This window comes from Microplitis mediator, chromosome 8 (assembly GCF_029852145.1).
Source record: "Microplitis mediator isolate UGA2020A chromosome 8, iyMicMedi2.1, whole genome shotgun sequence".
In the NCBI taxonomy this organism is placed as follows: domain Eukaryota; kingdom Metazoa; phylum Arthropoda; class Insecta; order Hymenoptera; family Braconidae; genus Microplitis; species Microplitis mediator.
The window spans coordinates 22656669-22712923 of record NC_079976.1 but is presented as its reverse complement, the minus strand read 5'-3'; the positions used below and the strand labels follow the sequence as shown (position 1 = coordinate 22712923).

Sequence of the window (56255 nt, the reverse complement as noted above, 5' to 3'; positions counted from 1 at the left end):
GCGGCTAGAAGCCGCCTGTCCCTCTAAGAAGATATTTATTTACGTTGGTAGTAAAAATCACTTAATCCGAAAATCAAGTAAATCTTTCAAGATACCAAAAACGCCTATTTAGCAGGCTAGAGTCTCGTTCGTTATCGGAATTAACCAGACAAATCGCTCCACCAACTAAGAACGGCCATGCACCACCACCCACCGAATCAAGAAAGAGCTATCAATCTGTCAATCCTTCCGGTGTCCGGGCCTGGTGAGGTTTCCCGTGTTGAGTCAAATTAAGCCGCAGGCTCCACTCCTGGTGGTGCCCTTCCGTCAATTCCTTTAAGTTTCAGCTTTGCAACCATACTTCCCCCGGAACCCAAAAGCTTTGGTTTCCCGGAAGCTGCCCGCCGAGTCATCGGAGGAACATCGGCGGATCGCTAGCTGGCATCGTTTATGGTTAGAACTAGGGCGGTATCTGATCGCCTTCGAACCTCTAACTTTCGTTCTTGATTAATGAAAACATTTTTGGCAAATGCTTTCGCTTCTGTTCGTCTTGCGACGATCCAAGAATTTCACCTCTAACGTCGCAATACGAATGCCCCCATCTGTCCCTATTAATCATTACCTCGGTATTCCGAAAACCAACAAAATAGAACCGAGGTCCTATTCTATTATTCCATGCACACAGTATTCAGGCGAAATAAGCCTGCTTTAAGCACTCTAATTTGTTCAAAGTAAACGTACCGGCCTACCTCGACACTCAATTAAGAGCACCGCGATAGGATTAAATTGGACCGCAAAGTTTGACCTTAGCTAAATCCACCGGTAGGACGTTCCATAACATGTCAGTTAACACCGCGAGCGATGAACCAACAGTATGAAACACAGATTCAACTACGAGCTTTTTAACCGCAACAACTTTAATATACGCTATTGGAGCTGGAATTACCGCGGCTGCTGGCACCAGACTTGCCCTCCAATGGATCCTCATTAAAGGATGTAAAGTGTATTCATTCCGATTACGGGGCCTCAAATGAGTCCCGTATCGTTATTTTTCGTCACTACCTCCCCGTGCCGGGAGTGGGTAATTTGCGCGCCTGCTGCCTTCCTTGGATGTGGTAGCCGTTTCTCAGGCTCCCTCTCCGGAATCGAACCCTGATTCCCCGTTACCCGTTACAACCATGGTAGGCGCAGAACCTACCATCGACAGTTGATAAGGCAGACATTTGAAAGATTCGTCGTCAGTACTAGACCATACGATCAGCAGAAAGTTATTCAGAGTCACCAAAAGTAACGATGGACAAGCCACCGATTGGTTTTGATCTAATAAAAGCGTTCCTTCCATCTCTGGTCGGAACTCTGGTTTGCATGTATTAGCTCTAGAATTACCACAGTTATCCAAGTAAATGTGGGTACGATCTAAGGAACCATAACTGATTTAATGAGCCATTCGCGGTTTCACCTTAATACGGCATGTACTGAGACATGCATGGCTTAATCTTTGAGACAAGCATATGACTACTGGCAGGATCAACCAGGGAGCTTCGTTTATGTTTTATTTATAAAACACTAGAATTACTCCTCTTTCACTTGAACATACATGTTAGTCTTTAATAAATACTAACAATTGTTAAAGTGGTGTTGTTTAAAGCATTTGCTTATTACAACACTTGAAAATTTTAAATTAACATTATTTATTCACAAAATTGAATAATAACTTTTAATTTTCAACCATCCTCTCATTTTTGTAAATATTACTCTCGCTAGATATTTTTATCAAAGCGACTTGGTTTTTATACACGTAAACGTGATATTTTATTCTTACTCGGAAACAAGTAAGTCAATACTCAGTTTCATATTTGTATACTTTTTTAAAGTTATACATAATATTATATAAACGCCGTAGCGATTTACCACATAAAGAGTCATTCAGTCATAGACATCGACCCGTGGTAGTGTTACGTTAATAGTATACAACTTGCCGTAGTCAGTATCTGTCAGCTCTTACTTGAGCCGCTTCAACTGACTACTCTTTCATACTAGTACGAGCCGGCGTCTAAAAAGATTGTAGTTGCGCACTAACTGTCAGCCGCGTGAGCGAGGGCGGATACAACGGTAGCTCCCTGTATCTAAATTACCTGTTCGTACTTAATTATTTTTTCAATATAAAATTATTTATTTAAATACACATAGTATTATTATTATTATTATTAATTTTTTGTTTTTTGTTAAATTAAGTAAATAAATAATTTTTTTGTTTTAATTATTTGAAATTTTTAATTAAAATGTCAACTACTTCTCGAATAAATTCTAATCATATTTATCAATATGTATTATATTTTATATATGTTTTATTAATATATAATCATTTTTACTATATTTACTTGAAAATAAAAAAAATAAAAATTAAGTTTATCTTTAATTTTTTCATACTTATATTATGTACTCTTATATTATCAAAAATTATTAAACTATAGTAGACTATATTAAATTTTTTTTTTTAGTTTCTACAGCTAAATATCCGAAAACGAATTAAAAATTATATAACTTTCTAATAAGTCATTTTCAACTTTTATATTAATTTTTTATTTATATATGTAATTATAATAAGTAAATAATTTTAATTTTACTTATGTTAAACATTGCTTTAATTCATAAAAAATTTTAATAGAATCGCATTAAAATATATAGTGTTTTTATTATAAACCAACTGTTGATTTCTTTTTTTTCAAAACAGTCATAGCGTTAATTGATTTTTTTTTTATTTCTTTGTTTCAATTTTTTAATGTTTTTCTATTTATTTATTTATTTTTTTTATTTAACGATATATATGAAATAAAAACATAAAATGGCTTCAAATTCTTCTATTTAGTCTTTTTTATAAATTGAAATTCTAAACTAGTTTAAAATTAAAGTTAATCGATTCTGAGTAATTAATATGTATCCATAGAAAAAAACATCTTTAGATTCATTTCAATAACATTTTTTGTTTATTAGCTTTTATTTCTGTTGTCTTAATCTTTTAAATGAGCATTCGATTCATTTTTATAAAATTTCAGGTTCAATAGAACGAATTTTTTTTTTTTTTTTTTTTTTTTTTAATAGTGACTACACGGAAAGAACAAGATAGTTCTGGCAAGCATGCCAGATTATTCTCAGATACATCTGAGTGAAAAAAAAATTTCAGATGCTTGTGAGGTCTATCCAGATAGAACTGAGATGAATGTAGATTATATTGAAATCTATCTCAGATTTACCTCAGATGCATCTTGGATTATTTATTGTTAGATACTTCTGGCGACTATCCGAAATAGTTCCCAGAAACATCTGCATTGGTTCAGTATCTATCCGAGATTATTCTCAAGTAAATCTCCGATACTTTTTGGCTAGCGCATGCGCGTTGAACGTAGTCATTTATTTTTTTTTTGTATTTTATTTATTCTTCATTATATTTGTTTATTTATAATATATATCCAATATTATATTTAAAATAAATATTATGTATAATAAATATATATTATATTTATTATAATTAAACCAATAAAACGTCTATTGAAAGAGACAAAGCTTTGAAAATAAAATTTTTAACTTCGAGTAATTGTTAAAATTGCAAATTATTTATTTATTTATCTAATTATAAGTAATTACATAAGTTTTATATCGTTAATATAGAAATAAAAATAATTGATAAAATACAATAAAGTATACAAATATCCCTATAGGGATATTTTTTTACAATTTTTATTTGCAATTTTAACAATTACTCGAAGTTAAAAATTTTATTTTCAAAGCTTTGTCTCTTTCAATAGACGTTTTATTGGTTTAATTATAATAAATATAATATATATTTATTATACATAATATTTATTTAAAATATAATATTGGATATATATTATAAATAAACAAATATAATGAAGAATAAATAAAATACAAAAAAAAAATAAATGACTACGTTCAACGCGCATGCGCTAGCCAAAAAGTATCGGAGATTTACTTGAGAATAATCTCGGATAGATACTGAACCAATGCAGATGTTTCTGGGAACTATTTCGGATAGTCGCCAGAAGTATCTAACAATAAATAATCCAAGATGCATCTGAGGTAAATCTGAGATAGATTTCAATATAATCTACATTCATCTCAGTTCTATCTGGATAGACCTCACAAGCATCTGAAATTTTTTTTTCACTCAGATGTATCTGAGAATAATCTGGCATGTTTGCCAGAACTATCTTGTTCTTTCCGTGTATCCATTTTTTTTTATTTTTTCGCATAACAATAAAAAAAAATCTGGGCGTCGGTTGACCCTGCGGGTCAGCCCCAAAACTTCCCGCTGTTTTCGAGCTCAAGGAGCTTGAAAATATCACAGTGAATATATTTTCGAGCTCTTTGAGCTCGAAAATGCTATTATATGCAATCATTTTTTTATGTGCTTTTCAAGCTCTAACAAGTTACGTTTTATGCTAGAATTTGAAAAGTTACGAATCGAAAATCATTAATGAAGAAGCGGCTTTTAAATTTTTATTATCGATTATGTTCTCTCAAATAAATGTGTTCAGGCAGAAATCAATGTCGGTCATCAAAATCAAGATTTGAATGAGTTTTGACTTAGGTCAGAGCAATAATATATGGAATATCCGAGAAAAACATTAAAGACTGTGTTTTTCAATTTTTTGCTGACAATATGTTTAAAACTAAGGAACAAGTTATATGACATTATCTGATGATCGGAAGAGACTATAAAGAGAAAGAGTTGGTATGATTTCAGACACATTTTAGCACATTATATTTTGATTTATCTGGAAAAAATAACATAACATGTTATTTTTTTAACTTTTCAGCGCCGATATCTTTTGGACTAATCAACCGATTTTGACGTTTGAGGTGGCAATCGGCGCGTTTTCTTGAATTCTAGAGCTGATTAAATTTTAATATTGATCGGATGAGCCACTTCAAAGATAATCGAAAAAAACCGTTTTTTATCATTTCTTTCGCCATCGATATCTCTCGAACAAATTTACCGATTGAGATGGTTGAGGTAGCATTCGACGCGGCTTATAAAGTTCTAGAGCTGATTAGATTTTGAAGTCGATCGTTCAAGTCGTTTCTGAGAAATCACTAAAAAACTAAAAAAAAAATTTTTTTTTTTTTCGTAATTTGCCAATATTTTCGAGTCTGCTTGATCAAATGATCTGAAATTTTCAGGAAAGTTGAGGGCGAACAAGCTCCTTCGATTGCCAACCATCCAAATCGATTCATTAGTTAAAAAGTTACAAAGAGTTTACACACACACACACACACACACACACACACACACACACACACACACACACACACACATACATACATACACTCGGACATCATTCTGAAAATAGTCAGAATAGCTTCCTAGGACCTCAAAACGTCGACATCTGATGAAAACTCGACTTTCGAAAATCGGGGTGAAAACAATAACTTCCCAATTTTTCGAAAATCGTCGATTTTCTTAGCGGGAAGTTAAAAATCGGTCTGTCAGTTGACCCTGCGGGCCAGCCCCAAAACTTCCCGCTGTTTTCGAGCCTAAGAACCTCGAAAACATTATTGTGAATACATTTTCGAGCTCGAAAATACGTTTGTATGCTGTTGTTTTCGAAAAAAAACGATTTTCACCATTTTTAACTTCCCGCTAAGAAAATTGTAAATTTTCAAAAATTCGGGAAGTTATTGGTTTCGGTCCGATTTACGAAAATCGAATTTCCATCAGATGTCGACGTTTCGAGGTCCTAGGGAGCTATCCTGACTAATTTCACGATGATGTCCGAGTGTACGTACGTATGTAAATACCTGTATCTTTTGAACGGATGAACCGATTTTGAACTTTAAGGTGTCATTCGACGCGGATTGTCAATATCTTGAAGCCGAGAGGAAATTGAGCTTGATCGGTAGGGCTCGTTCAGAGATATTTCAAAAATAAAGTTTTTTCAAAAATGTTTTTTTTGGATAACTTTTAATGTGCTCGATGGATTAATTCCAAAATGGACTGGGCTCTAGAGCTTTATAAGCCGCGTCGAATGCCACCTCAACCATCAAAATCGGTTTATTCGTTCAAGAGAAACCGTTGTCGAAAGAATTTGAAAAAAAAAATTTTTTTATTTTTCCTGAAATATCTCAAAAACGACTCGATAAATCGAATCCAAAATTTTATCAGCTTTAGAACTTGACAAAACGCGTCGATTGCCGCCTCAACTATCAAAATCGGTTAATTCGTTCGCGAGATATCGTGGGAGAAAGAAATGCTAAAAAATGGTTTTTTACAAAACAATGGCATACAAAAGTATTTGCGAGCTCGTAGAGCTCGAAAATGTATTCACAATAGTGTTTTCGAGCTCAACGAGCTCGAAAACAGCGGGAAGTTTTGGGGCTGGCCCGCAGGGTCAACTGACAGACCGATTTTTTCTCCAACGATATCTCTCAAACTAATAAACCGATTGAGACGGTTGAGGTGGCAATCGACGCGTTTTATCAATTTCTAAAGCTGATCAAATTTTGAATTCGATTTATCGAGTCGTTTTTGAGATATTTCAGAAAAAATAAAAAAATTTTTTTTTTTTAATTCTTTCGACAACGGTTTCTCTTGAACGAATGAACCGATTTTAATGGTTGAGGTGGCATTCGACGCGGCTTATAAAGCTTTAGAGCCCAGTCGATTTTGAAATCAATCCATCGAGCACATTAAAAGTTATCCGAAAAAAACATTTTTGGAAAAACTTTATTTTTGGAATATCTCTGAACGAGCCCTACTGATCAAGCTCAATTTTTCTCAGTTTGTAGGAATCAATAAGCCGTGTCGAATGACACCTTGACGATCAAAATCGGTTCATCCGTTCAAAAGTTACAGATATTTACGTACGTACGTACATACATACATACATACACTCGGACATCATCTTGAAATTAGTCAGAATAGCTTCCTAGGACCTCAAAACGTCGACATCTGATGGAAATTCGATTTTCGTAAATCGGACCGAAACCAATAACTTCCCGAATTTTTGAAAATTTACAATTTTCTTAGTGGGAAGTTAAAAATTTATATTAATTATTTGGATGAACGTATTTAGACAGAAAAAAATTATTTAATTGATATTGCTACATATACAATAACTTAATAATTAATGAATTTGTTTTCTAACCATAATAATATAAATATACGAACAATTTATGTTATTATAATGATTCATTATAAATATTTATAAAAACTTAATTTTTACTCAATAATTATTAATAGTAAACTCAAAAATAAATTATGAAAATCAAAAAAAATTCGTATTTATAAATCGTAAATATCTAAGTTATGTTGATCAAAATGTACTGAATTAACGTGAGCCAACCGTTACCTGTTGTTAAATATGTTATTTCTAGCCTGGCAGATATTATTTTCATGTTTCGACGATTTTTTATTTTATTTTACTCATTTATTAATCCCAATAAATTAATTAGTCATAATTTAATTTAATAGTTCTATTATACAACGTTCAAAGCTTACATTTAATAAAAAAATATATGATTGTAAAAATAATTCGTTGCTATAGTACTGCATATTTTAGGTTACTAACTATCATATATCTTTTGAGTTGTCGGTAATATTCTACTTTGAACTTATTAGTGAGATAATTGAAAATTTTATTAGCAACGAGACCTATTGATTTTAGTATAAGCTCAGTTTTTAATAAGTATGTATGTGTTCCTTATGAATCCTTTATTTTTTTTTAATTATTCATCAACTTACTTTTATAATTTCTACAGCATTCAAAACAAAAACATTTATGCACATATATTAGGCTGATTCAAAAAAATGGACTATTTTTTTTTTTTTTTTTTTATATCCCCTGTGAAATATATTCAGAGAGACAAGAAAAAACGCCTGTAAAAATCAGAGCTCTTAATATTAATATTTAGAGGTCGCGCATCGCAAATTTCTATTTCCCATTTAAATAACATAGGAAACATTATTTTTCAATTTCATAATTTAATATCTTAAGAACTAATGGACAAATTCCAATGACTGAAGCATATTTTTGTAGGAAATTTAACGCTCTACAAAAACGGTCCTTACAAAATTTTCGATAATTCGTAGAGCGTTAAATTTCCTAAAAAAATATGCTTCAGTCATTGGAATTTGTCCATTAGTTCTTAAGATATAAAATTATGAAATCGAAAAATAATGTTTCCTATGTTATTTAAATGGGAAATAGAAATTTGCGATGCGCGACCTCTAAATATTAATATTAAGAGCTCTGATTTTTACAGGCGTTTTTTCTTGTCTCTCTGAATATATTTCACAGGGGATATCAAAAAAATAAAAATAGTCCATTTTTTTTAATCAGCCTAACATATATATATATATATATATATATATATTATATATATATATTATATATATATATTAGAGTGGTCCAAAAAAAACATTTTTTTTTTTTTAAGTGCTATTGTCTCAAAAGATTTTTTTAAGTATGAAAAAAATTCCCTCCAAAGCGCAGCTTGATATCTCAATTCTTCAAGAAGCTCAATAAATTTATATTTTCCCATTTAAATAACATGTAAAAAATTTTTTTTTACGTTTTCATCCGGTAAAACTACGAAAAAAATGTTTCTCTGAATTTTCCGTTATTCATTCTTGTAGGAAATGTAATTCTCTAAAAAAAAGTATTGAATTCGTTTTTTCGTAATCCTAACGGGTAAAAAGTTATTGAGCTTTAAATATTCGCAATAAAAGAAAATTTAATCAGATATGATGAAAATTTAATTCAGTATCTATCCGCAAGTACTAGCTTTAATTGAAAAATATAATGAATTTGGGACAAGAGATGAAGAACAGAAACAATATCTGTTACAAATAGTTGCTGATCATAGGAAAAAATATCCAAATTGTAATAAGAAAAATTATTCATAATTATATAAACGACTATTGAATTATTTAACTATTATAAACAGTTTAGAGTTTGATTGATTTCGAAATAAATACATGCAGTCACCAAAAAAGTTTTCAAAAAGTTAAAAATTATTTAAAATCTATAAAAATTAAATAAATTATCTAGTAATGGTGTCAATTTCATTAAAGAGTTGCTCTAAAACTATCTTCCTTCGAATTTACTTAGTTAGTCCAGTCAAATAGACCCCCTAAACGGAAACAGGTCCGAATTTGATGTATTTTTACAAACAAATTGCTAGAGCCATTTTTCGTTTAAAAAATAATTGAATATCATGTAAAAAAATTATTCAATAGAGTATAAAAAAAAAAGAAAAAAAAGTTTTAAAAATTAATCATTTTTTTCAATTATAAAAAATAAATTTTTTTCTTTACTCTAAAATAAAAGAGCGAGCAGTAGAGATTTGGCTGTGCAAAAGTGAGAAGTACGAACGCGCGGCTTGTTTTATCGCTACATCTCGCGAAATAATTGAAATAAGAAGAAAAGTATGCATAACTTTTTTGTGTATTTTTTATTATTCAAGATTACTTTCCCAATAAACTTCCCTGCCCAATCAATGGTTTGCGAGTTATGACGATTTAAACAATATAATTGTTAATAATAATTGTTTGTGCTACGTTTGAATTAAATAAACTTGATTTTCGTAATCATTACCTCAAAATACGGTTGCGAAAACCCCTGGCAATTAAAATGCATACGGACATCTCCTTTCAGATGATAAATTAATGAAAATTCCATTAGCTTTTGAGCTATAGAATCTCTGACTTACATTTTGCTAGACATAAACATACCAACACGTGGTCTAGGTTTTAGGCTCCAAAAATATTAATATATAAGTGGGAATAGTGTGGTCAATTTGCTTGCTGTATGGTATGACGCACGCGTAAGTTTTCTTTTGCTACGGTGCAGACGTATATTTATGTCCTTCTTACCAAAAGCGTAGAGCAAGGAGGCTTTTACGTATGATACTCTCCATTTAAACTTTCAGGTGCTCTGTTTTCTTTACTACCTGTATACAATAAAACCGAGGGTACTCATAATTTTCTATATTTTTTTCTCTACAACTTTTATATAGCACTTTTCGCCGAAATTTATTAAATTCTTCGATAAAACGCTAATCAAAAGTGTTTTTTATTTTTTTTTCACCTGTCTAATTGAAATTTTACCTTGATTTTTTTGGTATATGTTTTGTAATCATGTTCCGAAGCTTACCTCAAAAAATCAGACCGGGCTGGACCTGTTTCCGTTTACGGGGTCTATCCCATACAGGAAAATACGACGGGGCCGGATATGGGCCACGCTTGGCGCAATGCTGTCGATCTCTGGCCCATGCTTGTAAACCCGCTATGGCCCAGCTTTGGTCAAAGTCTTGGATGATAACAGGGTGCCAGGCTTGGTTGTTACCATTGGCCCAGGCATCATTGCCAAGGCTGGCCCATGCTTGCTTGCCAGACTTGGCCCATGCATCGATAAAACAAATAAATTTAATTTAAAAAAAATTTTATCATTATTATCCTAATAGAGTTTGTGATCATTAACGTTTAAACTATTTAAGTGAGGTAAATGACGTGAAAGAACTCGGTGAAAATTCTGCTGGGCTCTGGGCGCGAACTGCCGTCCTTCTGATCGCTAGGTTCGAACGGTAGCTACTGGACGAACCTACTAATATTGAACTGAAACATTTATATGTTGTACTTATTCATTTTACTACAACCACTTGGTTTTATGAAATATAAAGAGCAATTAAATAAATATTTTCGATTAAGATAAAAAATAATAATTTCGTATTATTTTTATTATAATTACATAATTTTAAAAAATAAAATTTATTAAATTTAATTGATTATTTATCAAGAACCCAGTTGAATTGTCTTGCTCTACAACCAATATTAAAAATAACATTTATTATAAAAATTCATGAGTTATTTCTTACTTAAATTAATTTTTATAACTAAAATTATAAAATTACGGTTGTTGATTGCAAATAACAACGAACTAAAAAATTCAATTATTAGTTGTAAATAATTTTAATCGCAATATTATAATATTTATTAATTAAAACTTATTTCTATTCAAAAATAAATAATTATTAATTTAAAAAACCATAATAATGAGTTAATTGAATAATTAATAAAAAACCTGGGTTAACCAATTCTGGCCCAAGGATGGGGAACTATAGGTATAGCCGAACTTGGATAATCCTACCTTGGCCCAAATATGGCTTGCCATTGAATGATCAAGGCAGGGGAACCTAGTCTTGACCTAAGCTCAGGTAATCATTGGGTCGGCCAAGGCTAGGTTACCCAGTCTTGGCCCATGTTAGGGTTACCATCCAACGGCCGAGGTTAGGTTACGCAAACTTGGCCCAAGTTAGGGTGACTCTAGGCTTGGCCGAAGCTAGGTTATTCAGTCTTGGCCCAAGCCTGGGTAATCATTGGAATGGCCAAGACTAATTACCCAGTTATGGCCCGGGCATGGGACAGTATAGGTTTGCCAAGATGGGCTTCCCAATAATGTCCCAGGCATGGCCCCGTCGTTCAACTCTGGGGCTTCCTGTATGGGCAATAGCTACTAGAGTTGATAGAGAAGATATTAAATTGTCACTAATGAAAACCAATTAAAAATTTTTTTTGTATTGAGAGTTTTATTAATTGGAAAAATACATCTTTAAATTTTCACTCTATTATTATAATTATTTTCCAAATGTAATAGATCGTTCAATGTGTTCCTCCCGAGTTATGCACGTACCTTGAAGCAAATACGAATCACATACATTTCCTTCACAACAGCCATAACCTTGTGATGGATGGCACTGCAAAAAAATATATTTTAATGATTTTATTTATTTTTTAGTAGAAATTATTGTCGTTTATCGAAAGGTATAAACAAACAATTTTTATTTTATCAACTGTCAAGCGACGTACTTATGGGAAATAAAAATCTCTAGAAAAACCAGTCCTTAGCTGTGAAACGATAAAGTTGAAATTTAAAAAGTCATGGTACTTAAAGTTTAATATTTTGTCCGACAATATCTTTGGATCGAATTAACTGATTCTAACGTTCATGGTGGCAATCGAAAGGGTTCACCAAGAGTTAAATTGGATTAGATTTTGAAGTCGATCGGTTGAGTAGTTTACAAGTCTTACAGAATATAAAAATCAAAAACCATTTCTTCTTTAATTTTTGTTGCATAACTCGTAAATCGCTCGATCGATTTGTTTCCTAGTTTGATTCGATCTAAGTCTCAACAAGCTTTTTCGATTGTCACAAAGCATGCACGAGCAAATCGGTTGATTTGTTCCGCAGACATCGTCGGACAAAAATTAATTTTTTTTAGCGAAATGAATATTTCCCACATGAAAAAATATATTTCTCGGCAAAATAGTATATATCCGGGTTATATCTTTAGTATTATCGTATGTAGGGGAGGGTGGGGCAGAGCGGCCCCACTAAGCCAATCATTATATTTTGTGGCTTTCAACCATAAGATCACTTCACTTTTATCCTATTTCGAACAAATTTATGGACATTTTGCCAAAATTCTGAAAAAAAAATTTTTTTTTTTGTGGGGCAGAGCGGCCCCCCTCCAAAAAGTGATAAAAAAATTTTTTTTTTCGTTTTTTTTTTTTTTTTTAATTGTTTTTATCATAAAGAATGCATTTCTTTCTCTTGACAACTATTTTTGGTTTTATATTACTCGAAAAAAATTTTTTAAAGTGTAATAAATCGTTCACTCGCGATGACCTTAATTACTAATTGTTATTTAATAAAAAAAAAAATCAATTCTATAATTTTACTTTATTTCAAAAATTTATCAACTAAAAAAAAAAAATTAATTTTTATAAATTTTTAGTGACCAAATTTGCCTCTTACATAAAGAAACGGCCGAAAAATATGAAAAAAAAATTTTTTTGGAAGTTTCGGCTGGTCCATTTTGCCCCAGGTGTTATGCGTAGGGCTAGAAATGTGGAATTATACTAATTTTTTTTTAATTTGATGATAAAAATATGAAAAAATCACTTTTTCGAAATTTTGGGCTTGTCCATTTTGCCCCAAATGTCATGCGTAGGGATAAAAATGCGCAAACATATCGGATTTATAGTAATTAGTCGAAAAAAAAAAAATTTTTTTTTTGATCAAAATTTCAGGGGGGCCGCTCTGCCCCATGGGGGCCGCTATGCCCCACCCTCCCCTATATGCTATTTTGCCGGCATGTATTGTCGGATATATGTTTTTCCGTAATATAGGTATTATCGTCCAGCCGTTTATTGAGCTCGATGAGCTGAACAGTGTACCAATATAATAATGTTTTGGGTGGGAAGTTTTAGGGTTGGCCTACAGGACCATTCATTGCTTTGATTTTTTCACTGTGTTATGGTAATTACTCACCCAACCGCCTGGACATTCTGCATCTGCACCAGCATAGAGACCAATTAATACGAAAATTGATAATAATAAAAGTATTTTCGACATTTTTTTGGTTGTATATCTTGAGCTGTAAAAAAAATAGTTATTTAATTTTAATATTGCAGCCAAACTAGCGAAGATATGATAAAAAAATACTGTAATTAATTTATAGAGCATAAAATTTTCTATAAAAAATATTTGACTTTTTTTTCGTAAATTCAATAGTATAAAAGTTATAATTAAAAATATATAAGTAATTATCATTTATTACCGATCGTTGTTCTCGAAGTGCTGTAGTAAGCTTTTGTGTAGTCGATCTGCGGATCGCTAACTTTTATATGTTTAAAATAGTGACCTTCAACATTTCCAATTGTAATTATTATTTCCAAGGATATTATTTCCTTGTGATAATTTTTTTCACATAACGCTTTAATGTCGACAATAATAATTTTTACTAGTTCTCAAGTTTTGGAATATTTCACTTTTTTAACACATCCCACTTTTATATAAATTAAAAGAATCGGTCTATCGGTTGGCCCTGCGGGCCAGCCCTAAAACTTCCCGCTATTTTCGAGCTCCTTGAGCTCGTAAATATCGTTGTGAATACATCTTCGAGCTCGAGAATAATTTTGTGTGCCGTTGTATCCGAAAAAAACGATTTTCACCATTTTTTTCTCCAAGATATCTCTCGAACGAATTGATTTTGGTCTAGATTTATTTAGTCGTTTTTAAGATATTTCAAAAAAACTAAAAAAAAAAAAATTTTTTAATTCATTCGACAACGGTTTCTCTTGAATGAATGAACTGATTTTGATGGTTGAGATGGCATTCGACGGGGCTTATGAAGTTTCAGAGCCCAGTCGATTTTGAAATCAATCCATCGAGCACATTACAAGTTATCAAAAAAAAACATTTTTGGGAAATTTTTATTTTTTAAATATCTCCGAACGAGCTCTACCGATCAAGCTCAATTTTCTCAGTTTGTAGGAATTAATAAGCCGTGTCGAATGACACCTTGATGATCAAAATCGGTTCATCCGTTCAAAAGTTACAGATATTTACGTACGTACGTACATACACTCGGACATCATCTTGAAATTAGTCAGAATAGCTTCCTAGAACCTCAAATAACGGACACCCTAATCCCTGACTAGAATTTTTCATAAGGGCCTGACGAGGTCCTTATCGGATTAACCTTATTTCAAATAAGGTTCCGATTAGGGTATCCTGACGAGGATCCTGATATTGATGTAACGCTTAAGACCCATTAGGTCCTTATCGGGATTGCCTTATCAGGACCTTACCAGGATATCCTCATCAAATCCTTATCAGGATTACCTTATTAGTAATTATTTTTAAAAAAATATTTAATTGCAAAAAAAAAAGAGAATTTTAATTCGATCGAGAACGTTATCTATTGTATTGAGAGCATTAATTAGAAGGAGTAAACATATTTATTATTGATGAAAAAATCCCGATAACTGCTGGGCTCGAACCTGCGTCCTTTTGATTCAAAGTCCTCGATGCTATCCACTGAGCTGACATACACAAGTGATCTTGAAAGTGTAAATATAATATTTATTATGATGTCAAAGAATAACTGATGAAGAAGTAAAAAATCTGTGCTACAATGATTGACGTGATTTTTATATAATATTCTTTTGTACTTTTTTAAATTTTTAGCCTGTAAATTAAATATTTAAAGGGATGGGATAACTATTTTTTGAATAAGGATATCCAGATAAGGTCCTGATCAGGAACTCGTCAGGTTAACCCGATGACAAATAACTTTTTTTTAATTGAGATATCCTGACGAGGTCCTGATCAGGAACTTGTCAGGTTGACCCGATGGCAAATAAATTTTTTTTGAATAAGGATATCCTGATGAGGTCCTGATTAGGAACTCGTCAGGTTAACCCGATGACAAATAACTTTTTTTTAATTGAGATATCCTGACGAGGCCCTGATCAGGAACTCGTCAGGTTAAGCCGATGACAAATAACTTTTTTTTAATAGGGATATCCTGATGAGGTCCTGATTAGGAACTCGTCAGGTTGACCCGATAGCAAATAACTTTTTTTTGAATAGGGAAATCCTGACGAGGTCCTGACAAAGAACTTGTCAGGTTTGCCCTAATAAGGCAAACCTTATATTAACCTGATAAGGTCCTTATGGTACTTCAGGCAAATCAGGAAGAAATTCTAGTCGGGTCTATATAGATCGATATATCAAAAACTATCGATAGAGACTTGATCGAATCAAAACAAGAGTTATAGCAAAAAATCGAAGCTTTAAAATGAGGTCGAGAACAAGACGATGACTCAATTTTCCTAGAAGTTTTGAATTTTCAAGGTTTCCTTTCCGGAATCTAGAATTTATTTTCTTGATAATATTGAAACTGTGTTCAGCGCTTTAAACTTTTGCTATAGATCTTGAGTTTGAGTTCTAAATGTAAAGGATAGACATCAACGGATGAAAATGTCAAGGAAATTGGAAACTTCGATAAGTCATTTTAGTTCGCTTGCAATTGATGATGATTGAAATTCATTTCAAGATCAGTATCTAATCTTGCATAGATCTTGCGTTGGATTTCTTAATGTCAAGGATAACTGATATCAACGGATGAAAATGTCAAGGAAATTAAAAACTTCGATAAGTCATTTTATGATAATTGAAATTCATTTCAAGTTCAGTATTATCTAGTCTTGCATAGATAAGACGTGAATCTGAGATCACTCTTCTACACGGAAAAACATAATCGGTAACAGCTACCGATTATTCAAAACTACTGATATTACAAAATATCATTGGACCTTTTTTGTAGACAATTTTATTCCCTAGAAGTTATTTCGAATAAATTTTTTTCAAATTCTGCATTGTTTTCTAGTTATTTCCATTTTAATGCTAAGCTCCTAAAAAAATAGTGTTCTGATCGATTTTAAGAGCTTGGCATTGAAATGGAAATAACTAGAAAACAATACAGAATTTGAAAAAAATTTATGAATGATAATTTGTAAGAAATAAAATTGTCTACAAAAAAGATCCAATGATATTTTATGATAAGTATGATAGTTTCGCCGGAAAAGTGAAAAGATCTCAAAATTTAATCTTACTTGTCTTCGAGCTCCAATAACTTTTAAACAGATGGATTTATCAAACAATGATATGAGACTTTTTTTGTAGAGCGTTAAATTCCCTACAAAACGTATTCTAAACTTATTCGTACAATGAGCCATTGCCGAGGTAAAAAATGCCAAACTAAAACAGTTTCTTTTTTCCATGTTATTTAAATGGAAATCAAAAATCACGAAACGCCACCTCTTAATATTAATATTAAGAGCTCAAATTTTACCAGAATGTTTTTTTTATTGTCCTTAACGATATTTTCACGGTAACTAAAGAATAAAAAATTAGTTCTTTTTTTTGGCGCACCCTAATATATGTATGTATACATTAGAGTGTTTCAGAAAAACTAAATTTTTTTTTTGGTATTCAAAAATTGAAAGTATACCTGAAAATAAAAATTTTGGTGCCAATCCGAGCTCTTAATAATAATATTAGGGTTTGCCTCAATCCATTTTTCTATTTTCCATTTAAATAACATCGGAAAAAAATTTTTTTTTTTTAGAATTTTCTAGCTTACAGACCACTCAACGAATTTTGATGCGCGATGGAACTTTGTGTAGGAAATTGAACGCTTTACAAAAAAAGTCTCTCATCATTTTTTGATAAATCCCACTGTTCAAAAGTTATTTAAGCTTCAAGTCAAATTTATAGTAAATTTTGAGATCTTTTCACTTTTCCGGCGAAACTATCAGTCTTATTACAAAATGTCATAGAATCTTTTTTGTAGGTAATTTTATTCCTTACAAATTATTACAAATAAAATTTTTCGATATTCCGCATTATTTTCAATTTATTTTCATTTCAATGTCAAGCTCCTAAAATTAATCAGAAATTTATTTTTTTAAGAGCTTGACATTGAAATGGAAATAACTTGAAAACAACGCAGAATTTCGAAAAACTTAGTTCGTAATAATTTGTAAGGAATAAAATTATCTACAAAAAAGCATCTATGATATTTTTTGATAAGACTGATAGTTTCGCCGGAAAAATAAAAAAATCTCAAAATTTACTATAAATTTGACTTGAAGCTTAAATAACTCTTGAACAATGAAATTTATCAAAAAATGATCAGAGATTTTTTTTGTAGAGCGTTCAATTTCCTACAAAAACATTTATTGTGCATAAAAATCCGTTGGTAGGTTTATGAGCTCGAAAATTCTAAAAAAAAAAAAATTTTGTTTCCCGTGGTATTTAAATGGAAAATAGAAAAATGGATTGAGGCAAACCTTAATATCATTATTAAGAGCTCGGAATGGTACCAAAATTTTTATTTTTAGTTATACTTTCAATTTTTGGATACCGTAAAAAAAAAAATTTGTTTTTTCTTTTAAACACCCTAATATACAATGTATGTCATACATACATAAATTTTTCAACGAATGGTATTTTCGAACTCTACTCAACTAATTATGATAGGTTATGACAAAATTCCTTGGAAAATCAACCATCAGGACAAATACAATACCTAGATTTTTAAAAAAATCTACCTAAAAATAGAAAGTAGTATATTACAGATCAAGGGAGGAAAGTGGAATATTCCAAGCTACGTGTGTAATTGTCTAGCCGAGCTGAAGGATTTGGACTTTATATTTTCCTCCGTGATATACGCAGGATTTTTCACCAGGCCTGTATCTGAATGCTTAAATTTTTGCCACTGTTTGCAGGAAGAATAGCGCATACGCTAATTTTCATTATCTGTCCTTATTAAAGAAAAGAACGATTTTCTTTTCTCTGCACGGAAAGAAATGTATGGTATTTATCACCATACTCTTATTACAGTATTGCAGCAAGTACCATAAGTATGGCGTTATTCACCATACTGTATAGTACAGAAAATTTTGTGTAGCTTACATGTCTGTATAGAAGAATTGACCAGATAAGTATGGGCTTGAGGCCCATACTACATTGAAGAAACGGCAATGCCACTAGGGCATTCCGCAATAGATCTTTGTGCGGTAGTCAATACACTATCGGATTACTACCAATACTGCATAGATGTAGCTGCAATACTTCGTCGATTAATAGATAAAAAAATATTTATGTAAACGAGTGATCACAGGTTATATTAGGAAATAATTCTTATTTGAAAAAATTGATAGGGGAGGGTGGGGCAGAGCGGCCCCCCTGAAATTTTGACCAAAAAAAAAATTTTTTTTTTTTCGACTAATTACTATAAATCCGATATGTTTGCGCATTTTTACCCCTACGCATGACATTTGGGGCAAAATGGACAAGCCCAAAATTTTGAAAAAGTGTTTTTTTCATATTTTTATCGTCAAATCAAAAAAAAAAATTATCATAATTCCACAGTTCTAGCCCTACGCATAACACCTGGGGCAAAATGGACCAGCCGAAACTTCCGAAAAAATTTTTTTTTCATATTTTTCGGCCGTTTCTCTATGTAAGAGGCAAATTTGGTCACTAAAAATTTATAAAAATTAAATTTTTTTTTTAGTTGATAAATTTTTGAAATAAAGTAAAATTATAGAATTGATTTTTTTTTTTATTAAATAACAATTAGTAATTAAGGTAATCGAGAGTGAACGATTTTTTACGCTTTAAAAAATTTTTTTCGAGTAATATAAAACCAAAAATAGTTGTCAAGAGAAAGAAATACATTCTTAATGATGAAAACAATTTAAAAAAAAAAAAAACGAAAAAAAAAAATTTTTTATCACTTTTTGAAGGGGGGCCGCTCTGCCCCACAAAAAAAAAAAAAATTTTTCAGAATTTTGGCAAAATGTCCATAAATTTGTTCGAAATAGGACAAAATTAAAGTGATCTTATGGTTGAAAGCCACAATAAATAATAATTGGCTTAGGGGGGCCGCTCTGCCCCACCCTCCCCTACTTTGATTTTTAATTAATTTTTTTAATTTAAAAAAAAAATGATCCCTCATACCTGAAACGTTAAATTTACTATAAAAAAAAAGTGCATGTTAAAATATAAAAAATATTTATCCTTCATATAAAAGAAAATTCATATTAAAAATACATACCAAATATAGTTATGAATATATAAAAAAAACGTATATAAAAAATACATTTTTTATATAAATTTTTTATATTTTTTTTTCTAAGTTGTTGGTTACAGTAAAAATATAATTTTTATATATATTTTTTATATTTCCATAATTGTATTTTTTATATATTTGAAATATATTGTTTATATAATTTTTTTATATTTTTATATATGCCCCTGGTAGAAAGTGCCCGACAACCGCCCGATTGTCGACCAGCACCCGATCGGGGAGTAAAAGTAAGGCCCGATTACATATACCCGAGAAGGTGCCAGACAAGGGACGATTTCGTTGCCCGAACTATCGAAAACCCAGTTAGGTAACTAGTCAGGGAGAATTTTGTTAGCCTCATTCCTTATACCCTGTCGGGAGCCTGTTAAGTTTAAAAATATATATCCCGAAAACCATTAACCCGATCGGGCAACTAATCGGGCAAAATGTTATGGGCCCCATTACACTAGCCCGCTTGGGTGCCCGAAGTGGCTAAATATCTGTATCCTGATAACTTTATACCCGATCGGGCAACTAATTGGGCAAAATATTATGGGCCCGATTACACTAGCCCACTTGGGTGCCCGAAGTGGCTAAATATATGTATCCCGATAACTTTTTACTCGATCGGGCAACTAATCGGGCAAAATGTTATGGGCCCGATTACACTAGCCCGCTTGGGTGCCCGAAGTGGCTAAATATCTGTATCCTGATAACTTTATACCCGATCGGGCAACTAATCGGGCAAAATGTTATAGGCCCGATTATACTAGCCCGTTTATGTGCCCGAAGTGACTAATTGTTTGTACCCCTATAACGTTTCACCCGATCGGGTAACTAATCGGGCAAAATGTTATATAAATCTAATATATAGGTCTAATATATAGAATTTTTACATATTATAAATATGGTATCTACTTATATTATAAAAAAAAAAGTAAATAAAGTAAAAAACTATACTAACAGAACAAAAAAAATTTTCCTCAAATTACCTACAGATTATGTAGTACAGCTGAACTCAGTTATCACTGTCGGTTGCGTAGCCAAGTCGTTAAAGCGTCGGTCTTTCGTGCGTAGGGTCCCGGGTTCGAATCCCACTAATGTGTGTGCGGTCGTTCCTAAGTTTAGTGTTTTTTCTCCGAATTAAAATTCTCCGATTCGATTAGAAATTAAATTATCCGCAAACCTGATAGTCCCTGCATCGCGAAAACGATTGAACGAAAAATGAAAAAAAAAAAAATTGTTTTTTTTTTTTAATTTAGTTAAAATTACAAATAGGGTAATTACAAAAAACCCAATCAGGTTTCTGAATTCTTTCCTGATCATGCAACAGAACATATACCCGATCGGGTGATTAACTGTCTACCCGATTATTTACCCGACCGGGCTCTTTTACCGGGGCCATCTCAAAACGCATTACATTCTAGTCGGGCTAATAATCGGGGCGATTTCTCGGGCCCTTATTTCAAATCGGGCAAATTATATGAAGCCTGGTCAGGTACCCGGAATCATTTCTACCAGGGTGTATTTTTTTATATATTCTAAGATATATTTTTAACACATTCAAAATACATTTAAAACATATAAAAAATATATGAAAATCAGCTAAAGGTTAGCAATTTAAAATATATTTTTTATACATCTTTTATATATATTTATATATTTTTTATGTATTTTTAATACATTTTTTTTATATGAAAAATATATTTTTGTAATATTTTAACATATATTTTTTTTTTAAATTTTTTTCATGGGAGTATAACCTATTTTTTGAATCAAATAAACTTTGGTAATACTACAATATTAGCATAAGTAATTTGACAATATTGAATAGCGTTATCTACCAGAAGCATTGTGGATACCGCCAAGCAGTATGGGCTTGACGGCCATACTGACATAGGCTCATCCGCCATGACTATCGTGAATGTTACCATTCCCGTGATGGTCAAATCATCTATACTCACAATTTTTAAACGAATGAAAAAATCTTTGCTACCATACAGTATGGTAGAATCGACCATACAACATAGTAGTATCCGCGAAAAATTTCTTTCCGTGTAGAAAAGACAGGAATTTAAACTTCCGGTGCAGGTATGGTAAAAAATTATTTATTACTACTAAGGTAAGACGAAGAATAACGGGATCTTTATGTTATCCGAAAAGTGATAGTTTTGTGAACCAAAGAAGGACAGAAAGGGTATTTGTATGTGGGTAGAAGAAGGGGGGGAGGGCATAAAATGATGAATAACCTGGCATTTGGATAGAAAATAGGTAATCAAGAATAAACGAATATGATAATTATTTTTGAATTGATTCTTTATTTAATTACCAATTTTAAATAATTTTTATTTCATCGATATAGTAGGTAATTATTTTGAATTATTTGAAGTATGAGGTTTTATATTTCCGCAATACCCTTGCAAATATATTTGCAATATCCATTATAGGATCATATAATCCACTAAGATTTTCAACAGTTGCGATGAACCGATTCGGGTCATTCCAGAGTTTGATGCCATTGTTGGGCCCAACTATAATTCCAACTAAAACATTGACATCAGGATTTGTTTTCAAGGCACAAAACAAACCACTTCCGAGTTTATCCTGTAAAATTCATTAAATCAGAAATATTTAATTTATTGGTTCAATAATTTAATATTTCAAAACCACTTTTATGTATATGACTATATTTAAATATAGTAGAAACCTAAACATGCAAACCTTCTTGATAAGACAATTTATAGATAAATTGAGAAAAATATCGATAGCCCGAACTGGGAATCGAACCCAGACCATTTCGGTATCGCGTCGAGTGCTCTACCAGTTGAGCTATCCGGCGCTATACTATATTCCGTTCAATTTGATCTATAACTTACTGAGCCACACCGTCCATCGTACGGTAATACACCATTTAAATATAGTGGAAACCTGAACATGCAAACATGCAAATATATACTCATCCAAGAAAGTAAAGGAACAAGAAAATTTTATAAATTTTTTAGTGATTTTTGAAAGGCTGCATTTTCGTAAAAAATGATCGTATCAAAAAAAAAAAATCTGGACGTTGGTTGGCCCTGCGGGCCAGCCCCAAAACTTCCCGCTGTTTTCGTGCTCAAGGAGCTTTGAGCTCGATAATGCTATTACATGCAATCATATTTTTACGAGCTTTTCAAAATCTAACAAGTAACGTTTTATGCTAGAGTTTAAAAGTTAAGAATCAAAAATCATTAATGAAGGAGCGGCTTTTAAATTTTTATTGTCGATTATGTTCTCTGAAGTACATGTATTAAGGCAGAAATCAATGTCAGTGATCAAAATCAAGATTTGAGTGAGTTTTGACTTAGGTCAGAGCAATAATATATGGAATATCCGAGAAAAACATTAAAGACTGGGTTTTTTCAATTTTTTGCTGACAATATGTTTAAAACTAAGGAACAAGTTATATGACATTATCTGATGATCGGAAGAGACTATAAAGAGAAAGAGTTGGTATGATTTCAGAGATATTTTAGCACACTGACAGAAAAACTATCTTGATTCAAGAAAAATTTTTTCTTCAAAATGTGGTTCTTGTTTCAAAATTTTTAATTGTTTTAATTCAAGAAATAAGTCCTTGAACCAAAAAATTGAAATTCTCGGATAGAGAAAAAAAATTCTTTGTTTGAGAATTTGATTTTTCGATGAAGCCTTTTTTGTTTTGAAACAAAATTCTGACATATTTCGTTCAAGAATTTCATGCTCTTGGATTAAGATAGGCAAAATCTAGGTTTAAGACATTACCGACTCGTTTCGAGAATGGCGCGGTTTTTAAATCAAGATATCAATTTACTCAGCTTGAAAAAAAACTTTTTTTTTTATTTTAAAAATAAAAAGTTTTAAAGTGATTTTTTAGGACTACATTCATTTACTTCAGATATGTTAAAGTAGAAATTTATTTAAAAAAAAATTTTTTTTTTCATTACTTTAAAAACATCTTCTATCAAGGAATTATTACTTGAACCAAAAATTTAAAGTTCTTAAAATAATAATACGACATTTTTAGTTGAAGACAAGTGGTCTTGCTTGAAGAATTCGATAGTATCGATTGAAGATAATATAGTTTCGGGTCAAGACACGAGAGTTATCCATCGAAGATACAAAATCTATAGAGCCAAGAAAATCTAAATCAAGACAAGAATTTCTTGAAACAAGACAATTGGTTTTCTTCAGAAATAAATTCTTGGCTCAAGAAAATATTTTTTGAGTCAATATAAATTTTCTATCAGTGCACATTACATTTTGATTTATCTGGAAAAAATAACATAAAATGTTATTTTTTTAACTGTTCGGCGCCGATATCTTTTGAACTAATCAACCGATTTTGACGTTTGAGGTGGCAATCGACGCGTTTTCTTGAATTCTAGAACTGATTAAATTTTGAAATTGATCGGATGAGTCACTTCAAAGATAATCGAAAAAAACCGTTTTTTATCATTTCTTTCGCCAACGATATCTCTCGAAAAAATTAACCGATTGAGATGGTTGAGGTAGCATTCGACGCGGCTTATGAAGTTCTAGAGCTGATTAAAATTTGAAGTCGATCGTTCAAGTTGTTTCTGAGAAATCACTAAAAAACTAAAAAAAAAATTTTTTGTTTTTTCGTAATTCGCCAATATTTTCGAGTCTGCTTGATCAAATGATCTGAAATTTTCAGGAAGTTGAGGGCCAACAAGCTCTTTCGATTGCCACCTCAACCATTCAAATCGACTCATTAGTTAAAAAGCTACAAAGAGTTTACACACACACACACACAGACACGTACATACATACACTCGGACATCATTCTGAAAATAGTCAGAATAGTTTCCTAGGACCTCAAAACGTCGACATCTGATGAAAACTCGATTTTTGAAAATCGGGGTTAAAACAATAACTTCCCGAATTTTTTGAAAATCATCGATTTTCTTAGCCGGAAGTTAAAAAAAAAGCAAATTGTAGCTGAATAAATTTCCCACACGAGCCATAAATTGATTTTACTGAAAAAAGTTTTCCCGGTCCCGTAGACCCGAAAAATAAAACCAAAAAGGACAAAAGGATCTTTTTGTCTTTGATAATCGATATCTCAGCAACTAATGGTCCCACAGTAACTTTGAGGGCAGTTTCATAAGCTCGGGTAAATCCGCCTACGAACCTCATTTTAGTTTTAAAAACAAAAAATTTTTCATCCTTTACATCAATTTAAAAGAACGACAAAAAATAGACATTTTATGGTTTTTTAGTTAATCAACCGCCCGACTCGAAATTGCCCCAATACATATATTGGACCCCAATTGGGAATCGCTGGGGCATGCCCAGTCGGGCTACCCCAGCCGGAACCCGATCGGGAACTTGTTGGGATATCCCAATGCAAAAATAAACAGCTTTGACTGATTTTGCCACGTTAGGACCCAATTGAATCTTCACCTCATTGCCTTAAAACTCCAGGGATTTAAAAACATGTGAGCTTAAAAATTTATTTCCATTAAAATTTCGATCCAACCAAGAGCAGTAAAATATCAATATTAGATAAAAAAAAAAAGTTGCCCGGGTCGAAAAATTTGATCTGATTTTAGTCTAACTGGACTGTATTTGGACTACTTGGTCTGTTATTGAACTTTGATAAAAATTTTAATCAGTTTTTGATCTACCCGGACTGAAAAATTTGACCTGATTTTAGTCTGATTGGACTACTTGATCTGTTTTTGATCTTTTATAAAAATTTTAAGCTGTTTTCGACCTGCTACTTTAAAAAACAAACGCGTTACGAGCAGACTAAATTAGATTAATTCGTGAACTTTAAAAAATTTTAGTTCTGAAAATTTGCAAGGACAAAACTAGATTAAATCATGGACTTATAAAATTTTTATTTATGGGCAATATTTATGAAAAAATATTAAGTTGTAGAATTGATTATGTTTTATTTAGTATTTATTTACTATCTTTTGTTTAAAAATGTCGGCAGTTAATGAAAATTTGACAGCTTAATTTTTTAGTTGTCTTCATTGAATATTTATGTCGTTGAATAAAAGTGATAAAACAACTCTTAAAATGTCAAGAATTTTCTCTTATTCACTGGATAAAATTGAAAATATTTTGGCATAAGAAAACATCAAAATTCTTGTGCTACGGAGAAAAATGTTGGCTCGAAATCTACCAATTTTTATTATGCTGTCGACCAAACTTGAAACAGAAAGTAAAGTATCCAAAAAATTACTATGCTCTTATGAAAAATTATTATGCTGCATCAAAATTATTATAATGTATGGAAGTAATTGATATTGAAGCTCATCGATAAGTTTCTCGCGCGTAATAAGTAATGTGATACAGAATAATCATTTTTTGTAAGAGCACGATAATTTTTTGGATGCTTTACTCCCTGTTTCAAGTTTAGTCGACAGCATTGTAAAAATTGATAGGTTTCGAGCCATCATTTTCTCTGTGTGACATCTTATCATGGAAGCGCATTAGCATGTTTTAAATACCAAGAAAATTAAAATAAATTAATAAATCTAGATTATTATTATTATTATTATTATTTATATTTATAAAAAGTCCTGAATTTGTCCTTAAAAACAATTGAACACAGACTAAATATTATAGAAAATAAAGTCTGTTTTTGTCCTTAAAAACAATTGAACACAGACCAATAATTATAATAAAAAAGTCTGTTTTTAGTCTTAACGCGATTTAAAACAGACTAAATATCATACGAAAATAAGTCTGATATTGGCCTGGATAAGGAATAGTACGGGCAAAAACAGATTAAATTCCTATATAAAATGAATACGATTTGTAAATTTACATTGAAGTAAAATTATTTGAATTTATCATTTATTTTAAAACAGATCTAATTTTTTGACCCGGGTGGGGAACAAATTTTAAAAAAATTCAATTACTCTCAAAATAAAAATTTGAGAGGTTAAAATTAATAAATTTGATGTTTTATAATCATACACAGAAAAAAAGGATTTCTTGGCGCAAAAAATTTTTTCTTGATCTAAGAAAATTTTTACTTGACCTAAGAAATTTTTTTTATTATAAAGTGAAAACAAAACTTTTCTTGGGGTAAGATAAAATTTTCTTGGAACAAGAAAAAAATTTTTTAGGCGAGAAAAAAATTCTTGAGCTAAGAAATTCTTTTTTTCTGTGTAGTGGTTTTGAAATAACGCTAATGTCTCAATGTACTCACAACATTCTCGGAGCTGACACAATAAATATTGACAGGATTTCCATAATGATTATCGAATAATACATGATCACAGTAAGTAAAACGTGTCGTATCCCAATTATTATAATGCGGTACGTAACACTTTTTTGTATCAATATCATTAAGATTTGAATTTATTTTTACGTATCCATTTTTATCTTGTTCGGGTCTAACTGGTTCATCAATTATAACTACTGCTATTTTACGTTTATTACGATTGAAAGTTCTATCTAGGTCTTCACTGTAGAATATGTTCATGAAATGGACACTTATATCATCTCTAGTTTTATTACCGCGGTATCCTTTGCTGATAATAATTATACTATTTTCATCCACATGATTGATACTACAAAAAAGTATATAGTAATTGAGAACATATCCTAATACATTTTTTGTAATAAAAATTTTTTGGCATCTCTCTACTCCTCTTTGCTGGACCTCCGATTTAATTAAAATAAAAAACACTATTTTATAAAATTTAGTTCTTCAAAATTTACCTTTCAAGACATACAGGATCAGTGATGTATACTTGCGGTGCGATGAATGTACCGAAACATACACCCCGCCACCTCTCTTTAGAAATTTCTAAATTCCATCCGTAAACCATATTAGCGGATTCATTAAATGGTTTAACGCCGGTTTCAATTGAATCGGAATGTACCAATATTCCGGTGTTAAGTAATAAGATCAGCAGTTTGAAAATCATTTTTCCAGAAGAGAAAAAAAAAATAGTACAATAAATAATAATTAATAATTATTTGTACACTCTTTAAGAACTCAAAAATAATTTGTTTGTGTCAATGGAAACTTATTTTTTCTTTGTGTGGAAACTTATAAAATAACTCGTGTATTTATATTTTAAATGAAAATAAAAAAAAAAAAGATTTATTTTTATCGTTTTCAAGCAATGAAGTCTTCGGAAATATCAGCATATGTATACGACAATAGATATGTGAATTTTTACGACTTACTAGATGATATTTTTAAAAAATACACTAATGGAAAAAATTAAAGGATCAAAAAAAAATTCTAAATTTTTAGGCGATTTTCAACAGGCCCTAACTTTGAGAGAAATGGTCGTACAAGAAAAAAAAAAAGGAAATTGTAGCTCCAAGTGTCTACTTTTTGGATTAGAATTTAAAAATTTTTTAGCGTCAGTAGTTTTTAAGTAATCTTAGAAAAACCAGCGACAAAAAAATTTTCAAATTTAAAAAAATTTTTTTTTTCGGTCTCCGGACGCGGAAAAAATTATTTTTGCTTAACCACCATGAGGATCGGATACCTTCATTATTCAGCTTTAATTTCTTTTTTTATGGACCTTGATACGTCCACTTCTCGCCGAGATATCGGTCTTCAAATGGAAAAGGATCCGTTTGTCTTTGATTATCGATATCTCAGAAACCAATGATCGCACAGAAAGTTAATAATGGGTTTTTAAAAACTTGAATATATTCCCTTCAACGATTAGCCATTGCTTTTTCGAAAAAAAAATTTTTTCCTATCGTCACATGAATTTAAAAATGCCACAAAAAAAGGGGTTTTTGTGGTTTTTTGGAAAATTAAGCGCTGAAACGAAAATATTGTGGAAATCGGTAATGTTGACTGTGCATTTTACAGTTCAATATGTCCACAAAAACCCTGCAGAGAGCCAGATTAATCCAACCAGCCGTTCTTTTGTTTCACGCGATCAAATTTTTGAAAAAATTAAAGGATCACGTTTTTTGCTCTGAAAAGCTCATAATCTTTAACAAGATGAAAACAAACATTTTTTCTGAGCTTTGTCCACAATTTTATTGCAGACAGTGCTTCAATTTCCAAAAAAGAAAAAAGTTTTTTTTCGAAACAGAAATTTCAAAAAAAAAAAATGTTTTTAAATTTAATGACTGAGAGATCAGTAAAATCACGGAATGCAGCGACGTAAACGTGTTAAAAATTATTGGGTGTTGGATTTGTAAATTTCCTAAAGTTATTCAAAAAAAAAACTTTTTTCATTTTTGGAAATTTAAGCACTGTCTGCAATAAAATTGTGGAAAAAGCTCAGAAAAAATGTTTGTTTTCATCTTGTTAAAGATTATGAGCTTTTCAGAGCAAAAAACGTGATCCTTTAATTTTTTCAAAAATTTGATCGCGTGAAACAAAAGAACGGCTGGTTGGATTATCTGGCTCTCTGCAGGGTTTTTGTGGACATATTGAACTGTAAAATGCACAGTCAACATTATCGATTTCCACAATATTTTTGTTTCAGCGCTTAATTTTCCAAAAAACCACAAAAACCCCTTTTTTTGTGGCATTTTTAAATTCATGTGACGATAGGAAAAAATTTTTTTTTCGAAAAAGCAATGGCTAATCGTTGAAGGGAATTTATTCAAGTTTTTAAAAACCCACTATTTACTTTCTGTGCGATCATTGGTTTCTGAGATATCGATAATCAAAGACAAACGGATCCTTTTCCATTTGAAGACCGATATCTCGGCGAGAAGTGGACGTATCAAGGTCCATAAAAAAAGAAATTAAAGCTGAATAATGGAGGTATCCGATCTTCATGGTGGTTAAGCAAAAATAATTTTTTCCGCGCCCGGAGACCAAAAAAAAAAAATTTTTTTAATTTGAAAATTTTTTTGTCGCTGGTTTTTCTAAGATTACTTAAAAACTATACTGACGCTAAAAAATTTTCAAGTTCTAATCCAAAAAGTAGACACTTAGAGCTACAATTTCCTTTTTTTTTATTTCTTGTACGACCATTTCTCTCAAAGTTAGGGCCTGTTGAAAATCGCCTAAAAATTTAGAATTTTTTTTTGATCCTTTAATTTTTTCCATTAGTGTATGTTAGTCGTGATCTTATGAAAAAAAATTCAATTTTTTTAAAAGCTATTTTAATATTTTTTATGACAAAATAGAAATAAAGATTCTGGCTTAATTTATCAGCTTTTGTTTATTTTTTACAAAACTTTGCTGATTTCTTTCATCATATATTATGGATAAAAAGAAACGATAAAAGTAGAATTTTGTTGTTCCGAAATCTTTAAGCGGTTCCGAATTCTAAACTAATTGACTGATTGGCTCATCTACGAGCGTAATTAAGCTAAAAATTACTCCAAGAATAAATTGTATCGTTTCGTTAAGATTCGTCAAAAAATTTGGGTGCCATTCTGATGAAAAAAGTTGTCATATAAATTTTTGAACCCGTGGTATTTTTCCAACCTACTTCACATAAAGATTAGATTTTTTTTTTAAATAAAAAAATCTACTTATTTTATGACTGATAATTTCGTAAAAAATTTTATATTCCAATAAATATGTAAAAGTTTACGACACAAAAGATAAATTTAAAAAAAAAATATGTAAATCGTGAGCTTTAAAAAAAAACAATTAAAGTTGAAGTTGTTGCAAAACCGCACTGATAGAAGGATTTGTTTGTATTTAATAAATCAATTTATTAAAACCTTTTTCAGATATTTTTTTGGGTGGAAAAAATATTTTTTTACTATTAACAATATTCGTTAGTATTAACAAAATCTATTTTTTATGAGAACAAAATTTTTGTAACTATTAAGAAGCTTTAATACATTGAAAAAAATATTTATTTCCACCAAATAAGATTTGTTAATAGTTAAAAAATATTTTGTTGGTGGTCGGTGTTGATAGATGGCTATACTTAACGTGTAGTTGTAAAAAAATATATATGCATATACATGATTTTCATACGATAAGTTGCTTATTATTTTATACTTTGTGGAAAACAATTAATAAAATGGAAGCTTTGCTACAATCGTGGGATTTAAGTGAGTTATACTCGATTTTTTGTAATAAGTTGACAGTTATATATAAGGTATATTCAGTAGCATCAGTACTTAACCTATTCATTGTCTTGTCATCCTATTTTATTTTTTATATTCCGTTTCTAAAATTAACACTAAATTTATGAATTTACTTTTGTATTCCCACTCTAGTAAACCATATAACTGACTTCGAAATCCTTGGTGAATTCCTTACTAAAACTCGAGAAGAGACCCAAAAAGAAATAATCCCTAGTGTTGGTTTACGACTTCGTTTAAATAAAAAATATAATGAATATGTAGGTTTCTTTTTTATTTCACAACTATTTATTTTTTTAAATTCAATTCATTATTCTCAAAAAATTATTTCAAATAATTTTATTATTGATAAATAATTTTATTTTATTTACAGATTTCCCATCACGAGAAAATTAATGTAAAACTTTTCTAAAAATAATAAGAGGAATTTTTTAAATATTAATAATCCAGTGTGTAAATACTAATAAATGATTTATTAAATATTAATAAATCATTTTTTATATGTTAATAAATCATTTGTTAAATAGTAATAAATATTTGGTTAGCACAAAAAAATCGCTGCTAATAAATGATTTATTAACTGTTAATAAATATTTGTTAAGGACCTATCCTCTAATAAATTATTTATTTAATATTAACAAATCTTTTTAAATACAAAAAAATCCTTCTATCAGTGCGGTGACTCATTTTTATCTATCAATTTCAACTTTTTTAACTTCCCGCTGAGAAAATCGACGATTTTCAAAAAATTCGGGAAGTTATTGGTTTCATCCCGATTTTCAAAAACCGAGTTTTTATCATATGTCGACATTTGAAGGTCCTAGGATGCTATTCTGACATTTTCAGAGCGATGTCTGTATGTATGTATGTATGTATGTGTGTGTGTGTGTGTGTGTGTGTGTGTGTGTGTGTGTGTGTGTGTGTGTGTGTGTGTGTGTGTGGGTGTGTGTGTGTGTGTGTGTGGATGTAAACCTCTCATATCTTTTTGATGAATGAACCGATTTAGATGGTTCTTGCGGCATTCGAAAGATATCTTCTAAACTTACATTTTCAAAAACTTTTAGACCATTTAGTCAAATAAACTCTGAGATATTTAAGAAATACGAAAAAAAAAAAAAATTTTTTTTGCGTTTTTTTTGGATATTGTGAAAACTGTCGGATCAATCAATTCTAGAATCTAATCAGCTCTAGAACTCGAAAAATGCTTTCGATTGCCACCAAGAACGTCTCAATCAGATAATCCGTTCGAAAGATATCGTCGACGAAAGAAACAGTACAAAACGGTTTTTTGCAAATATCGTCGAAACGACTAAGCCAATCATTCCCAAAATTTTATCAGTTCTAGACCTCAATAAAACGCGCCAATTGCAACATCAACCGTCTTAATAGGATAATCCGTTCGATAGATATTGTCGACGAAAGAATGAAAAAAAATCTTTTTTTTTTTGTTTTTCGTGAATATTTCGGAAACTATTGAATTGATCAATTCAAAAATCTACTCAGCTCTAGAACTCGATAAAAGCTTTCGATTGCCACCTCAACCGTCTCAATCGGTTAATTCGTTCGCCGGATATCGTGGGAGAAAGAAATAGTAAAGAACGGTTTATTCGAAAACTATGGAATACAAACGTATTTTCGAGCTCGAAGAGCTTGAAAATGTATTCACAACAATGTTTACGAGCTCAAGGAGTTTGAAAACAGCGGGAAGTTTTAGGGCTGGCCCGCAAGGTCAACCGATAGATTTTTTTTTTAATAATCACATATATGTATTTTAGCCTAATCAAGCTAAAAATTACTTCAAGAATAAATTGTATCGTTTCCTTGCGATTCATCAAAAAATTTGCGGGGGCCATTCTAATGAAGAAAATTGTCATATAAATTTTTGAACCCGTGGTATTTTTCCAACCTACTTCACATAAAGATTAGATTTTTTTTTTAAATAAAAAAATCTACTTATTTTATGACTGATAATTTCGTAAAAAATTTTATATTCCAATAAATATGTAAAAATTTAAGACACAAAAGATAAATTAAAAAAAAAAATATGTAAATCGTGAGCTTTAAAAAAAACAATTAAAGTTGGTTACTGCAAAACAAGTGACTCATTTTTATCTATCAATTTCAACTTTTTTTTTTAATAATCACATATATGTACTTTAGCCTAATCAAGCTAAAAATTACTCCAAGAATAAATTATACCGTTTCCCTACGATCCGTCAAAAAATTTGGGTGCCATTCTGATGAAAAAAATTGTCATATAAATTTTTGAACCCGTGATATTTTTCCAACCTACTTCACATAAAGATTAGATTTTTTTTTTTAAATAAAAAAATTTACTTTTTTTATGACTGATAATTTTGTAAAAAATTTTATATTCCAATAAATATGTAAAAGTTTACGACACAAAAGATAAATTTTAAAAAAAAATATGTAAATCGTGAGCTTTAAAAAAAAAACAATTAAAGTTGAAGTTGTTGCAAAACCGGTGACTCATTTCTGATTAGAAATTTCGATTCGTGAGGATTAAAAACGATAAAAAATTTAATCCTCATCGAATCGTGTTTTCTAATCAGGGCAGTAACTTACATTAGGTACTTACGCATGGATTGCTCAAGATCTACTCAAGACTCATAAGGTCAATTTCGCGTCTCGAACAGATCTTGAGCAAGCCATCCCTGGTCGAAATTTTTCGGAATTTCCTCTGAAAAACTCAGTTTTAAAGTTCTAAAGACTTTTTTAGAGTTTTTCGACTGTCTCGCAGGGTCAACCGATTTCCAGATTTTTTAATTAACAAAGGTCAGATCTCGGCTAATTTTAGGAATAAGAATTAAAAATCGAAATTTGCGCATTTGCGCATTTTTACCCCTACGCATGACATTTGGGGCAAAATGGACAAGCCCAAAATTTTGAAAAAGTGATTTTTTCATATTTTCATCGTCAAATTAAAAAAAAATTATTATAATTCCACATTTCTAGCCCTACGCATAACACCTGGGGCAAAATGGACCAGCCGAAACTTCCGAAAAAATTATTTTTTCATATTTTTCGGCCGTTTCTCTATGTAAGAGGCAAATTTGGTCACTAAAAATTTATAAAAATTAAATTTTTTTTTTAGTTGATAAATTTTTGAAATAAAGTAAAATTATAGAATTGATTTTTTTTTTATTAAATAACAATTAGTAATTAAGGTAATCGAGAGTGAACGATTTTTTATGCTTTAAAAAATTTTTTTCGAGTAATATAAAACCAAAAATAGTTGTCAAGAGAAAGAAATACATTCTTAATGATGAAAACAATTAAAAAAAAAAAAAAAAGCGAAAAAAAAATTTTTTTTTATCACTTTTTGAAGGGGGGCCGCTCTGCCCCACAAAAAAAAAAATTTTTTTCAGAATTTTGGCAAAATGTCCATAAATTTGTTCGAAATAGGACAAAAGTAAAGTGATCTTATGGTTGGAAGCCACAAAAAATAATAATTGGCTTAGGGGGGCCGCTCTGCCCCACCCTCCCCTATTCAATAAATTTATTTACTTCAAAACTTCAAAGAAACATTTTTCTTTTTTCCCAGGTAAAGACTTATATAGAAAGAAATTGTCCTCAACCTCTCTGATTTCGGTATAATTTGAGTATGAAAAATTCAAAACCATACTCAAAACATGAGACAATTTGAGTATAATCTGTGTATAAATTGGGTATAATTCTTAAAACATACCGAAATATTTATCAATTTCTACTATACCGGAAATGAACCCAAAAGAAACTTAAATTTTCGGTATAAAAAAATTCGCTAGGGTTATAACGGACAATTATTTTTTTAAAAAACTAAAAAATAACTGTTGGAATTTCGAAAAAATAAACGACTATTTTTTCAATTCCCAAAAAATGTTTTTAAAAAATATCAGATGTCGGTAACTTCAGAGCCAATTTTTTATTCCGTCAAGTTTTCAACCGACTACGACATAAATAGAAACGAACCCTGCGCTACAGTATATAATTTTACCGTAAAAATTTATCATAAATTTTTAACCTAACAAAAGTTGGGCTCATTACCTCTTATTTTATAGTTTAAAAATAATTAAATTATTTTAAAATATTAATTAAAGATACAAGAATTTAAAATTTCGAAAAATATTAAAAGTTTTATTGAGTTTAAAACAAAATATTTTAAATAACCAGCAATTTCTAAAAATAAGTATTAAAAAAATACAGGAGTAAACAAAAAAACATAAATATTAAAAGTAAAATATTAAAAAATGGCATCTTCACTGTCATGTAAGTATTTAAATATTTTTTTAAAAATTTAGTATTACGTTAGCAGACAATTAAAAATTTTCGGATTTTTTTTCTTTAAATCAATTCCAAAAAAAAAAAAAACTAAAAATATACACGTAGAACATTAAAAAAACTCTAAGTGCAATTTTTCCAATTTGTTTTTAAAAAAATTCAAAAATTATTAGACGTCAGTTAACTCCAGTATAAAAAAAAGTTTGAAATAAAATGAGTGCGAATATAAAACTATAAATAAATAAAGTAATTAATTAATAAAAAATAAAATTTTTAAAAAATGCGCATTTAAAAAATTCAAAAATTACTAAGTGCATTTTTAAAAAAAATTTTTTTTTTTATTATTTACTCTATTTATAGTTTTATATTCGTCTGCTAAATTCACTCATAAAATAAATATGATCCTAAAGTTAGCAGACATTTAAAAATTTTTGAATTCTCGTTTTTCAATAAATTAATTGCAAAAAAAAAAAATATAAAAATTTGCACATGTAAAAAATTTTAAAAACTACAGGTGCAATTTTTTCAAATATTTTTTTTTAATGTTTTATCGTCTAAAAAAAAATCAAAAGTTAGCAGACGTCTAATAATTTTTTGATTTTTTTTTTAGACGACAAACCAGAAGAAAAAAAATATTTGAAAAAATTGCACCTATAGTTTTTTAAATTTTCTACGTGTGCATATTTTTATTTTTTTTTTTTCTTCAAATTTAATTGTAAAAAAAAAATCCAAAAATTTTGAATTGTCTACTAACTTCAGTATAAAAAAAAGTTTGAAATAAAATGAGTGCGAATATAAAACTATAAATAAATAGAGTAAATAATTAATAAAATAAAAATTTAAAAAAATGCGCATTTAAAAAATTCAAAAATTACTAAGTGCATTTTTTAAAAATATTTTTTTTTTTATTATTCACTCTATTTATTTATAATTTTATATTCATCTGTCTGCTAAATTCACTCATAAAATAAATATGATCCTGAAGTCAGCAGACATTTAAAAATTTTTGAATTTTCGTTTTCCAATAAATTAATTGCAAAAAAATAATATAAAAAAACTACAGGCGCAATTTTTTCAAATATTTTTTTTTTAATGTTTTATCGTTTAAAAAAAAATGATACTGAAGTTAGCAGACGTCTAATAATTTTTGGATTTTTTTTTAGACGATAAAACATTAAAAAAAAAATATTTGAAAAAATTGCACCTGTAGTTTTTTAAATTTTCTACATGTGCATATTTTTATTTTATTTTTTTACAATTGATTTATTAAAATACGAAAATTCAAAAATTTTTAAATGTCTGCTAACTTCAGAATCATAAAAAAATCAAAAGTTAGCAGACGTCTAATAATTTTTTGATTTTTTATTTAGACGACAAACCAGAAGAAAAAAAATATTTGAAAAAATTGCACCTATAGTTTTTTAAATTTTCTACGTGTGCATATTTTTAGTTTTTTTTTTTTCTTCAAATTTAATTGTAAAAAAAAAATCCAAAAATTTTTAATTGTCTGCTAACTTCAGTCTCATAAATAAATACCTGTAATTAATTTAATAATTAATAATTTTCTTATATTTTTCCAGCATATTGGGTTAAATTTTTCACTGCTGCTGGTTTTCCACTGGACGTAGCAACAAAACACGCAGTAGTATTTTCCAATAATCGAATAAAACCCGACATGTTACCAGATTTAGACAAGCCGAGTTTAAAAGAAATGGGAATCACACTAATGGGTGACATGATTGCAATATTACGTTATGCTAAAAAAGTAAGCGAAGAAATGACTTGCGAACGTTTTTTAGTTGATACAGCTGAGCCAACATTGTCAATAAACAGTAGCATTAATAACAATAATAATAAGTCAGTAAAAATGAATCCAACAAAGTCAGTAGTCACGAAAAAACTCCCGTCAAAAATAACAAACGTCACTAAAGTAATAGACAATAAAACAAAATCCCAAGTGATTAGTAAAAATAATTTAAAATCAAAGTCAAATATTGCGGTGACTTTGAAAAAAAAAGCTGGTGGGAATACAAGAGTCGGGTCGATTGTCAAAGCAGATTTACCGTCAAAAAAACGTAAATTAACGGAAACAAAAACTATTGACAGTGATAATGATGACGAGAGTGATGATGATGAGATTAATTTAAAAATAAACAAACGATTAAAGAGTGACGACAGTAAAATAAATTACAAAGTCGTTATGAGCAGGACCGGAAGCATAAAACCTCAGGAATTGTCAAGTAAAAAGAAATTAATTGATCAAAAGCGAACTGTTTTTGATAGACTGGGTGACAGTTCGGTAACGAGTACGACAAATTTAATTGACAGTAATTCAAGTCCGACTTTTAATGTTACCGGTATTGGTAATGATGTAGTCAAACGTAACTCGAGTGTATTCAATCGTCTAGGCGACAGAGACAAGAAAGATTTGAGCGCTGGTATTTTAAAAAATGAAACGAGTGACGGTAAATTGAATCAACCTCAGGGAATTTTGAAAAGTAAACCTTGTAATATTGGCACTACTTCAGTTACTGTAGTAAAGGGAATTAAAGGAATTGGAAAGTCGGGTACGATGCACGCAGACCATGAGAGCAATAAGAAAATTGTTTCAAGTAGTATTAAACAACTTGTGAGAACAACCAAAGCTATGAAATTGAATAGTGTCGCGTCTATTACCAGGAAGATTCCTAATAATAAATTAGGTGAGTTGGAGTTATTTTTATCTTGGTCTTTTTTTGTTGTAAATTAAATATAGAAGTGATTCAACGCTTTCGTTTGGGTTTTGTATGGCTTTTATTTTTATAATTACACAGAAAAAAATAATTTCTTGAGACAAACAATTTTTTTTTGCTCCAAGAATATTTTGCATTATGAATTTACAAAAAAAATTTTCTTGGGGTAAAAATAAATTTGGTAATTGCGATAAAAAATCATTGAAAAACTAAAAAAACTACAAAATTTTCAATCGAAAAGTGAAAAAAAAATATGTCATCCAAGTTTTTTGGATAAATGTCAGTACACTCTCATAAATCCGCCGAAAAGCTGAAAAAAATGGCACCAAAACGGAGTCCGTATCTCAAATACTTTTTTTTTTATCCCAAAAAATGTAGGCAGCCCTACTTCTATATAATTACCATAAATTCTTGTGCTAAAAAAATTTTTCTTGCCACAAACAATTTTTGTTTTCATTTCATAATGCAAAAGTTTTTTTGATGCAATTAAAAATTTTTTGACTCAAGAAATCCTTTTTTTTTTGTGTATTTTTTATTTGTTTTAAATTAAGAATTATGAGCAACCTGCAGTCACTACGTGACTGCGTAAATATCACTACTAAATTTATAAAATACGCAGAAAAAAAGGATTACTTGCCGCAAAAAATTTTAATTTGCACCAAGAAATTTTATGCATTATCAATTAAATACAAAAATTGTCTTGGAGAGAAAAGATTTTTTTGGTCAAGAAATAATTCCTTGCGTCAAGTAATTTTTTCTAGTTCTAAATAAATTTTGTTTTCAATTCACAATGCAAAAAATTTATTGGGGTAAGTAAAAATTTTCTTTAGGCGAGTAAAGATTTTTTGTGTCAATGAATCCTTTTTTTTTCTATCCACACTTTTTTGGCTTTGAGAAGCTTCCAAAAACCAAAAGGGAGTAGAAAAATCTGTCAATTTCGAATAAGTAACGCGATATAAATAATATAGCTATAAATTCAGTGACATTCAGTCATATTTAGTTACAGAATAATTAAAGTATTAATTTATTTAAAGAAAATAAATACGATCGTCTTTTTTCCCGCGTAATTTAAATGTAATTCGAATGATATAGATTAGACTGGGCCAAAAAAATTGACTATTTTTTTTTTCTTAGTTATATCGAGAATATTATTCAGAATGACAAAAAAAAAAATTTCATGAAAGTTTGAGCCCTTAATATTAATTTTAAGAGGTCTATCATCGCTATTTTTAATTTTAATTCATAATTTTTTTACAGATTTTCGAAGGAAATTTAATGCTCTACAAAAAAGGTCTCTTAACATTTTTTGCTAAATTCACTCCTTCGAAAGTTATTCACGTTATGGAAATCGTTTTGACTCAAATTCAATCTTGAATAACTTTCGAAGGAGTGAATTTAGAAAAAAATGTTAGAAGACCTTTTTTGTAGAGCATTAAATTTCCTTCGAAAATCTGTAAAAAAATTATGAATTAAAATTAAAAATAGCGATGATAGACCTCTTAAAATTAATATTAAGGGCTCAAACTTTCATGAAATTTTTTTTTTTTGTCATTCTGAATAATATTCTCGATATAACTAAGAAAAAAAATAGTCAATTTTTTTAGCCCAGTCTAACCTATATAAATCTATTTATCTCAATACTTGGTAATTAAAAAGAGTTTAAAGTATGAAAAGTCACAAATTCAAGTCAAGACCTATCTAATGATACCAATAGGTTTATATCAGTCACGTCTGATCAGATCTAATTATATATAGGCCTATATCTAATTATATATAGGCCTATATCTAATTATATATGGGTTTGTATCAATCATGTCTGATCAGATCTAATCATGTATAGACTTATATATGATCATATATGGGGTTATAACAGCTAGGTATGATTATATCTAATTATATATAGACTCATATATGATCAGACCTGATCATATATAGACTTGTACATGATTATATATGGGGTCATAACAGCCAGGTATGATCAGATCTAACTATATATAGACTTATATATAAATAGATCTGATCATATATGGACTTATGTATGATTATATATGGGGTCATAACAGCCAGGTATGATCATATCTAATTATACATAGACTTATATATAATCAGATCTAATTATATATAGACTTATATATAATCAGATCTGATTATATATAGACTTATATATGGGCTTATAACAGCCAGGTATGATCAGATCTAATTATGTATGGGGTCATATATAATTATATATGACCCCATATATAATCATGCATGATTATATATAACTTCATATATGATTATATATAATCATATATGATCATATATATGAACATATATAATCATATATGATTAGGCAAAATCATTTTTTCCCGGGTAATTTCAATAACATTAACTAATTCTATCATATAGATATGGCGGGAACAAAATTTTCCTTATTCTATTAATAATATAGATAATAACTATCAATTTAATTTTATAAAAACATTAATTATTTGGAGTATTTATGGAAACAAGAAAAATAATCACATGAATATAATTTTTTTCTCTTAGTGCACATTTTTAAAATATTCAATGTTGCTAAAATTCCGACAGGATACAAATGTTTAAAATAATTACTTCTAGTTGTTTTAAATTATATGCAAAAAATTTTTTTAAATAAATTTAAAATTTCAAACTATAATCTTGACAAAAATTATTACAACTGTAATTTTTTTGAAATCTATATCTCAGCGAAATTGCAATGCGTTTTTTTTATTCAATTAATGTTATATTTTATTTTTTTTATTAATTAATAAAATTTCAATACGATTATGACAGTTCTAGGTCATTGAATATTTTAAACAAGTGGAGTGTGGGCAGTGTCTAAGAATCGCTTTAATGAATAAATTAATTTTTATTTAACTTAAAAAAATTTGACTGTTAAATTTTTAAATGAAATTATTCTAAAGTAAACAATTTCACAATTTAAAAATGTCTTGTTCTTAATTTCGTATGGAAGCGCTTTTTGTATTTTTTTTTTTTTTTTATACTTATCTAAAATCTGACTCTTGTTTTTATATTTAAAATTTTCAGATTATGTACAGATAAAAAATGACAAAACTATTATTTATCTGACAGATAATTATCATCGACATTATTAAGAGAATAAGGAAAATTTTGTTCCCGTCATATCTATATGATAGAATTAGTTAATGTTATTTAAATTGGTATCATTAGATAGGTCTCGACTTGAATATGTGCCTTTCCATAGTTTAAACACTTTTTAATTCCCAAGTATTGAGATAAATAAATTTATCTATATCATTCGGATTACATTTAAATTACGCGGGAAAAAAGACGATCGTATTTATTTTCTTTAAATAAATTAATACTTTAATTATTCTGTCACTAAATATGACTGAATGTCACTAAATATATAGCTATATTATTTATATCGCGTTACTTATTCCAAAATTACAGATTTTTCTACTCCCTTTTGGTTTTAGGAAACTTCTCAAAGCCAAAAAAGTGTGGATAGAAAAAAAAAGGATTCATTGACACAAAAAATCTTTACTCGCCTAAAGAAAATTTTTACTTACCCCAATAAATTTTTTGCATTGTGAATTGAAAACAAAAATTTATTTAGAACTAGAAAAAATTAGTCGGTGCAAGGAATTATTTCTTGACCAAAAAAATCTTTTCTCTCCAAGACTATTTTTGTATTTAATTGATAATGCATAAAATTTCTTGGTGTAAACTAAAATTTTTTGCAGCAAGAAATCCTTTTTTTCTGCGTACTTTATAAATTTAGTTGTGATATTTGAGCAGTCACGTAGTGACTGCAGGTTGCTCGTTTGAATTTAATAAATTTATACCCGTAATAAATTTACCCGATTAAATTTATCAATTATTCACAAAACAAACATTTTCTTGATGCAAAAAATTTTTACTTGCTCTTAGAAAATTTTTACTTGTAAGAAATTTATGCATTATGAATTTAAAACAAAAATTTCCTTGGGGCTAGAAAAAAATTATTCAAGTTCTAATAAAATTCATTTTTAATTTGTAATGCAAAATATTTCTGGCGCCAAGAAAATTTTTTTTCTATGTAATTTATCTATCCACTTGAAGACAAATAACTGACCTGATCTTCTTCTATAAAATTATCAATGGATTGATCGATTCGCCTGATATACTAGGAGGCTTTGGTATAGTCTGTAATAAACCGTGTCTCATGAGCACTCGAATAATTAACACGCTAAGATCTAACAAAAACTATGTAATTAATGGACCGTACAATAGAATAGCTAACGAGTTGAAGTCGGACATCGATTTCTTTGGTGGATCTCTATCAGTTTTTCACTCAAATATTAAAAATCTTCGAAATAATTAATCAAGTTTTTTCTTTCCTCAGTCAAAAAAGTTAAAGTTTAATTATAATTGAATATATTTCTCCTTTCAAATCATAGTTTTCCTTATATTTGTAACTATATATTATGTATAACCAGTTGTGTATAGCTGACTGCCTTTGATTAAAAATATTCATTGTAAAGTATTGAAAAAGATGAGAATTGAATCCTGAGCAAGATCACGTCAAGTGGACCCCCCATTTTCCACTTGGTCATGAAAATTAAGTCCATGTATTTTGCACGCCTCGGAAGCGAATCGGAGAGGTTGTGCTTTATAACCGACCTGTCAAGGTCACATGATTTCCACTCATTAAAGTACATATATTTTTTTTCTATTACTCTTACACATTATGAAAAGCACATCAATATAAAGCTGAAACACTAATAAATAATCCTGATACTTTTTTTAATTTGTCTGATATGTATTAATATAAAAAAAAGTTCATTAAAAAAAATTTATCGTGGACGTCCATTAGTCTGTGGTTCAAAAAAACGGCGTGGTACGGATATCTCGAGAACGACTTGACGAAACTACTTAATTTTTTTTTCAAAATTTTCAGAAAAGAGCAAAGAAGGTTCCTTTCGAAAATCACTACTGTAGGCCTTCTCGTTTTTTTAAAAATAAATCATTACGGTTAAAACCGGCAATCTTACATGTAAACAAACACACACTGCCGCCATTTTTCATTAGGAATGTTCTCCTTATTTATTTATTTTTTTACTTTTATTACCGTATATTTACCATGAAAATTTCTATGGGAAAAGAGCGGGATATTCAATTTTATTCGAAATTTAACTTTTAAAAAAAAACATAACATGAGCGTTCGAGGCGTGCACTTTTGGATTTTCCAAATTCTTTTTTCGTATAATAATAATATTTTCAAATGTTACTTTCAATTATGACTGACCAAAGCCGCAGTAGAGCTTGAGACGCTCGGCCGCGCACTGTATTGAGAACGCTCAGCGACCGGCGCGCGGTGATAAATAAATTCATATTGTTTAAACTAGTCACGAGCACTGAATTTTTTTTTTGGGATCTCAAACTTTAATAATTAACGCATGTAACCCATGAAAAAAAGCTTCATTTTTTGACGGAGAAGTCAATGAAATTTTCATTTGTTTACTTAAAAGTTAATTAACAATGGAATAATAAACAAATAATTTTATGCTATTAATATTTTTATAAAATATAGATATTTTAAGATATTCGACAATAAATCCTGGAAATTTCATTAATTTATCTTTAACGGATGTTTTGGAATCTATTTTTTAATTAAAAGTACTCAAAATTTTCATTGTAAAAAAAATTGTTGTTAAAATGAAAATTTTGAAAAATCGTTTGAGGGTTTAATTTTTTATAGTGACTACATACGAAAAAAATACATGGACTTAATTTTCATGACCAAGTGGCAAATGGGGGGTCCACTTGACGTGATCTTGCTAAATATAAGAATTTCTAAACTTCCGAGGAATTGGAAAAGATTCAAATTAATTGATATTTTTAATCTTCCTGAATACTTTTCAATACCAAAAAAGTTTCGAATTTTAAAGTCACGTATGGGATTGAAAAGAATTCAAATGAATTGAAATTTTTGAATCTTTTTGAATCCTTCTCATATTCAAAATAGTCTGATATTTCGGATCGAGTGTAAGATTGAAAAGAATTCAAATAAATTGTCATTTTTTAATCTTTCTGAATACCAAAATAATTCCATATTGACAGGTATTGAAATGATAAAAGATTGAATTTTTTTCAATACTTTTGAATTCCATTTTAAGAATTAGCAAGTATTCAAATGATCGAAATTTCATTTCCACTCAATACTTTCCAAAAATCTCCGTGGGATTGAAAAGAATTGAAATAATTTTCAATCCTTTTCAATGAATATTTTAAATCAGGGTGGCGTATGATATTAATAAATAAATAAATAAATAAATTTAAAATGCCTCGACATTAATATTTTTTTTTTTTAATTTGCAGCATCAGAACGATTGATTTCACTGCCAGCAAAATCACGATTGGGAATTGGTACGAAACAAGTAACATTCAACAAAGTAGCAACAGTGGCACACATAAAAAAACCTGATGTTTTTAGTAGGCTCGGTCTTTAATTATTCTCAATAAAAACTTAAATTATTCTGTATTTTTTTACATTTTAACGATTATTGAATTAAACATTAAGCTCCACTTATCACTCATTGAAAATGGAATGACATTTAATCATTAATATAAATTAGAGTTACATAAGTTAAACAAAAAATATTGTAATTACAATTTATTTAACGGCTTAGTAAAAAAAACATTTGTACATATATATTATAACGTATATTTGAATATTTTTTCTTTTTCACTAAAATATATAATATTGGTATTACATAAATGTAGAGTAATGAAATACAACAAAACCAATTTATATTTACCTCCGAGATCTGTAATTTGTGAATGATAATAAAATTTAAAAAAAAATTCATTGAATTCTAAAGTTCTTTTTTTTTTTAAATAACAATTAAAGAACATGGAAAGTGTTGAATAATTAATATGTAAATTATATCACAGACAGAAAAAAAAAATTTCTCATGTACATGTAATTTAAGTGAATAATTAATACGAGGTACTTGAGACGGATTTTTTTCATGACGTCTAAACGTTTAATTACCAACAATGTTGTATATTTATTTATTTATAAGATAAATAAAAGCCGTTCCATTGCGCTATTGCTGATCAGTCGCAAGTTGAAAGCTGAAACTTAAATTTTCATTGATATGAGAATAATATTTTTAATTTTCAAATTTAAATCTATCATTTTATTTTGAGATTTCAAATTTTCGGTTATTAATTAACTTGAAATGTTTATTCATAAATTTTTCTTAAATGTAATTAAAAAAAAAGTTTTTGAGTCAAATGATTTTTATAGAAAAATTTTCCCTACATTTTCATTCTTTTTCTTTCTCAAAATTTTATTTAAAAAATAAAAAACTGAATCTTTATATGGAATAAATTTAAAATTTTGATAGTAAAAAAAATATTTTGTTTTTGACACAAATTTTACTTGTAATTTTAAAGATTGCGAAAAATAATATTACGTAATTTAAAGAACTTTTAGTTGCCTACAATATTTTTTCGTACATTACAAATACTTACTGTTCAGTTTCCTACTAAAATTTATTTTCTAGCCCTATTGCCTCCGTAAATATAAAATATATAATTTAATTGCAGACTTCCATTGGCACTTAAAAATATTTCATGATGTTCATTGATTACTATTTAACTGCGTACCCAAGTCAATGAATTTCCTAATTATTGTAGATGAGCTTCTGGTTTATTTGCCGAGAAAATCAAGTGGGTGAAGGAAATAATCGACGTTCAAGACCGATCACTTGAGAAAAAAAAACGCAGCTGCTCTGTAAAATATCAGACCCACGGTAATTTTCACAACAGTATGACTCGCCCGGTCCATCATAAGATACTGGACTGAATCTCAGAGTCGATGTAGAAAATTACCTGACCAGGCCACTAATTTCTAATAGAAAACTCGGAATTTTCCAGTTACTTTTGTGAAGACTGCAGTGGTTCTGATATTTTTCAGATCAGCTGCGTTTTTTTTCTCAAGTGCTCGGTCTTGAACGTCGATCATTTCCCTCACCCACTTGATTTTCTCGGCAAATAAATCAGCAGCTCATCAACATCAATTAGGAATTTCATTGACTTGGGTACGCAGTTAAATAGCAATCAATTGGACATCATGAAATATTTTCAAGTGGCAATAGAAGTCTGCAATTAAATTACATATTTTATATTTCTGTAAGCAATGGAACCGTAGAAAATAAATTTTAGCAGGCAACTGAGCAGTAAGAATATAATGTACGAAAAAATATTGCAGGCATTTGATAGATTCAGCAAAACTATTGCAGGCAACTGATGCCTTTCATATCTTTTTTAATTAACAAATGGGAATTATAAATGTCTGTGATACATAATACTCAACCTGATAAACGTTGCTAAGTGTATATTAATTAGAGTTTAACTGGCGTTATTTTTAAATTCTGCATCAAGCTCCATTCAGCAATGCGACAACTGTAACCATTCCAAAAGGCTTAATTATAAATTTTAAAAAATTGCGTCAAAAAATCACATTTTTTTTGTTTAAACGAATGAACTTTTTGAATTTAATAACAAAATAATTTTTATTTGCACAAGAAAAATTTTTCTCGATAAAATAAATAAAAAATCCAAGTTTTTAATTCATAATGAAAAAATTTTCTTGCGCAAATAATTTTTTTTTTTACGAATTAGAAATTAAAAATATAAATATTTATGATCCTGAAGTTAGCAGACAATTAAAAATTTTCGGATTTTTTTTTTCAACAAGTCGATTACAAAAAAATGAAAACTAAAAATATGCACATGTAGAAAATTTTTAAAACTACAGGTGCAGTTTTTTCAAAATTTTTTTTTTTTTATAATTTACCGTCTAAAATAAAATCCAAAAATTATTAGACGTCTGCTAACTTCAGTATCATAAATATTTGAATGAGAATGTAGCAGACATCAGCGAAATTTAAATTTATAAATAGAGTAAGTAATTAAAAAAAAATTTCAAAAAAATGCACTTAATTTGAAAATTTTTAAACTGTGCATTTATTTCAAATTTTATTTTATTAATTATTTACTCTATTTATAATTTTAAATTTCTCTGTCTGCTACATTTACACTCATTCAAATATTTATGATACTGAAGTTAGCAGACGTCTAATAATTTTTGGATTTTTTTTAAACGATAAATTATAAAAAAAAAAAATATTAAAAAAAATTGCACCAGAAATTTTTAAAATTTTCTACATGTGCATATTTTTAGATTTTATTTTTTTTTAATTAAATTGTCAAAAAAAAAAAAACCGAAAATTGTTAATTGTCTGCTAACTTCAGAATCATTCATTCGACAATAAAGTTAGCAGACATTTAAAAACTTTTGGATTTCTTTTAACGAAAAAATAAATATTAAAAAAAATACTTTGAAAAATTGCACGTATAGTTAATGAAATTTCCGACGTGCATTTTTTCATAAATTTTTTTTTTTCATTATTTATCTGTTAAAAAAAATTTTGTCTGCTAACTTTACTATCATATCATTCATACTAGGGTGTTTCAAAAAAAAAAAAAAACAATTTTTTTTTTTTTTATGGTATCCAAAAATTGAAAGTATAACTAAAAATAAGAATTTTGGTACCATTCCGAGCTCTTAATAATGACATTAAAGTTTGCCTCAATCCATTTTTCTATTTTCCATTTAAATAACACGGGAAAAAAATTTTTTTTTTTTTAGAATTTTCCAGCTCATAAACCAATCAACGGATTTTTATGCACAACAAATGTTTTTGTAGGAAATTGAACGCTCTACAAAAAAAGTCTCTTATCAATTTTTGATAAATCCTACTGTTCAAAAGTTATTTAAGCTTCAAGTCAAATTTATAGTAAATTTTGAGATCTTCTCACTTTTCCGGCGAAACTATCAGTCTTATCATAAAATGTCATAGAAACTTTTTTGTAGATAATTTTATTCCTTACAAATTATTACAAATAAAATTTTTCGAAATTCTGCGTTGTTTTAAAGTTATTTCTATTTCAATGCCAAGCTCTTAAAAAAAGAGATTTCTGATTAATTTTAAGTGCTTGACATTGAAATGAAAATATATTAAAAACAATGCGGAATTTCGAAAAATTTTATTTGTAATAATTTGTAAGGAATAAAATTACCTACAAAAAATGTCAATGACATTTTGTAATAAGACTGATAGTTTCGTCGGAAAAGTGAAAAGATCTCAAAATTTACTATAAATTTGATTTGAAACTTAAATAACTTTTGAACAGTGGGATTTATCAAAAAATGATAAGAGACTTTTTTTGTAGAGCGTTCAATTTCCTACACAAAATTTCATTGCGCATAAAAATCCGTTGAGTAGTCTGTAAGCTAGAAAATTCTAAAAAAAAAAAAATTTTTCCTATGTTATTTAAATGGAAAACAGAAAAATGGATTGAGGCAAACCTTAATATTGTTATTATGAGCTCGGATTGGCACCAAAATTTTTATTTTCCGGTATACTTTCAATTTTTGAGTACCAAAAAAAAATTTTTTTTTTCTGAAACACCCTAATTCATACATTTGATATTTAATTAATCAATCGTTTTCACAAAAAAATGTGACTGCTCATTTTAAATTGACGCCCACCTTAATTTTATCTGGCAAATATCCCATAGATCCGAGATAAATTTCCTGCCGCCTCAAGTCCTGTAAAAATGAAAGAACTGGTACAGTCTCGGAGGTTCACAACGTAAATAACAATAATATAACATACACTATCATCCTTAACTAACATAAATAAACTTACAGTAGTTTTATATATGAAACTTACAACCTACAGTATTTTAATAGAAAATAATTATAAAAAAATAAATGAGCCGTAGTCTTCTTATTCTACGTTACCGACCATCCAGTAAATAAATCTGTCAGATCTATAACCGAATTCCGTAAGATTGTCATCCAAATTCAGGGTCCGTTTGAATTGACGCTGTTGTAGTGGCAAGCTGAGCAAAATTCCAGTGAAACTCTTCCAGAATTAACGTGGACGCAAATTCCGTTGTCCAAATCATTGAACAGATCTATCGACTCCACAGGACTGTCGTTGGGTTTTAAAAAATCAATCGGCTCATTGTCATCCAGGTCGTCATTTAAATTATTGAACATATCGTCGATCGAACTGAGCTGTTCGATGTCTGTGTCGCTGATTCCTAGATCAATGTCTTCGACGGATTCAAATGATTTCGTCAATTCATTCTGAGGTTTGATGGCACTGTCGCAAGTAAGATTTAAATCTTTTACAGAAACTTGGCCGTTTGTTGGATCGTAATTAACCCCTTCAAAATTAAACAAGTTATCAGGACATGAACTAGCGTAGTCATGATCGGACACTGCGATTGCCGGCAGCGTCATCTGTAAAAAAGGATTGTTATTTAAATATATACCTTTTTCTTCGCCATTGTTGATTTTATTTTCTGCTATATGACAAATGGACTTTGGACTCGGATCTGGTTTTCTTTTGCTGCGTCGCAGAATTTCGTTCATTGATTTCAGGAGCAATGAAATACTAGATTTATTGTTGATGATATTTTTTAAATATGACACTTCTGCGTTTAATTTTTTTAACTCAATGCACTGCTTTTTATTTATTGAAGTCAAGTCTTTTATTTCTTGACGATGGTGCATTAGTTTGCTTTCTATTTTTTCAACATATTCCTTTTTTTTTTGACGATTCATTCGTGCCATCAGCGCGTTGCGATTCAAACATGGCCGCTTTGATGGACCGCGACCGCGTTTACGAACTTGTGGTTCGATAGATTCAATTATTGAGCCATTGTTTGAATTACCAGTCGATGAATTTTCGTAATAAAAATCACTGTCTCCAGACGAGTCTTCGTTATATTGATGGCTGCGTTTTCCCGTCATCTTGTGGTTGTGGAATTGTTTTTTTTCTTTGAAATTCAAAATTCAAATTTATTTGAATTTTATTTTTTGAGGAACTGGAGATAAATTTTGATGGATATTAGAATTATTTAATGATTTCAATGACACTTTTAATAAAATACTTTTGATGACGTCGTACTTTGACTCACTGGTAAAATTAAAATGGCGACTGGTTCGATGAACGGCTCGGTTTGATTGATTGTTTGTGAGCTTGGTGGCGCCGTATTCAAAACTCTAGAGCGCATGTGCAGTAACTGATAATTTAAATTATCAATAACAAAATAATATGACAGTATTTCGTATTAATATGTGTAATTAAATGATAATTTTTTTTTTGATTTATTTTTAGGTTGAAATAAACTCGATTAAAATTAAAATTTCGATAAACGCTTTGTTGAAAATGAGTTTAAATACACTAATGCAAAAAATTATGATCCTGAAATTAGCAGACATTTAAAAATTTTTGAATTTTTGTTTCTCAACAAATCAATTGCAAAAAAATAAAATAAAAATATGCACATGTAGAAAATTAAAAAAACTATAGGTGCAATTTTTTCAAATATTTTTTTTTTTATGGTTTATCGTCTAAAAAAAAGTCCAAAAATTATTAGACGTCTGCTAACTTCAGTATCATAAAAAATTAAAGGAGCAGAAAAATTTTATAAATTTTTTAGTGATTTTTGGAAGGCTGTAACTTGGTGAAAAAAAATCGTATCGAGATTTTAAAAAAAGCATTTTGTAGCTTGAAATCTCTCGTTTTGGTGCATTTTTTTCAAAATTATTTAAAAGCTCCAAAAAATGTCAAAAAAAAAATTAAGAACACAAAAAAAAGTTTCAATTTTTTTTTTCTTCGATTTTTTTTGACATTTTTTGGAAATTTTTTATTTTTTTTGTCATTTCCTTGCATTTGCTGAGTTACCAACGCAAAAATTTGAGAAAAGTCGAAAAAAAAAAATTTTTTAATTTTGATTATGATTACACAATTAAAGGAACAAAACTTGCTCCTTTAATTGTTTAGCTAAACTTTGATCGATGATTCCCAAAAAACGGTTCGATAGATCAATTTAAAAATTTACAGGGGTCTTGGGGGTACATTAAGCTAAAAAAGTCCCTGGCAACATTATTTTTTTTATCGATATTTGCAGAGTAGCGGTTGATTTACTAAAAAACCAAAAAAAGTCATTTTTTTGTGCTTACTTCGAATGGATGTTAAAAATAAAAAAAATTTTTTTTTTCAAAAAATGATGACAGAGTCTTATGGGGAATTTATTCAAGTTTTCACTGCCGCCCTTCAACTTTCTGTGCGATCATTGGTACCTGAAATATCGATGATCAAAGCCAAAAGGATCATTTTCTGTTTGAAGGCTGATATCTCTGCGACAAATCGTCCTACGAGGTTAAAAAAAAAACAAATTGAAGCTGAATAAATTTTCTAAACGAACTATGCATTCGTTTAGTTGAAAGAATTTTTTCGCGGTCCGTGGGCTCTTCGGAAAAAAAAAAAAATTGAGAAATTTTTTGTCTCGCGGTATTTCTCATGTTTGCGCAATAATCGGAGCTTTTAAAAAATTTTGAAAAAAATGCACCAAAACTAGAGATTTCAAGCTACAAAATGTTTTTTTTTAAAATCTCGATACGATCATTTTTCACCAAGTTACAGCCTTCCAAAAATCACTAAAAAATTTATAAAATTTTTCTGCTCCTTTAATTTTTTGCATTAGTGTATATGAGTGTGAATGTAGCAGACATCAGACAAATTTAAAATTATAAATAAATAGAGTAAATAATTAATGAAATGAAATTTTTAAAAAATGCGCATTTAAAAAATTTTTAAATTGATAAGTGCATTTTTTAAAAATTTTATTTTTAAAATTTGTTGAAAAATAATTTTGTTGATTTTAAATTCTTTTGAGTAAAAAAAATTACATTTAAAAATTTTAATTCAAATCCCTGATTAAAAACTCTGTTTGGAAAATTATGATCGAATTTAATTTGAAATTTCTGATTGACTTTCAATCGGATTTAATCGCATGTTTAAAACGACTACGAAAGAACTAGAAAGGGTAAGAAAAATCTGGAGAAGTAGTGAAGTGGAGAAGAGGAAGAAGTAGAAAACAGAAAAATAAGGAAGCGGAATCTACCGGACCTCTTCGAATCTTCGAGCGTCTTCGAACACCCAAAATAATACATAGTACGCGCGACTTCTCGAAAATTCTAGAGCCTGAATAATCTTTAACTTAAAAAATATTAATTAAATATTCAATTATTATCAGTATTAAGTGAGAAAATTGACATCAAAATATATACACGGAAAAAAGAGCAGTTGAAAAATTACAGTTTCTACAGTAAAAAAGACTTTAGGGGCAAAAATCTTTAAACATTGAAGCTTAAACTGTACCCTAATGGCCACTTTAGCTTGAAATTGACAGTAATTTGATGCGTAGTAAAAATGAAATCTTTCGAAACCGAAGTCAGGTAAATTACCGATGGCCGTTCGAGAAATCTTCCCACCCCGATGGTAAGACTGGTCAGAAAGTTAGCGTCAATCAGTTGCGATCAAGTTGACGTCAAAATCAGTCTTTTTAACTGTTGACTACAAGTTGTTACCAACGTTCTCAGAAACTTGGCGCAACCTGTCGCCAAGTTGAACATGAAAATTGACATTTTCATAAGTTAACAATAATTTGACGTCATATTTTTGAGAAATTTTGTGGCAAAAGTTAACATTTCATTAGTTAACGGAAAGTTGAGCTTCAATTTTCCCAGAAAGCGATATATTGTAGATTGGTAGATTGTCGCAAACTTTCTGGGAAAGCTGGTAACAATTTGTAGTCAACATTTACAAAATCTGAAGTTGTCGTCGATGTGATCGCAACTGATTCACATCAAAATTTTGACCAGAAAGTCTTGCTTTCAGAGCGCGCCATTTTGTCCACAATTTTACGCATAAACGTGCAGTTGAAATTTGACGCCAAGATTCTTGATACTTTATCCTTCCAAAAACAGATTCTCTGTATAAAATCGCGCCAAGTACACGTTTAAAATTTTTGACAATCAAGAAAAGATTCTTTTTACAAAAAAAATGAATCGAATCGAAAAAATACCAAATACTTAATAAAATTCGAAATCATGGAATAAATTTTCATAGAATTGGAAAAAAAAAATTGTAAAAAAATTTCAAAGGTGTACTTAGCGCGATTTTATACAGAGAATCTGTTTTTGGTAGGATTGGTTTTATACCCACACAGCTACTGACACCGAGACTGCTCAAGACTCCAAACCGGAAAAGGGTTAATATGTTGTTAACTTTTCTACAATCTCAGCTTTAATAACTGATGACAAGTTAATGCTAACTTTCTCAGAAATTTGGCGACAATCTACTGCCGCAACCTGTCGCCATCTTTTTCGGAAAATTGAAGCCAACTTCCCGTCAACTTATGAGAACGCCAATTTTTGCGGCCAACTTGATGGCATGTCGCTGCTGTAGTTAGTCGCTAGCTTGGCTATCAGGGCAAATACTGTTAAGGGATACATAAGGCGCGATAGTCAGACGTGCGTTCAATATATTTTTATTTATGATGATAATATCCATCAATATTTTCCAACCTCCCGCACGGAAAAAACAGTTCTGTAAAAGTTACAGAAAAAAATCCATAAAATTTACTGATGATATTATTTGTAACATTTACAGATAAAATATGTTATTTCTACAAATTCATAAATGTTATTTTTATGAATATCATAATGTAAACTAGCAGATAATGTTCTGCAAAAATTACATATTTTTTCTGTAGATTATACATTATTACTTTATGTAATATTTACTTATGCGGGTAAGTGTGCGCATGTGTGCAGGTTTGTGGGTAAGTGTGTGCAGGTGTATGGGGGTAAGTGTGCGCATGTATTTTGCTCTGTATTTTTTACATAAATACTTCTGTGAATTCTACAACTTCACTATATATATGTATACATTTTCCTATTGAGTTTTGTCGTAACCTTTTTTATTTTATTCTCGTTTTTTCGTAATCTAATTCATCTAATAAAATTATTTGACCATTCAAAATAATCAGAATTCAGTGCTAATGGTAAGAGGCTGTCACTTTTTAATTACAAAATTATGTTTTATTATAATGGTATAATGTGGGGGAGGTACAGAATAAATACTCACGCACGCGGAAAAAACAGTTCTATAAAAATTACAGAAAAGTCTGTAAAATTTACAGATGTTTGTCTGTCAATTAAATTATGTAATTTTTACAGAACCAAAAATGTAATTTTTACATTGTGAGTTCTGTAAACCTAAATCTATAATTTTTACATTTTGAGGCTGTGAAAGTTATATATGTATACTTCTTTTCACTGGATGCAGACGGCGGTAAACAATAGTATAAGGGAAGGGTGGGGCGGGGGGGGGGGGCAAAATGGGCCCCCTCAAAAAATTTTTATAATGCGAGTTTTTCAGCTTATTTCACTTTTTTTTCCTTCGGCTGAGTTTCTTGTGTTAATTTGCTGTGTCTATGAAAATTAAAAAATCCTGAAAAGTTGGGAAAACGGGCCCCCAACAAAACTCAACCCAGGTAGGAAAGAACAACTGGGCAAGGTTTGGACCAAGCCTTGGCCAAGCGTCACTAGGATTATGCAAGGCTTGGCACGTGCCTTGGCTGATCATTGGGCCAAGGAATCGGTCCAAGCCTTGGATGATAACAATGTCCCCAGCCTTGGGGAACGAAATATCAAGCCTCGGCCGAGTCTTGGGAAACAAAAAATTGAGTCTTGGCCAAGGCTTGGGAAACAAAAAATCAAGCCTCGGCCAAACCTCGGGTAGCAAAAAATCTAAGGCTCACCCAATGCTCGATCTAAAATATTATTATTTAAATTAATAAATATAATTTAAAAAAAGTTTGATCACACTTTTATCGACATTACATTGGATTGTAATTAACTAATTACTGAATTAATGGGAAATAACGAATAAAATTATTTGGGGGCTACCGGGGTTCGAACTGAGATCCTTCTGATTACTAGGCCGGGACGCTATCCACTGTGCTAAATCTGATGTCCAAATAATCATGATTTTTTTGCTTGTTAATTATTTAAATACAATTTAATTCAAAAATATTAAATCGTAAAGATGAGGTGAACTGTAGTTTTATTTAATGAACAAAATTGTCTGATGAGTAATGAGATATTTTTATTAGCACTACTAGGGAAGGAGGGGGGGCAAAAGGGGGTAGGGTAGGCAAAACGGAGTACCCCCAAAATATTAAAAAAAAAAAATGTTTTTTTTTCGTCTAATTGCTATAAATCCGATATATTTGCGCATTTTTAGCACTACGCATGACACCTGGGGCACAATGGACCATCCAAAAATTCTGAATAAATGATTCTTTCATATTTTTATCGTCAAATTAAAAAAAATGTAATATATTAATTCATTTTTCGGCTGATTCTCTATAGCTGTGACAAATTCGGCCACTAAAAATATTCGAAAATAATATTTTATTTTTTTATTGATAAAATTTTTGAAATAATGCAAAATAATCTGTAGTCTAAAAAATCAAAAAACACGTTTTTTGGGTTCACAATAATGACAAATGAAAAATATGGAATTGTTTTTTTTTATTACATAACAATTAGTAATTAAGCTAATCGAGGGAAAACGATTTATTACACCTAAAAAAATTTTTTTAGAGTATTGTAAAACCAAAAATAATTGTCAAGAGAAAGAAATACATTCTTAATGATGAAAACAATTTAATAAAAAAAAAAATTATCATTTATTGGAGGGGGGCCTCTCTGCCCCACAAAAAAATGTTTTTTTTGCCTTTGTATCCACCAATGATGTGAAATGTAATTTTTCTTTATGTATATTACATATAAAAAATTTGAATTTAATGAAATTTGATCAACTTTCAGAAATTTTTTTTTTCAACTTTTTTAAAGGATACCCCATTTTGCCCGCCGAAAATAAAAATTTCATGTTAACTAAAGTTTTGTACATAGCAATAACTAATTAAATGAAAATTATTGTATATCAAACAATTTTACTTTTTGAAAATTTCAACTCTTGATATTAATCGTATACTCGGTAGACCGTTATGCCCTGGTCTTTTCTATATACATATATATAGATACATGTAAAGTTGATAATTTTAATATTAAATAAAAATTTAACCCATGCTGAGGCATTGGCCAATGGTCAGCTGCCAAGGCTCGGCTTGACAAAAATTAAACTATCGGACCCAGCCTCGGCCGATCCTTGGGCCAATGGTCAGCGGCCAAGGCTCGATTTAACTTAAATTAAACTATCAGGCCCGGCCCTGGCCGCGGCTCGGGCCAATGGTCACTACCCAAGGCTCGATTTAACAAAAATCAAAACATAGGGCCTGGCCCTGGCCGAGGCTCGGGCCAATGGTCACCACCCAAAGCTCGGCTTAATTAAACGAAACCATTGGACCAAGCCTCGGCCTATAGACTTGGGCCAATGGTTAGCTGCCAAGACTTGGCTTAACGTAATCAAACCATTGGGCCAAGCCCTGGCCGAGGCTTGGGCCAATGGTCAGCTGCCGAAGCTTGGCAAGTGACAACAGGGCCAAGGCTCGGCCTATGGTCAGCCGTGGCGATTCCTACCTGGGTAATGAATGTTTGTCGCTTGTTTTATGTTTTGAAACTTTTTGCTGTGTGTTTAGTATAAAAAAGAGTTGATAGTGAAAATTTGGACCTAAAATTAACTTAATTTTATTACTTGATTGCAAATATTTTAATTATTTTCGATTATATAGAATAAATTGTTTTTAAAAAAAATTATAGTTAGTAATGCTGTTGAACTC

At 29.8% G+C, this 56255-nt stretch overlaps 3 protein-coding genes, 1 long non-coding RNA gene and 1 other non-coding gene across 6 annotated transcripts in view; 1 reads left to right on the top strand and 4 right to left on the bottom strand.

Annotated features, from left to right (window-relative positions):
- LOC130674096 (small subunit ribosomal RNA) overlaps nucleotides 1-1517 on the bottom strand; it is a 1910-nt gene extending 393 nt beyond the window's left edge. The window contains exon 1 of the ribosomal RNA XR_008990991.1: nucleotides 1-1517. This exon is cut by the window's left edge and continues 393 nt beyond it. This is a non-coding gene — a ribosomal RNA (small subunit ribosomal RNA).
- Nucleotides 1518-11476: 9959 nt separating this feature from the next.
- LOC130672958 (uncharacterized) lies at nucleotides 11477-14011 on the bottom strand. The gene is made up of 3 exons (XR_008990804.1): nucleotides 13621-14011; nucleotides 13332-13437; nucleotides 11477-11754 (listed from the first exon to the last, which is right to left on the bottom strand). It is a non-coding gene; the product is annotated as an uncharacterized LOC130672958 (long non-coding RNA).
- Nucleotides 14012-21812: 7801 nt separating this feature from the next.
- Nucleotides 21813-27546, bottom strand: LOC130672957 (uncharacterized). Its single transcript, XM_057477778.1, has 3 exons — nucleotides 27208-27546; nucleotides 26693-27056; nucleotides 21813-22089 (listed from the first exon to the last, which is right to left on the bottom strand). The coding sequence occupies exons 1-3, from the start codon at nucleotides 27414-27416 to the stop codon at nucleotides 21865-21867; spliced, it is 798 nt and encodes a 265-aa protein (XP_057333761.1). The 5' UTR covers nucleotides 27417-27546; the 3' UTR covers nucleotides 21813-21864.
- Nucleotides 27547-34546: 7000 nt separating this feature from the next.
- Nucleotides 34547-44345, top strand: LOC130672955 (uncharacterized protein C19orf47 homolog). Its single transcript, XM_057477775.1, has 3 exons — nucleotides 34547-34794; nucleotides 36387-37508; nucleotides 43887-44345. Exons 1-3 carry the CDS (start codon nucleotides 34776-34778, stop codon nucleotides 44015-44017), a joined length of 1272 nt encoding a protein of 423 aa, XP_057333758.1. The 5' UTR covers nucleotides 34547-34775; the 3' UTR covers nucleotides 44018-44345.
- Nucleotides 44346-44376: 31 nt separating this feature from the next.
- On the bottom strand, nucleotides 44377-49612 carry LOC130672956 (uncharacterized). 2 transcript variants are annotated; one of them, XM_057477776.1, is made up of 4 exons: nucleotides 48927-49612; nucleotides 48133-48818; nucleotides 45892-45980; nucleotides 44377-44651 (listed from the first exon to the last, which is right to left on the bottom strand). In XM_057477776.1, the coding sequence occupies exons 1-2, from the start codon at nucleotides 49405-49407 to the stop codon at nucleotides 48451-48453; spliced, it is 849 nt and encodes a 282-aa protein (XP_057333759.1). In that variant the 5' UTR covers nucleotides 49408-49612; the 3' UTR covers nucleotides 44377-44651; nucleotides 45892-45980; nucleotides 48133-48450. The 2 variants fall into 2 exon arrangements, with proteins under 2 accessions (XP_057333759.1, XP_057333760.1); XM_057477777.1 differs by having other exon boundaries at nucleotides 48133-48894; nucleotides 48927-49082.
- Between the last annotated feature and the right edge of the window lie 6643 nt (nucleotides 49613-56255).

What these genes read in the sequence shown, in the direction of transcription:
- LOC130672957 (XM_057477778.1), bottom strand. Translation starts at nt 27,416, where the DNA reads ATGATTTTCAAACTGCTGATCTTATTACTTAACACCGGAATATTGGTA. An exon ending in GATCCTGTATGTCTTGAAAG is followed by an intron (nt 27,057 to 27,207) that starts GTAAATTTTGAA and finishes ACTTTTTTGTAG; the next exon opens with TATCAATCATGTGGATGAAA. An exon ending in GTGTCAGCTCCGAGAATGTT is followed by an intron (nt 22,090 to 26,692) that starts GTGAGTACATTG and finishes TGAATTTTACAG; the next exon opens with GATAAACTCGGAAGTGGTTT.
- LOC130672955 (XM_057477775.1), top strand. An exon ending in GATTCCTAATAATAAATTAG is followed by an intron (nt 37,509 to 43,886) that starts GTGAGTTGGAGT and finishes TTTAATTTGCAG; the next exon opens with CATCAGAACGATTGATTTCA.
- LOC130672956 (XM_057477776.1), bottom strand. Translation starts at nt 49,407, where the DNA reads ATGACGGGAAAACGCAGCCATCAATATAACGAAGACTCGTCTGGAGAC. An exon ending in CAACAATGGCGAAGAAAAAG is followed by an intron (nt 48,819 to 48,926) that starts GTATATATTTAA and finishes TTAATTTTGAAG; the next exon opens with GGGTTAATTACGATCCAACA.